The sequence below is a fragment of the Carettochelys insculpta genome, chromosome 7 (genome assembly GCF_033958435.1).
Source record: "Carettochelys insculpta isolate YL-2023 chromosome 7, ASM3395843v1, whole genome shotgun sequence".
Lineage (NCBI taxonomy): Eukaryota > Metazoa > Chordata > Testudines > Carettochelyidae > Carettochelys > Carettochelys insculpta.
In genome coordinates, this window is record NC_134143.1 from 7,210,913 (window position 1) to 7,262,030 (window position 51,118).

General features: G+C 47.4%; 1 protein-coding gene across 2 annotated transcripts; it reads right to left on the minus strand.

The window, feature by feature from the left end:
• Positions 1–4,334: 4,334 nt before the first annotated feature.
• On the minus strand, positions 4,335–27,129 carry LOC142015902 (cytochrome P450 2H1-like). Of its 2 annotated transcripts, XM_074999844.1 has the most exons (9): positions 26,950–27,129; positions 24,739–24,901; positions 19,696–19,845; positions 15,327–15,487; positions 12,701–12,877; positions 12,181–12,322; positions 10,675–10,862; positions 8,631–8,772; positions 4,335–4,849 (listed from the first exon to the last, which is right to left on the minus strand). In XM_074999844.1, exons 1-9 carry the CDS (start codon positions 27,127–27,129, stop codon positions 4,668–4,670), a joined length of 1,485 nt encoding a protein of 494 aa, XP_074855945.1. In that variant the 3' UTR covers positions 4,335–4,667. The 2 variants fall into 2 exon arrangements, with proteins under 2 accessions (XP_074855945.1, XP_074855946.1); XM_074999845.1 differs by lacking the exon at positions 12,701–12,877.
• Between the last annotated feature and the right edge of the window lie 23,989 nt (positions 27,130–51,118).

Here is a 51,118-nt window from a genome sequence, read left to right on the forward strand (position 1 = left end):
TTCCCTTCTTCCAGACAAGATATTCCTGCATGCGTCTGGGCAGGGAATCTAGTTGGGAACCAGGGAATGGGTGGACACAGCCCACCCACAATTAAAAGGCCCCTCTTAGAAAGAGGGGGAACCCATTAAAATTCCATGGCCCCAACAAAATGTGGGGGACAACTAAAGTGAAAAATGGGGAAAAAATAGAAAAAAACAAAAAACCAAAAGCCGGGGGATCCCTGAGAGATGCCCTTCTAACCCAGACGGTCTGCCGTACGCGTTTCTCCCATTCCCACCGGAGCACCTGGTGCTACTAAAGGTTCTGAAATTCAGGGCATCACTGATTCTCATAGTGCCCGTGTGGCTCAGACAGCACTGGTTCTCCACTCTCTTGAACCTCTCCTGCGACAGGCCCATTGTACTCCCATTGGTTCCCCACCTGCTCACTCAGGAGCGTAGCAGGCGCCATCATCCGGACCTGTGATCCCTGCACCTGGCAGCATGGAAGCTCCGTGGCTGATGGCAGCGGAGCTTAAGTGCTCCGCCCAGGTTCAGGAAGTGTTGCTGGGGAGCAGGAAACCCTCCACCAGGGCTATGTACCCGGCCGAGTGGGAGCACTTTCATGTTTGGTTTAGTCAGAAGGTGGTGTCCCCCATGGCGACCCCCGTTCCTGGACTACTTCTTGGAGCTCAGGCTTTAGGGGTGGTCCTCTTCCTTGATCAAGGTTCATTTACCGGCTATTTCTGCGTTACACCCAGAGTTTGGAGGAAAGACCTTCTTCACGCATACAATGGCCAACAGCTTCCTGAAAAGCCTGAACAGACTTTCTATGCAGGTGTCCCGCTCACAGCCTACTCTGCAAGGGCGCAGGCCTCCTCAGTGGCCTTTGTGGCTTAGGTCCTGATCTGAGATAGCTGTAGAGCAGCCACTTGGTGCTCTGTCCACAGCTTTGCCAACCATTGTGTATTAACACATTAGGCTAGAGAGGATGAGGCTCTGCGTAGCGCCAGCCACCACTCAGTGGAGGGTTAGAACGCCAGTCCTGCCTCCGGGGTGGTCTGCTTCAGAGTCACCGCGACGGAATGGACATGAGTGGGGTCAGCAACCTGCGGCTCTTTAAGGAGACATTTGCAACTTCGAGCGCTGCCACTGCCGACTCCTCTTGTGGCGCCGGAGGCTGCCGCCACTTACACAAAAAAAAAACTAAATTCATTTGCCCGCTGTTTAAACAACTGATTTAGTTTTATTTGTCTAAGCAGCAGCAGCCTGCAAAGCCGCTGAGCATAGAATAATAGAACACTAGGACTGGAAGGGACCCTGAGAGGCCATCGAGTGCAGCCCCCTGCCCCAATGGCAGGACCAAGTACTGTCTAAACCATCCCTGATAGACATCTATCTAACCTGTTCTTAAATATCTCCAGCGATGGAGATTCCACAACCTCCCCAGGCAATTTATTTCACTGTTTGACCACCCTGACAGTTGGGAACTTTTTACTAATGTCCAACCTAAACCTCCCTTGCTGCAGTTGAAGCCCATTGTCTCTTGTTCTATCCTCAGAGGTCAAGAAGAGCAAGTTTTCTACCTCATCCTTATGATACCCTTTTAGATACCTGAAAACTGCTATCATGTCTCCCCTCAATCTTTTCTTTTCCAAACTAAACAAGCCCAATTCTTTCAGCCTTTCTTCATAGGTCACATTCTATAAACCTTTAATCATTCTTGTTGCTCTTTTCTGGACCCTCTCTAATTTCTCCACGTCTTTCTTGAACTGCAGTGCCCAGAACTGGACACAACACTCCAGCTGAGGCCTGACCAGTGCAGAGTAGAGCAGGAGAATGACTTCTCATGTCTGGTTCACAACACACCTGTTCATGCATCCCAGAATCGTGTTTGCTTTTTTTGCAACAGCATCATACTGTTGACTCATATTTAGCTTGTGGCCCACAATAACCCCTAGATCCCTTTCTGCTGTAGTCATCCCTAGACAGTCTCTCCCCATCCTGTATGTGTGAAACTGATTGTTCCTTCCCAAGTAGATCACTTTGCATTTTGTCCTTATGAAACTTCATCCTGTTTACCTCAGACCAAAAGCTGTGCTAGTTGGGGATTGAACCCAGGCCAACTGCATAGGAAGCAGCCCTGTGAACCACTACACCACCAGCACCTCTGTCAGTCATAGCAAGGCAGGGAGCCCCAGAAGAGAAAACTGGCGGGGCAGGCCCATGTTGCAAGTGGGGGAAGTGCTAAGCCTGTACAAGAGCCAGGGGAAGGGGTGGCTGAGCCCATCTCTGTCAGAGCTACACGGCTCTGCTGAGAAGGAGGCAGCAGTGGCAGGGAGCAGACCCAGGAGGCAATAGCCACAGAGGAGCTGTGTGTGCTGACGTGAGTTAATCTTGGGGATGGTGGGGGTAGAGGTTGGGGCTGAGAGGCATAAAGCCTGGGGTTGTGGGAGGCACAGCTTAGGCCAAGAAGAGTAAAGCCTGGGGTGGGGGGCAGATTTGTGGAATGGGAGGGTAAACCTTGGGATGGGGGGCAGATTTGGGGTCTGAGCTGGGTAAAGCCTGGAGATGAGGGATAACAATTTTCTAACTGGGACAAATCAATGTGTGCGCGCTGGTCTTAAAACAGGAGTGATCAGAAGTACGATTTGACTTCATTTGTTAAGGACTGCCTCATATTCACATGCATCGCAGCTCCTGAAGTATTGATTTTGTAACTGAATTGGAAAAATGGCACTTCTTGCTATTTCGGCTGCAGAGTCCGGGACATGAGCAAGCACTCGAAAAAAGAAAGAATGGTTACTTACTGTCGTCACTGCTCTTCGAGGCGTGTGTCCTTTCCATCTCCCACCCTCCTCCCCTGCGTCGGAGTAGTCTGGTAAGAAGGAAATGGAGAGGACTAGAGCTGGCGGGGGTATATATGGGCTGATATGCCAGTGCCACTCCAGGGGTTGTCCTGCCGGCTCGATGCATACTGCTTGGGAAAAAACTGCCATTGACACATGAACAGTGCATGCACACAACTCCATAGAAGGGACACGAGCAACACATCTCGAAGAGCAGTTACAACGGTAAGTAACCATTCTTCGCGCACCTCCTTTTTCTTTCTCAAAGACTCACAGACTTTAATGCCAGAAGGCGTCATTGTGATCATCTGGTCTGATCTCCCGCACATCGCAGGCTGCAAAACCTGTCCTCCCCACATGCCTGTGATAGATCGCTAACCTCTGGCGGAGTCACTAAACTCCTGAAATCGTGATTTAAAGTCTTCAATTTACGCAGAATCTGCCTTTTGCACTAGTTTAAACCTGTGAGTGACCCATGCTCCCTGCTGCAGAGAAAAGCAAAAACAAAATCACGAGGTCTCTGCGAATCTGACCTTGGCAAAATTTCCTTCCTGACCACAAATATGATGATTTGGCTCAACGTCACCCTGAGCATGTGGGCCAAGCCCACCAGCCAGACACCTGGGAAAGATTCTCTGTTGCACCTCGGAGACCTCCCCATGTAGTATCACTTCACTGACCACTGGAGATCTTTGCTATTGGCAGTAGTCAATCAGCAACAGTTCATTGAAGGTTGTCTCATCATAAAATTATCAAGCTCTGTGTTGAAGCCAGTTCGACTTTTTTCCTGCCACTTCTCCCCCTCCAGTTCTTCACTCCTCTGATGGTCAGAAACCTTCATCTAATTTCAAGCCTGAATATGTTGATGGCCACTTGTCCTTGGGTTCATGCGACCATATTGGTGTTAATCACCTGATTCAGATACTTGCTCATCCTGCTTGGTCTGAAGCCATTCCCAACAAATTATCTCCTCTTACTTGGGATGCAGGCTTCCGATAGTTTCTGCAACTTTCACTAAAAGTAACTCCAATTCTTTGCCATATTCAAATACTTAAAATTCTTCAGAGTCCACCTTTCTGATGAATTTCCTCAATTTTTAAAGTAAGCCCTCTTGAAAGTAAGGACCTTATTTGCAGATCTAGTTCTATATAGTTAGTTGCCCTTTTAGTTTAAACTGAATTAGCTCATGGCCTGTCAAATCAAGGCTGTCCCTTACAAACATATTTTTCCATCTTCACTATTCATCAATACCTAATCTAAAATGGCACCATGTCTTCTTGATACAGTGAGTAAATGATGAAGGAATCTGGTTTGGTCCCAGGCCTGTAGTATGTATCACAACACTACCGAAATAGAAGCATTGAGGTGAGTTGGAAAGTTAAGGTGAAGCAACTTTATTAACATTGTACTCTGTTTCAGTCTGAAAGAGCAGGGGAAGGAGGAATCTACTTTGCAGTGATTCCACAGAAACTCTGCCTATCAAAGAAGGATGTTGAGCCAAAAGCATTGCATTATCACACTTTATTTTCATTGGCTGGTCACAGCTCAAAGTCCGGACAGTGATACCAACCCCTCATCAACAAAGGAACCTTCAAGACGTGGGACTTTTTCATATTTGTCAGCGACTTCACAAATGAAAGGATGTGACTCAAATAGCCATGTACAATAATGTAATGTTTCCAATTGTATGGTTAGTTTGAGATTAAACACAATTTTGTAAAATCCAAATTGCACTAGTAATTCATGTACTTCAAAATAAGTTCATTTCTGATCACTCTGGTAGAGTCCAGAATCAAAGAAAATCAAATTCATGCAAAGGTTTGGCTTTTCAGGTAACCTTTATCGAGGAAGAACACACAGCTGGTATGATTTTGGTCCACTAGACACAAAAGTTGTTATTGGAATAATATCAATGTCTTTGCGGTCAAGAACAGGTTTCAAGGTGAAGTTCTGTAAAATCATTGTCAGTAGCAAAAAGAGCTCCATCCGAGCCAGAGCCTCTCCCACACAAATCCGTTTCCCTGCAATGAAAAAGAAAGTTTGTATTGGAGCTGGACATGTTTCTTTGCTGCACATTTTAAATATGGTTGTTATGGAAGCAAACTGTCAGGATTAAAGTTAGATGGGTGGAGTAATTGAGGTTAGGTGTGCAGAGGATAATGGCTATCTCCTCAAAGTTCAGAAAGGTAGAAGAGCCAATGGGGATTAAGAAGCCAGAGCATTTGAAGGTTTCAGTTGCTTAGATTACCATTTTAAAGATCATTTGGGACAAAGGGAGAGAAGATATGGAGGACTAGAAGATATGGGGTGTGTGAGGAATAGATGTTCTACTTTCCAAATGAGCTAAACCGTTTTCTGGGACAGTGACATGGTGGTGAATTAAGTAAAGCGGAGAAGTAACAAGCAGAGTGATGCAGAAGACCCAAATAACAGAATGGAAGAAGAGAGCTCAAAGGCATTGTTAATAGACTGAGACTCAGTATCTTGGAGTGAAGTAGAGAAGTTAGTTGCCACTCACTGATGACATCAAGAAAGTGGAAATAATTCATGCTTCCTGTGAGCCCATACTGTGGTTGTTCTTGCAAAGATATCTGACCATGCCACTTGGTACTGGAATCCATCTCAAATCTTGTACTTTTCCTTGGGAATGGATAGATTGAATAAAGGATTCCCACACTGGGGGAAAGGCTATTTATGGAATGGAATGTGATCCGGTCTTTGTCTTCAGCTGGTGTGTACAACTGCCTCACACACCCTAAGAGGATACATGTGAAGAAACCTGAAAGCAAAAACTCTTAAGAACTCTGGAAAGTTGTAGTCTGAGGTCAAAGTAAAGATCAGCTCCGACGTGAAGTAATTTACCTGACATAAGAACAACTGTTTAGGTCCAGAATTTCCATGTAACAAGTTTCTTAATGTATTAGAATTACCTGGCATCTTTCATTTGTTATAACGTAGTTAAATATCAGACAGGTAACCATGTTAGTCTGGATCTTCAAAAATAACAAGAAGTCCCGTGGCACCTTAGAGACTAACAGATAGTTTGGAGCATAAGCTTTCGAAGTGGGTCTTTGCCCATGAAAGCTTATGCTCCAAACTGTCTGTTAGTCTCTAAGGTGCCACAGGACTTCTTGTTGTTCTATAATGTAGTTGGTTACTTTGATCTGCCTCTTTTCACTTGCAGTAACTTCACTTCTAATGTTCATATGTCATAAAACCACTTTTGTTTATTATCAAGCCCGGGGTAAATAATTATTGCAGCAGAGGAAGAGAAGGAGCAACCACTGTGCATCTCTTTCATTGAGAAGGAACCACAGAGTGAGCAGGAGGGTGGGCATCAGAGGCTCAGTCAGCACACCGGGGGACAATCCCAAGGGGATTTCTCTGATCCAACCTTTCATAATGTGGTCTAGATGAAATTATTATAAGGTGGGTGCACAACTAGATGGTAAAAAAAAATACAGAAAAAAGTAGCTATCAATGGGTTCGTTCAGATTGTGAGGGTTTATATAGTTGGTTTCCAGATGGGCCTTTCCTGGTACCAGCGCTCGTCACTGTTTTCATTAATGACTTAGGATAATGCAGTGCAGTATATGCTTATATTTGCACAGCTATGAATTAGGAAACAATGGGCTAAATAGTTGTACGGCTGAAAAGGCTTTGCGGGTGGGGAGAGGGAATATACTAGATCAGAAACTGAATAGAAGGTGAATGTGATGCAGTTGCAGAAAAAGCTAATCACATTCTGGGAGGTACTACCAATAGTGCCACATGTAAGACAGAGCCCCTTCTCCCTGCCTTCGCCCAGCCCTGTGGCTGTGAGCTTGACAGCCTTGCTGCTGGGGGAAGTCCGAGGAAGGCTTTTAGCTTGCTGAGCTGCCTGAAGAAAATGAGCTAAGAACTCAGGAATTCACTGGGCGGGAACAATTAGCACAGACTGTTTTGTGTTTAAATGTTTTGCTTGTAACACAGAATGGACTAATCTTAGTCATCAGCTTTTAAATCAACCGGGGATCTGCATTGTCTAACTCTTCTTAATTCTTGTTCCTTCTCTCCCCAGACATTTAGCCCATTGAATCATTTCTTTTGCTCATTTTGTTGAATCTAAATAGCTAGCTAGCTGGCCAGTGAGTCAGTTTAGAGCAGCGGAGTTGACCTATTGTTTATTCTTGCTAAGCTGGCACAATGCAAGAGGTAAACGTTGTAAAATTTGGAAGAGATAAAACCACTGTGCCTGGGCTGTAGGGACAGAACACAGGATAAACCGGCATTGGAATAGTTACCATTTTTTTTGTAAAATGGTAAGACTTGTCGCACTCAGGGCTGCCTTCTTCTCGGAAGCCGGAGAAGCCCTGCAGGCGAGCATCCAGTGCGCTTTTCTTTTCATAACGCTTGAATGCAGCCGGTGGTGCTGTGGTAGTCCCTGGGGCATGAGCTCTGAAACCTGCTGTTTGACAGCACTTCCCTCCTTCAGCCACAAAGACTAACGGTGCTTCCTCTGCCTGCGTAGCTGCTGGAAAGACTGAGGCTGGGGGGGCGGGGGTCTGATCATGCTGCCCCCCCCCCAAAGAAGCTTCATGCCCCCCCCCCCACACTTTGCACACCCTGATATAGAGGGCAGACCTCCACCGTTCTCCTGGTCCCCTGAAAGCCAGACAAGTAATAAGCTTAACCTGCAGCAAGCATGATTGAGGTTGCACATTTTAAGAAGTTTTTGTTACTCTCAGGCTACGTCTACACGTGCAGCCAACATCGAAATAGGCTGTTTCGATGAATAACGTCTACACGTCCTCCAGGGCCGGCAACGTCGATGTTCAACTTCGACGTTGCGCGGCACCACATCGAAATAGGCGCAGCGAGGGAACGTCTACACGCCAAAGTAGCACACATCGAAATAGGGATGCCAGGCACAGCTGCAGACAGGGTCACAGGGCGGACTCAACAGCCAGCCGCTCCCTTAAAGGGCCCCTCCCAGACACAGTTGCACTAAACAACACAAGATACACAGAGCCGACAACTGGTTGCAGACCCTGTGCCTGCAGCATGGATCCCCAGCTGCCGCAGAAGCAGCCAGAAGCCCTGGACTAAGGGCTGCTGCCCACGGTGACCATAGAGCCCCGCAGGGGCTGGAGAGAGAGCATCTCTCAACCCCCCAGCTGATGGCTGCCATGGAGGACCCAGCAATTTCGACGTTGCGGGACGCGGATCGTCTACACGGTCCCTACTTCGACGTTCAACGTCGAAGTAGGGCGCTATTCCTATCTCCTCATGAGGTTAGCGACTTCGACGTCTCGCCGCCTAACGTCGAAGTTAACTTCGAAATAGCGCCCGATGCGTGTAGACGCGACGGGCGCTATTTCGAAGTTGGTGCCGCTACTTCGAAGTAGCGTGCACGTGTAGACGCAGCTTAATAGTAGTTGAAGTCTGGAATCCCCATCACTGGAAGATTTTAAGAACAGACTGAACAAAACACCTGTCAGGTATGGTCTGGATTTATGAGGCCCTGAGTCAGCACAAGGGGTGGGACTTGGTGACCTCTTGAGGTCCCTTCTGGCCCTGCATTTCTAGGCTCCCTCTTCAGCCAAGAGAGGGGAGTGATTATCTAGCCCCAAACCTCATTTTAGATCAATGAGCAGGAAGTGACACTGTTTAAAGACCCACAGAACCTCTCACATTAGCCAAGCATTTGATTCACAAGCCAGCTGAAAACACTAAGTTCAGAAACAGTCTCAGAGCTGCTAGGCAGTTCAAGGCAAAGCCAAAAGATAGTTTGGAGTCTGAACTGAAAATGGCTTCTTTTACCTGCAGAAAAGGGCACGAAGTAGTCACTCTTCCTAAAGGCACCATTTTCATCCAAGAAATGTCCTGGGTTAAACTGCTCTGGGTTTGGGAATTCCTTGCTGTCATAGAGAGCTGAATTCAGTGCAGGGAATATCGTGGTACCCTAAATTTGCAAAGGCAGGGAGGAAAAAGTGATAAAGATTTATGGCTGAGCTGGCTAATCACTGGATTATCACCTTCACAGGAATCCAACACAAGATACTGGAGAGGAGATAATGGTGCTAGAGCAAATACAGAAATAAGAAGGACAACAGTTTGAATGCAAATCAACATGGCTTTTTGGAGAGTACATTCTGTGAAACTAACTTGATATTTTTGATGAGATCACAAGGGTGATTGATTTAAAAACCAGAACAATTTGAATTAATGCAGCACATATTAAATGGATTAAAGAGTGGCTAAAGGAAAGGTCTCAAAATTTAATTGTCAGTAGGAAATTATCACTGAGTGGATCTCTTCTCAGAGGGCTCTTGAGGAAATATGTTCTTGGCCCTATTCTATTTAATATTTTTAGCTGAAGGAAAAAGATACAAAATCATCCCTGATGAAATCTGCAGATGGCACAAAACTTGGGAGAATGATAAATAATGAAGAGGAGAGCGCACTGATTCAGAACAATCTAGCTGGCTCGATAAAATGGGCAGAAGCAAACAGGATGCATTTTAACACAACTAAATGTAAACACATTTATCTGGGACCGGAGAACGTAGGCCGTACTTGTGGAAAGGGGGCTCAGTTCTTGCGGAGTAATGATTTGGCAAAAGATTTTGGGGACGTGGTAGATTGTCAGCTTAACATTGAGCTCCTAATGCAGCAATGGGCAACCTAGGCTAGCTACAGGGCTGCACGAATGGCTCTCCTTCACCTCACTGGGCTTCAAGATTGTCGTAACCAAGACAGTCTCCTCGGATAGGCAGGTTTGCTAACTGCACTCGTGTACCTAGAATTTGCAGATGCGCCAACTGAACCAGAACAGCGCTTGGATCGGAGGCGGAGGGATCGCATGGGTTGCTCAGCCGACGCTGTGTGCTATCAGCACCCACCTCACTTCCTGTGCCCTTGCTTTACTTGCATGTCAGTTTAGCAGTACTGGTAGGAAAACACACTACGCAGATGGAAACCAGCAGAATCTAGCAACCCTGCTCATGGGAAAGGGTAACGGAAATGTCTTGTTGGCCACACGCAGAACTTGGACGGGCCGTATGTGGCCCACAGGCTCCAGGTTGCCTACCACTCTCCTAGTGTAACACTATGCCCAGATAACCTCAAGCTATTTTTGGGTGCTGAACAAGGGGAATCTTGAGGATAGCAGCAAGATTATTTTATCTCTATGTTTGCCAATGGCTAGACCACTGCTGGAATCCTGTGACCAGCTGTGGTGCCCACAACTTAAATGATGAAAGATTAAAAAAAAAAAATCTCTCTCATGGTGATATGCTCAAGGAGCTCAATCTATTTAGTTAACAAGAAAAAGGTCCAGGGATGACTTGACCATAAGGATCTATGGAGAACACGTGTTTAATCATGGGCCCTTCAAACTAGCAGAGTGATGTGTAGTTTCATCCAGGGCCTAGAAGCTGAAACTAGATAATTTCAGACTGGAAATAAAGTGAAAATTTCTAACAAAGAAATTGCCCATGGGAAGAATTTTCCATGGGATGAGGGTGGGCGCGGGAGTTCTCATTATTGCAAAAAACCCCTTTGGCTTCAAAATATGAAAACCTTTTGAAGAGGCTTGTTTTGTAACCAAAATCTTAGGTGAATACCACTGCTAAACTTATTCTCTATTCCATGTCTATGATCTGAAACGCTGCCCTTGAAGAAGAGCCCAGCTTGTAGATGGCAAACTGCTGTTCCGTTTCATGCAGGGGTTTGGAGGGATTCTGGAATCATTGATAAATTATTGATTAATCAGCAATATCACCCCTCACGCAAATCTCGTTCAACAGTAAAAAGGGAGCAAGATAACAGAACTTAATCCTTCACAGACACATTGAGAACTGACCTTGGGAATAAAGTACTGTTTGATATTAATATCTCTAGTCACAGCATGTGGCAAACCTAAAGGTACAAGACTGAGGTATCTCTGGATTTCGTGTATCACAGCATCCGTGTAGGGCATCTGACTTCGATCTGCCATGCAAGGATTTCGGTTTCGGCCAATCACGCGGTCAATCTCTTTGTGAACTTTCTCTGTCATCAGATGAATTAAGGTTAACAATCAGAGTATAGAGCAGGATTCACATACTTTCACCCACCATTATGTCACATGGTCTGCCATTTGGGATGATATCAAACCTGGTCAAATAGCCTCAGAAGGGTTGCTTTGTATGCCTGGAGCTTCACAAATAACAAGCTGCCCTGTAGTGGCTGGATACTAACAGATTTATTAGGTCATGAACCTTCATAGAGAAGACACACTTCTTCAGATGAAAACGGAGTAGAAATATATAATTCAGCATTTATATAGCAGGGAGGGCGGTGCCCCGACAAGCAAAATAACAAAACACCACTTGTCCTCACCTATTTTTCTTGGCAGTCACTCTATAACAAGTAGGATGGCTTTATCTCATGCTCCTAACACTGAGTTCACCACCAGTTCAATACCAAACTACTCATCAAGAGATAGCTCCTAAAGCCTTCCCCTCTGGCGTCACTCGTTGTTATGCCAGTGAAGGAAACCCAGGAAGTGTGAATTTCCCTGCATCTGTGCATAGTCTTTAGCACTGGCAGAGCTCTGATTTAGAACGCTACACAATCTGGCCATGAACAAGCTGATTAAATCTGAAGACACAATGGGTGCGCCTACACTTGCATTCCTCTTTCGAAAGAGGTATGCAAATGAGTGAAATAGAAAATGCAAATAAGGTGCATATTTGCATGGTTGGATCCTCATTTGCATATTCTTATTTCAAAAAAAGCCTCTTTTGCAAGAAGAACACCAGTATAGAGGCTGCTCTTTCCAGAGTAAACCCCATCTTCGAAAGAATCCTTCTTCCCTTTATTTAAGTGGAGACGCACCCAATGACTTTGCCATTTCATACGTCTGGCGGGGGAGGTGTCTGCTACTCTCAGGACAGCACAGCTAAGTCAGCAACAATGGAGGATCCAAGGCATCAAATCTCCCCACCCCTCCCTGGGATCCTCAACAATGATCTAGACTGAGAGGGAAATTCAAACACAAGGGCCCATCCACCCCTTGGCCCCTTTGCTCAGATGGTCAACGCAGGGACAAGTAATGCCCATTGTAATGGGCTTTTGGGATGAGGGACCTCAGCCTGCAGGAAACTGGGGTAGGAAACCCCTCCAACATCTCTTCTAACTCGCTTCACATAAGCCAGTGAACTACCACCACATGGCAGCAACATGAGTCACTGCCCCACCAGGCCAGATTTGATCTAGTGACTGACAGGCATGTGCTCTGTAGCCATTTACTGGTCCATGCAGTCCTCACAGCTCTAGAGAACTAACATTTTATGAAAGAATGAGAGAGAGCACACAGGTCTCTTACCTTCTATTTCCGGGTATTTCAGAAGAATCAGGAGTCCAAAGACTAGGGTGGTGCTGGTTGACCCTGTTCCCGCAATAAATAGCTCTACTGTGCTTCTAAGCAAACTTCCCATACTGAAGTCTGACTTGCCATTCTTTTGCTCCTGCAAAATGATTTGGTGAAATTCTTTGATCCTTGACAATAAAGCGGTAGGATATATTCAGATATTCATAGATGCATTTTTACCCACTAGATGATCCACCTCTCATCATTAAAATCCTGCACAAACAGCCCAGAGCACCTAAGATTTAAGCAATGTCACTGTGATGCATTGCATCTTTTCCATGAAATAAGGTGGTATGTTTTAGTTTACATGAAGGAAGAGAACAGAGCTTGACCACAATCATGCACTTTCCTTGGGCACAGACCATGTCTCCCCGTTGGGTCCCTCCAAAGCCATGTCCTATGTTGTCACTGAACAAATTGATCCTGAGGAGATGTGTAGTCCCAGGAGTGGGGAAAAGCTGATGTCCTCACATACCTCATTGATTTTGATGAGGAAAGCATCGATGAAATCTCGAGGGCAATTGGGGTCCAGCGACTCTTTATGCATGTTCACTCTCTCCAGAACAAATTGCGTGAACTTCGCAGAATTTTTAAAAATATTGTGGTGAGGCCCAGGCAAGCAATCCATGAGAGATGGGAAAAAATTGTATAGCTATAAAGGTTGAAAGAAAAACACAGCTAGATTATCTGAACACAACACATAATCTCAGTGTTTCCTCAAATGACTCCACTCCAGCAGGCCAATACAATTCTTCTCTGTTGCCTTCTTATGAAAGTACAGTGAAGAGAACATTGCCAGCTTGACTAAGTCAGACTATCCAACATCTTTAAATTCCTTACAAAATACACAAAAGCAACAAGAAGTCCTGTGGCACCTTATAGACTAACAGATATTTTGGATCCATAAGATTTTGTGGGCAAAGACCCACTTTGTCAGATGCATGAGTGGTGAGTTCCAGAGGAGGGGCTAAACTTATAGGCTCATGACAAGGAGGGAGTCCCAGTCAAGAAGAGGGCCAAAGTTGACAAGGTCAGTTCAGTCATGGAGGATGTGGCCCATTATCAGCAGCTCACGTGGAGTTGTGAACACTGAGAGGAGAAATCAGGTGAATTCTTTCAGGGAGGCTGTCACCCATTTATCAGCAGCTAATGTGGAGGTGTGAACATCAAGAGCGGAGAAACTGCTTTTGTAATTTGGCCAGCCACTCCCAGTTGCTGTGTAATCCTTGGTTGATGGTGTCAAATTTGCAATGAATTTCTGCTCCGCGATTTCTCTTTGGAGTCTGTTTTTGAAGTTATTTTGCATCTGACAAAGCGGGTCTTTGCCCACGAAAGCTGATGCTGCAAAATATCTGTTAGTCTGAAAGGTGCCCCAGGACTTCTTGTTGTTGCTGTATGGTTGTGTCCGAAATATATGCTACGCTTGCTAGTGGCACACAAAAAAAGCTAATCTCTCACAGCAGGGTACTTGATAACAGACTGTACTCCACTAATATTAACAAGCATGGGAGCTGTACTTAAATGATTTACAGGCAAGGATAGTTGTGCAAGCACAACACAAAGGGGACTAATGAATCCGGTGATATCATTGCACAAGATCACACCAGAGGGATTGCTCAGCTGAAGGACTTCAGGAGGCTCTGCAGGACATGCAGAAAGAAGTGTCTTCTGGACGCAGCAGCTCAGGATACAAAAGAAAGAACAGTGTCCACATGTTCCGGTCTGTCTCCTCCCACAGTATATCACCAGGGCGCATATCTGCAGGACAAAGACTTTGAACTGGCAAGATAGCCATGGGCAGGGAGAGAATCCCATCCTCTCTGTTGAAGACCTGTAACCTGCTAGTGCTATCTGTCAGATTGAGACTCTGCTGGAGTCAAATCCTATTTAGTTTCTAGATCTTAAATTGTGCTCTTTTTTTGATAACCCCGTCTCTCTATATTATGCATCGCACTTATAATTGCTTAAAATCTAACTTTTTGTAGTTAAAACGTCTGTTCTTTATTTTACCTAAAACATTGTGCTTTGGTTGAAGTGCTCGGGAAATCTGCTCAGGAATGAAAAATGACGCATGTGCTCTGCACAGCGAGTGAGGGGCTGAAAGGGTTACAAATTTATACTGGTCATGTTTCTGACCAGGGCAGGATGGTACAGACCAGGATGAAAGGCTGGGGAATTGGCAGGAGGCAGTAGGGAATTCACTGGAGTCACTCAGTTCACGAATGGCTGGGAGAAGCATTCATGTAAGTCAGCTAAGAGTGTTGCAGCCTGTGGATGTCTAGTTTAATGCAGTGCGCAATAGAAGTTTGAAGCTTGTCATATCATCACAGGGTGAGAGGGAGTCTGGGGCTCAGCTAATTCCAGGTTGCTCCCCAGAGAGCCTGTCACGGACATTCAGTGATATCAGCTGAGGTATGCTTCATTTTTTTCAGCATAAAACCATAAGCACCATGCACGGTTGTTTTTTTTGGCCGTTGGGGGGAGGGAAATCAAGTGCCCAACTTCAGCACTCACTACATATTTTCATAGGCAGTAATAAACCATCATAGACTTTAAAAGGAAAATACACCTTAGATTTCCTGAAGTGGCAATCAAAGGGTCAAATTCTTTCTTGGGGTGTAACTCCATTTATTTTCACTAAGCTATGCTAGTAGAGCGTGTGACCGTTCCTTGCAGAGTGGGTGAGATTCTCAGGACTGTGTGTGTAGGAGGGTGCATTGCCTGGCTGTGAGCTAGAAATGTTTTGGGGGTGAGGAATATATTCACATTTACCTATCACATTACATGGGTACCAGGCCTGTGAATTGTGCTTCGTCTTGGTACCAGTATTTCTATCAATGGCTTCCTTGATTTTCACCAATTGTGTTGTTAGAAAATGCCCTTGAGCAAACTAAATTCTGAGCTAATGAAATATTTTGTGAGAGGGTTTAAGCCACCCTGAGAAGTTTCCTGGGCCATTTAGTAGTAGCTGCAGTCTAATGAGGAGAATAAAAGCATTGTGGGAATCAAATAATTCTCAAGAAAAATGAATCATCAAAGAAAGAAATCTCTGCTCCCTTCTGCAGAAGAATGAGCAGCAGTAGAATAACCCCTGAACATACCGCGGTCCAGGGAGAGCGCTGGAGGTTGACGTTTTCCTGTATGATATTCATTAAAGTAACAAACTTTTCATCTTTGTAGTCAAACCGGTCCCCAAAGATGATGGAGCAGATGATGTTGGAGACTGCATGGGTAATGAAGAGGGTGGGGTCAAATGGCTGCCCTGGAACAAAACAAAATGGAAGGGAGTCAGGCTTTATTTGCTGTATGTATCCTCCACTCCACCATGGGGAAGAGGAAGTTACTCACCTTGTGCAGCAATGAAGGTTCTTCAAGATGTGCCCCTGTGAGTGTTCCTCTGTAGAGGTGTGTGCACCCCTGTTCTTCTAATCAGAGATTTTTGGTAGCAGTGTCCATTGAGCCCACACATCTGTTCTCCCTCCCTTGTGGTCTGCCTCAAGGCTACCTAGCACTGCATGGGTGAAAGCCCCTCACTTCCTTCTCCACCACAGAGCACTATAGAGAACTCCAAAGTAGAGGGGAGGTGGATGGGTTGTGTAGGACCCAGAGGGACACACATCTCAACAAACTATTGTTATCGCACAAGGTGATTAACTGCCTCTTCCTCTCTGATTAGTGTCCCTTTGGGTGCTCCACTTTCGGTGACTTCCAAGTAGTACTCAACACTTTGGCATGGAGTCTGTTACTACAGAGAGTACTGTGGAGTTGAAGATGGCATTGGGGGCCAAATCTTGATCACATATTGTTCTGAGGGTGTGGGCAGAGGTCTATGTCACTGCTCTTCAGGTTGCTAAGATAGGAATAGCTGTAAGGAACGCGACAAGGTAGACATTGACCTCATGGGTTGCATACACATCTGGGATAGAAACATGTTGTGCTCTCGCTAACAGTGATTAATGTGATCAGAGATCCATCTGGATAGTTTTCAGCCAATATCACAGTTTAGGAATCTTTCTGTGGAAGAAAGGAAGCATTTAGGGGATTTTCTGACACCCTTAGTCCTGTTCAAGTACAATGCTAGTGTTCTTCTAACATGAAGCATATGCAGAGTCATCTTCCTCTTGTCACAAAGTGCTGTTGAGAAAAAAAACGGGAAGATGGATCTGTTGATTTACATGGAAAATGCAGATAGTGGTGAGAAACTTGAGACATGGCCTTTGACTTTGTTTGTCCTTTTTTTTTAAAAAAAAAAAAAAAAAGAAAAAAAGAAAAAAAGGGCCATGAATGGGAGGTGGGCCATCAAAGCTGCTATTTCTCTTCCGTTGAGAAGATCGCAGTTGGAAACTGATCATCTCGTGTACATGTGTCTTCACAGAGATGTCTGAGAGAGCACATTGCCATGGACTCAAAGGAAGGCCTAGTCAAAACCTTGAGTACTAGGTTAAGATCCCAGACCAATGAGGATGGCATCACAGGTGAGAAGAGATTCTCAGTGGTGCTAAGGAGGCTATGCATCTAGCAGGTGCGCATACACAGAATATTTGGCCAACTGGTGGTGGAATATATTTTCACTTCAAGATGTACCTTAACAGACCCAAGTGAAAGTTTTGACTTTTTGAGGTCTACAATGGAATGTACAATCAAAGAGAGGGAAGATGAGGTTAGGCCGTTGTGATAAGAATGACTATGACTTGGAATAGTTTCCATTTTGTAGGTAAGTATGTCACTTAGTTAATTTTGGCTACATAGTGACATCTTTTAGCTCCTCAGAGCTTTCTACCTCTAGATCTTGAACAAACAAAGAAGCTACACCTGCAGGTGAAGGACTCACTAGCTGGGGTAAAGGAGCAGCCCAGTGTTCTCAGAGGTCAGGCAAGCAATCAGCTGCGTCGTTTTCCAGTAAATAGAGAAGAGATCTGTCATCAGGTCTCCCTAAAGGGAACACCTATGTGAACGTAGCTCCGAGTTCAGTTCCCACTCCTGGTTGTACCAGAAATTCTGACTGAGGCTGTCAGCCATTACATTCTGTATCGCTGGTAGACAGACAGCTGGGATAAGCCCCTTGTGAGGGATGTGCCATTTCTGAAGTGTGAGTGCTTCCTTGAAGAGGATGGAAGATCAGGGACACTCTTGGCAATTTATGCACAACAGAGAGGTCCACCATTACCTTCATGTGACTATTCTTGAAGAAAGGCTGAAAGAATTGGGCTTGTTTAGTTTGGAAAAAAGAAGATTAAGGGGGGACATGATGGCAGTTTTCAAGTATCTACAAGGGGATCATAAGGAGGAGGGAGAAAACTTGTTCTTCTTGGCCTCTGAGGATAGAACAAGAGGCAATGGGCTTAAACAGCAGCAAGGGAGGTTTAGGTTGGACATTAGGAAAAAGTTCCGAACTGTCAGGGTGGTCAAACACTGGAATAAGTTGCCTGGGGAGGCTGTGGAATCTCCATCTCTTGAGATATTTAAGAACAGGTTAGATAAGTGTCTATCAGCGATGATCTAGACAATACTTGGTCCTGCCATGAGGGCAGGGGGCTGGACTTGGTGACCTCTCAAGGTTCCTGCCAGTCCTAGCGTTCTATGATTCTAGGATTCTATAAGTCAGGAGTGTGTGCAGGCATTCCTGCCAGCACTTAGTTCCAGAGAGTAATATGGAGGGTCGTTTCTGCAGAAGGCTAACTGCCCTAACCTCGTGGTGATGTAGGTGAGCTTCTGAGGCTGCTAGGGTGGCATCTGTCCCTGGGTGATCAATCTGTTTACTGTACCAGTGGTGCTGCTGATAAACCCCGTTTGCTATACTGGGGTTAGCACTCCAGGTCAATGAGGAGAACCTTGCAGAATAATCTGGGTGGAGCAGTCTTTACTGAAGGTGGTCCTGCCTAAAAGCAGGAAACCTTGTCATTCTAGAGCTGGAATGATGCCTGCTACCATAAAAACAAAGAAAAGTCCTACTGTGAGGAATACGGAAAGTTGACAGGAGAAATTCTCCCGTCAACCTCCCTCAGAGAAGACAATCAGGTAAGTTGATTTCAGATATGTCGACAGTAGCTATGCAATTCCTGTGGCTAGGATTGCGGCTCTGAAATTGATTGTACTGCCCAGTGTGGACCTGGCCTTAGACTGTTAAGGAGAACAAAGAACCCCAAACCACCTACTCTGTAAGCTAACGATGCAGATAAGGACAGCTGCTCTCTGCCTGGGAGGCCAAAGGCAGTGGAGAAGGAAGTGAGGGGCTTTTGCCCCTGTAGTGCTAGGTAACCTGGAGGAGGCAGGCCACCCAGAGGGAGAGCACATTGGCAGGCTGAATGGACACTGCTACCAAAACTCTCAAATGAGAGGCACAGGGGCACACATACATCCACAGGGACACTACTTGGAGAAGTAGTTGTGGCTCTCTCAGCACAAGGCAAGGCTCAAGGTGGGGCTGACAGGAACAGTATTTGGCGAGGGTGGGTAAGGGCTGCCCCAACCCCCACTCTCACTTCTTACATGTTTGTTTTCCTCCTCGACAATAAGTTTACACTCAGCCTGCTGGGTCTGACTCATTCTGGGCTGACCAGCGCCCATCAATCCCCCTCTGAGTGACACCTGCCTGACTGACTTTGGGCCCATTTCACAGAAAGGAATCTGACCCTTTCACAACAGGTGCTGCTCGGAAGGGCCTTCCTGAGCCATCACTTGTGTTGTTGTAGCATCATCACTAACCCCTAAGCCCAGGCTGTGTGTTGTAGATAACTGTTCATATGCTAGGGAAGGAATATGGGCTCCCAGCAAAACAGCTGGAAGGGATGGTTCCGCTTTTCTGCCTTCAGTGTGCACCAAGTAGGCCCCACAACTGGAGGGGCTGAATCTCCTACAAAAGCTCAGGACCTAATAAATGGTTAGTCTCTAAGGTGCCACAGGACTGCTTGTTGGTTTTCGCTCTTCAGTGACATCCTCAGGTTCTCCCCTGTGGCTGTACCAGGGACGGGAAGGGTCTCAGTGCATTCTCCTCTCAAACGCACAATTTACGCTGCTGGGAAGAGAACTTCACTTTGGCCCTTAATGGTGCCTTCAGCACTGCAAGGGGCAGAGTGATCCTTGTCTAAGACATCGGCCAGGGTCTTAGAGCCCCCTTCTCCAAAATAGCAAGGGAAATTGTTCGTCTCCTCCACTGTTTGCATTCATATCTATTTAAGTTGTACATTGGTTGGGACAGGGACTCAACCCATTTATTCCAACAGTCATAGGAGCCCCAAGGTGAGATGTGATAGCTACATGCTACCGGATGATCAACAATAATTTAGGGAGGTCCCTGCCATGTCATTGAAGAGGCTGATATTTCCTTTCCCATTACATTCATACAGGTTGTAATAGGTGCAGCTAATGGCTTGAGTTAGAAGACATTTGAACCAAACAATTAATTATAAGGAAAAACAGAAAGACAATACTCTGACTCCTCATTCCCAGCAGACGTGACGCTATCCCCACCGTGTGTGTTTCTGAATCTTTCCGCCAGAAAATGGGATTCCTCTTGGATCCGATTCTCAATGCTTTTCTTCCCCATCCCAAAATTTCGCAGGTTAAAGAGCGCAAATCTCCTGAGCTGCTTCCACGGCTCCCCGTTGCTGAAGACGATACCTGGAAATGGGAGGTGAATGGGAATGAAAGGAGAGGGTCAGACGCAGTCAGCCTAAGAAATAGTGCCGGTACAGTGTCTGTGTTGTACAGGGGGAGAGGGAAGGGAGGCAGCATTATAGTTATGGGCCATGCACTGTTTGGAGCACTGCTATCAGTGGTGGACACTGGATATGGTTCAGACAATGTAGGGGAGTTTGCATATTTTATTGGACCAACTTATGCTGGTGGATGGGACAAGATTTCAAGCCACAACAAGCTCTTCCTCAGGCCTGCAGTTTGTCCAGGATAAAAGCGTGGTGGAACAGACTGCCAAAGAGTTTCACATGGGAGAAACACTCTGTTTTACAGCTAGTTACAGCTATTTATAAGTCACCTTTCTGACTGCTCCCGCTCCATTAGCCCACTACCCCAGAGCTATTAATAGCCATTTGCATAATTATAGCCCACTACATTTACAGCACCCAAGTCACAAGCCTTTCAAAAATCACATTTCACATGTAACCCCTTTTCTTTCCTCCCTGGCTTACTGAGGAGCAGGCAGCGCTCACTTGTGCGCCTCATGGGGTTAATGTAAAAGGAGATCCTGTGTGTCCCAATGGTGATGCTGGATAACTGGGAATCCCCTTTCCACCCCGTACTTCCAAAAGTCTGCAAAATGGTGATGCTTCCACCTGGTTGGCCCCTGTATGCACTTAATGGTGCACCTTTCTGATAACAGTTTCCCACAATATTCTTGCCTATAAGTTAAGGAAGTATGGATTGGATCCATGGACTATAAGATGGATAGAAAGCTGGCTTGACGGTCAGGCCCAATGGGTAGTGGTCAATGGCTCAATATCTGGATGGTGGTTGGTTTCAAGCGGAGGGCCCCAAGGATTAGTTCTGGGGCCGGTGTTGTTCAACATCTTTATTAACGACCTGGATGAGGGACTGGATTGCACCCTCAGCAAGTTTGCAGATGACACCAAGCTATGGGGAGAGGTAGATACGTTGGAGGGTAGAGATAGGATCCAGAGTGACCTGGATAAATCATTGGTTGGGCCAAAACTGATGTGGTTCAACAAGGAGAAGTGTAGAGTCCTGCATCTGGGATGGAAGAATCCCAAGCATTGCTATAGGCTGGGGACCGACTGGCTCAGCAGCAGTACGATGGAAAGCGACTTTGGGGTTCTGGTGGATGAAAGGCTGGATATGAGAAAACAGTGTGCCCTTGAGGCCAAGAAGGCTACTGGAATATTGGGGAGCAACAGGAGTAGCATTTCATGCAGATCTAGCCAAGTGGTTGTTCGCTTCTATTTGGCACTGGTGAGGCCACATCTGGAATACTGCATCCAGTTTTGGGCCCCCCAGTATAAAAAGCGTGTGGATGTGCTGGAGCAGGTTCAGTGGAGGGCAGCAAAAATGATTAAGGGGCTGGAGCACATGATCTATGAGGAGAGGCTGAGGGATCTGGGCTTGTTTAGTTTACAGAAGAGAAGACTTAGGGGTGATTTGATAGGAGCCTTCAACTTCCTGAAGTGGAGCTCTAAAGAAGAGGGTGAGAAACTGTTCTCCGTGGTGTCAGATGGCAGAACAAGGAGCAATGGTCTGAAGCTAAACAGGGAGAGGTCTAGGTTGGATATTAGGAAAAACTACTTCACAAGCAGGGTGGTGAAGCACTGGAATGTGTTAACTAGAGAGGTGGTGGCTTCTCCATCCCTAGAGGTTTTTAAGTCCCAGTTTGACAAGATCCTGGCTGGGATGACTTAGTGGAGGTTGATCCTGCTTGAAGCAGGGGGCTGGACTAGATGACCTCGAGGTCCCTTCCAGCCCTGTGATTCTATGACCTTTGGAAACCTCCAGGAAATTTATTCCAGTTATAATCTGGGTTTAACTCCCAAACAGTAGTTATAAATAGTATATATATCTAATACACCAAAATACAATTAAGACACATCTTTACTTAACACCTTAAAGAAAAAGGAGTAAAGGGCTAAACATGAATAAAATCAATTAAAAACTTACACAGAAATAAATGAAACATAAAACTGCATGTGCACTGCCATACGTTCCATCACCCCAGTGTGTACACTCTTTAGTTATCAAAGTTACAGTTACTTTCCTGTGCAAGCCTGTTGCTGTTGTTCCACTAGATTGCCATCAGCTTGGTGAGGGTTCTGTGAATCAGTCCAGGCAAGGCAAGGTAAGGTAACCAGCCAACCAGCCCCTCTGACCTGGAACTGGCACAAACACGGATGAAGTTCGTTCCCTGGAGGGTTTCTGCTCAGATGGGCAGGGATAGCTCAGTGGTTGGAGCATTAGCTCCCTTAAACCAAGGGTTGTGAGCTCAATGCTTGAGGGAGCCACGTAGAGATCTGGGGCAAATAGATGTAAATAAATCATTTAAAAAAATTGGGAGGCAGAGAGAGTGTTTGCTCTACCAAGAAGGCCTGGGACTGGACTTCAGGACCTCCTGAGGTCCCTTCCAGCTCTGTGAGAGGTATATCTCCATATATTTAGTGGGGGGTTGGGAGAGCTCAGTGCCATTTGACCATTGGCCTGCTAAACCCAGGGTTGTGAGCTCAATCCTTGAGGAGGCCATTTAGGGATTGGGGCAAATAAATATCAGGGATGACGCTTGGTCCTGCCAAGAGCATGGGGGACTGGACTAGATGACCTCCACCAGTTCTAGGAGATGTGTATCTTCGCTTATTCACTTTTATTTATTTAGCAGGCTGTAGCTCCCTGTAGGCGTGCGGAGCTAGGGCAGTGCCTGTAGCTCCGGAGGGGACTGCAGCCACACCGGCAGTCCTGGGAGGCCCAGCCCTTACTTCAGGGCGGGCAGCATTTCACAGTTTATAGCATAAGCCCGGCCCAGCCCTCAGTTCGGGGCGGGGCAGCAGCACAAGGGTTTGGAGCACAAGCCCAGCAAGGACTTGCCCCGTGAGGGAGGGGGGTAGGGGGTCGCAGGCCCTCCCACACCCCTGCGACCTGGCCCGGGGCCCTGGGGGTCGCTCACACACGACCACGGCGGTGGGGATCCAGGCCGCAACACACCGCCATAGGTTTGGGAGCGTCGTTCCCCGGGCCACTGCCTACCTCTACCTCCACCGGGGGAAGGTCCCAGTCCATCTGGTCAGGGGTCAGCCCCCTCCCTGATCGTCTACCTCTGGGGGCTCCGGCCAGTCGGTCATGTCCACATCATTGGGGTAGTCCGGCGGCGGTAGCACAGTGGGCCCGAGGCGATCCTGGGGCTGGGGGCTGCAGGGGTCCGCTGGAGCACTGGGGCGGGCCGCTCCTGGGACCTCGTGGTCGCTCGCCCTCGTCGGACTGGCAGGGCCTGGGGTTTCTTCCCGGGCGGGGGGTCTCCACCGGCGTGAGGGTCCTGGCAGGTCTGGGAAGTCCAGGTAGGTCCCCTGGGGCATCCGGATCCGTGGCTGGCCTGGCTGGTCTGGGCCACTGGGGGCTTGCTCCTCCCGGCCGGCCGGGCAGCAGCGGGCCCTCTGCCCCTGGCGCCGGGGAGCCCGCGAAGGCGCCTCCTCCCCGCCTGGAGGCCCAGGCTTTAATGGGTCCGGAGCTCCGCCCTTGGCCCTTCTGGCTGTAGGCCCCACCCCCTGAGGGGCGGGCCACTGATGTTCTGGCTCTGGGCTCGCCCACCAGGGCCTCTGCGCAGCCTCCTCTGCCTCTGAGTCAGCAGGAGGCCACACTGGCTCACTACACTCCCCAAAATAGTTCCTGGCTGGGAGAAAACTCCACACTTGCCCTGAAGTAGCCTGTCTGATGAGCCTTAACTCTCCAACAACAAGGAGACCAACATCATCTTCCCTCATCCTAGCCAAAAAGCCCCACTTTCCCTCCCAGGTCTTCCCAAAGCCTTATGGGAGTTGTAGTCTCTCGAGCCAGATCCTCCCGGTAACACAGAGGCTCCTTTATACAGAGGGGCCTAAAGACACAACAGAAGATAAATGTCTGTCCCCCACTAGGCACGTGCCAGTGCTGCAGGGCTCCTAGTTCCTGTGAGGATCTCTTGTGGTGAAAAGCTACCACTGATATCAGTTAGGCCCTTGACTCAGATGTCTGTTCAGTTCTCTCAGTGTCCATTCAGCCATTTCTACCATTTCCTAACTTCTCGCTAATTGCTTTTACAACCCCAAGAATGTTCCTTTCAAGCATTTTTTTCTGTGTAATCAATAATAATGCTGACTGTTTTCACAGATACTTGGATTCTCATATAACTACACATATCTTATAGAAAGCAGAAGGACCTTGAGAAGTTACTGGGGCCACTCCCTGGCCTCACAGCAGGACCTATCACCATAGGGCAGTTGTTTTTTTTAAACCTATTTGCCCCCCAATTGCTAAACAGCCCCCTCAAAGACTGAGCGTCAAAACTGTGGGTTTAGCAGGCCAAGGCTCAAACCACTGAGCTATTCCTCTCCCCCAGCCGTATTTTGACTTCATACATAAATCGGATAAAGATTCCCGGTAATGGACGTCTTGGTGCTTCCATATGTATTACTCTTGCCCTCATTTTTTACAATGACAGGCTTAAAAAAAAATCCTTCATCACTCATTGAATATTCCTAGGTAGTGGCACAGGGAAGGAAGGGTTGTAGGGAGTCATGCCTTGCTCTGAGCCTCTGCAACCCTGCCTCCTGGCTGTATTCTAGGCCTTGTAAAGTACATTAGCAGAGCTGTTACCTCTCACAAACCTGTAGTGAAATGCTAGGAGCGAGTCATGTCAGAGAAGCAGTGGTACAAAGCAGAATGAGCTCTTTCCTGGAATCAAGAGTATCTCTTCAATTTTTCCCATGGTATTACTGAAACTCCAGCTTGATCCCTCTTCCCTTTTCAGCTGGGCTCTCCCTGGGCAGAGAACACCAGCTTCACATGCTGAAATTATTTAAAATGTACCTGGTTCCGTGGCCATTTTTGCAAATAATGGCATACTTCCTCTTCCACTGAACTCTTCCCCGAGATCGATCAGAGTTTCCTTCAGAATCTCATATCCATACAGCACCACAACCGGTTCTGAGCCCAAGTATATTGTGAAAATAGGGCCGTATGTTCCACTGAGCTGTGAAAATTGAACACAAGGGCCAAAATGTTTCCAGTTAGATCCAGTTGATTAAGGATCAGAATAGGCTGAGTGGATGAAATTACAACTTGCTGATGGAAACGTTCTCCTGACCTGCCGCTAATCCACGGCAATTTTTGCTACTGATCATAGCCCAGGCTTGGCCTTTTCAGCCCAGATCCTCCAATGTATTTAGGAGCTTTATTCCACTGATTTCTCAGTGACAGGCCCCAACCTAGGAGGTCGGGGACTCTGTGACTTTCAGTGCATCATGTTGTTCTGAGCAAGTTTTTAAACATTTTCCCCTAGAGATGTGTCTGTCTGTGTTATATAATTATCTCATTATAAGAGCAGACTGCATTAATAGGGGGATTTTCAATGGTGATTTGGAGTTCTATGTTAAAATGACTCTAATTCCACAGAAATACCACCTGATTTTACAATGACAAGAGAATTTCCTTGCACTTTGTTGTCGGCCCTCCAGTGCCAAAGGCAGAGAAAACAGAGATTCTGCTTCCCCTTTTACATCACTAGGGCTACGTCTACACGTGAAGCCTACATCGAAGTAGCCTATTTCGATGTGGCGACATCGAAATAGGCTATTTCGATGAATAACGTCTACATGTCCTCCAGGGCTGGCAACGTCGATGTTGAACATCGACGTTGCGCAGCACCACATCGAAATAGGCGCAGCGAGGGAACGTCTACACGCCACAGTAGCACACATCGAAATAAGGGTGCCAGGCACAGCTGCAGACAGGGTCACACGGCGGACTCAACAGCCAGCTACTCCCTTAAAGGGCCCCTCCCAGACACACTTGCACTAAACACCACGAGATCCACAGAGCCAACAACGAGTTGCAGACCCTGTGCATGCAGCATGAATCCCCTGCTGCAGCAGCAGCAGCCAGAAGCCCTGGGCTAAGGGCTGCTGCACACGGTGACCATAGAGCCCCGCACGGGCTGGAGAGACAGCGTCTCTCAACCCCCCAGCTGATGGCTGCCATGGAGGACCCCACAATTTTGACGTTGCAGGACGCGGATCGTCTACACGGTCCCTACTTCGACGTTGAACGTCGAAGTAGGGCACTATTCCGATCCCCTCATGAGGTTAGCGACTTTGACGTCTCGCCGCCTAACGTCGAAGTTAACTTCGAAATAGCGCCCGACGCGTGTAGCCACGACGGGCGCTATTTCGCAGTTAGTGCCGCTACTTCGAAGTAGCGTGCACGTGTAGACACAGCTTAGCAGAATTATTTTCCCATTTCCAATTCATCACACTTGTGCAAATCAACAGAGAAACACGTCTGTATGTGGCACGATGGGGCACAGAAGGAAGGGAACAGTTGTAACTCATATCAGAGAGGGAGCTGTGTTAGTCTGTCTCTTCAAAAACAACAAGAACAGATGCAGGTCTTTGCCCACGAAAGCTTATGCTCCAAACTATTTTTTAGTCTTTTAGCATTGGTCTTGTCCACCCTTCGTTAATTTTGATGATTCACAAGAAAGAAAGAATCTAACCTGCCTGTCCAGTCTCAGGTTCCGTTTGCAGAACTGGCTAAAATGCCAGAACATGTAGTACTACCATGTCATTTCTGCTGTGCAGAGCTGGAGTTTTGCGCTGGAGGCAAATATCATGAGTAATTTTACAGATGGGATATTACGGCAGAGAAAGGTTATGTGATAGGCTCACGAGCACAGCTGGAGGCTGTAGCAAAGGTAGGAACTGCGCCCAAAGCTTGCTATGGCCAGTTCTTTACATAACCCACTAGACCAAAGTCACCAACCTGCGATAACTTGTACTCATTGCAGTGATGCTGGTGGGGCATTCTGCGTTACTTGTGACTAAGACACGCACACACACGAGCGTGCGCATATGAGCAGTGTGTTATTCAGAACATTTTGTGTCTCGCATCCAAGATTAGCATTACAAAATAATAAGTCAGCAAAATGAGCTGAAGAGGCATTGCCACTAGGCGAGGTTTCAGCTGGGCTGTGCTAAATGATGGCTTACCCTCCCGCAATGAATACCAAGATAATGTCCTTACCTCCTCTATATGCTTGGGTAAGTTCTTCCTGCTCAGCTGCAGCATGTTCCCTATGAGGGGAAAAGCAAAAGGACCAGGTGGCAACTTCCCTTTTCCTGACCTCTTCCTCCAGGTGGAAAAGAAAAGAAGGAAAGAGACACACATCACCAGCAGAATCGTGGCTGTTCCCAGAGGCTCCATTGCCCAGTGTAGTGATAGTCCTGGATTCTGTTAGGACCAAACAAATGTAAAGTGGATCCTGGCTTTTTATACTGTACACAGCAAAAGTGGGTGCAATCAATCAGCGAATAGGATCTCTCCATTCCAAATTACTAATTAAACAAGCTCTGGACTAACAAACATGACAGGAGTTGTGATGCCGGGAACGAATGCCTCTGAATCTTTATTAATCTCTCATTTCCCTTGCATACTCACCGACACCGCATGACTATGAACCCTTAACTGGATCTCTGCACACCTGCTCAGACCATTGCGAAATTATCCTCCCTCACCCCAGGTGGTTAAATACTCATTGTAACACTGCCCAGTGGACAATGACACTGTGCATGTACAATGATGATTTCTTGTCACGTTGCTTGCTAGGATTTAGCAGCTGGATAGGTGATCAGAGGGACATGGTATTCCATTGCTAATCTTGCCGGCAGCTTACACCCAGGCAAAATCATGGCCCTACCCCTATTCGTTGCTCTGCTGTTTATAGTCTGGAGCCCCACACAAAAACTTACACCACAGACTCGCACTGAAAGGTTGGTTTAGTGCTTTGCCCACTGCGCCTCCTAAATCCTATTCACGTTAACAGCTTTGCACGGCAGAATCTTCTGTTGCGTACCTAAGTTTTAACATCACCCAAATGACCGTAACGCTGACTCCATTTCTCCCGCCCTCTCTCTAGGACTGTAGCAATCATTTGCCACATCTTCGACAACGGCCGCTATGGTAAAGCCTGGTCTACACTTAAAAATTGCACTGTACTTAGATCGACCAAACTCCCAGGGTAGACGCTGCTCCGTGGGGAGGAGGAATTTTCCATTGATCTCGCTACCTTCTCTCAGACAGGCAGATACATGACATTGACAGGATACCCCCTACCTTTGGTGTGGGAAACATCTGCCCTCTCGTCCTCCAGCCCATAGCTGCAGAGCTGTAGCACTTTGCCTGCAGGCATTCCCAAGGTCAGTGATACTCAAACAGCTGCACCTGTGGGCCAATATAAGAATTTAATGACAAGCCATGGGACATTTGCACGAAAGACTGACCAAATAAATAAAGTACGTCAGTGAACTGCCCATAAATAAAGGGCCTAAACATTAGTATTTCCAACTTTTCACAAGGTTTATAAATCATCATCATCTTTGCTTTGGTTTCCAAAACAGGCGGGGACCTGAGAGAGCAGGGCTGCCCTACCAGCCACTCACTCGGTCCCAGGACTGTGTTAGTTTTCCGCCCCACCTGACCTATTGTGCCCACACAAAGAGGATACTGTCCCCATCACCTGAACCCAGCTTGCACCACTTTGGATCAGGACCTGTACCTGGGGGAAAACCTCCTCATCCTTTATGCAAGGGAGTCCAAGATTGCGACCAGTGCTCACCTCCTCCCAGTGCAGGTCCCCTGAAGACAGCAAGCCAGCCAGGGCCCCCCTGCCAAGCCTGGCTGGCACTAGAGGTTGTCACAGCTGGGAGTGTGAGCCTGAGCTTGGTGCCTGCTCTGTGTTCCTTGCCTCTAGCTTCACAGCCCTTCTCGCAATACTGGGGCTACCTCCCAGATCCTCCCGCCTGCCCTGGTGGCCAGGTCCCTCAGCCCTGCTCTGCACCCCAGCTGTATATTCAACTCCTGGTTCCTGACGCCTCACCTCTCTCCAAGATGCTGGCTCTGGGGACTCTCTGCCTCCCCTCCAGACCTCTCTGGGTAGCCTGACGCAGGAAGCCCAGGCAGAAATGGCAGAAGCACTGCTGGGCTTGGCATCATCAGCTCTGAAGGACTCATGGCTCAGGATGCAGGAATTCTGCTTGCACCAGTTCAGCTGCAACCACGGGATGTCAAGTGTAGTAAGTACAAGCCCAATATGAGGCCTTAGGCCTGTACTAAAGTAATGGTCAAGACTTTGCTAACAGAAAGCAAAGTGCAGCTGTGAGCTAAAGGAATGCATTGCCCACAGAAGTTGGCAAGAAGAGGGTTGATGTTGCATAAACATATCTACCTAGCATATTGAAGTAGGAACATGGTACCAGAACACCCTACCCTGGAACATTCCACAGACAAGAAAGATCAGGCTGACCCATCCCACTGACAGGGGCAAAAGGGTAATATGGTGGATAGAGTTGTTTTGTTTGAACCAACATGTACAAGGTGAGAGGCGGCACCTGACTGCGTAGAAAGGTTGTACCTCAATATGTCAGGAGTGATGTGTAAATTGTTTGTACCTGTGTGTAAGAATGTACCCCTGGGGTGTGGTCTGGGTCCGGCCGAGGGGGTAGTGGAAAGTCCTGCCACTGACTGAGTTGAGTCTATTGATCGTCGGTGCATATTTGTAGTATGCCCTGACTTAGACTGAGAAGTCTACAGGGAACTACTATTGTGTCCAATACGGCAATAAACCTGGCTGACGCGCCTTCGCACCTTACTAGACTCTGTGGTCATTGGGGGTTCTCTTCGGGTCTTCTGTGTCGGCTATCTGCAGAGCTGGGGCAGCGCACAGAGGGAACACACGCATGCAGCCGAGTGATACCAGCATTGGAGAGAGCAGAGCACCACGCTGGTAGCATCTGACAGCATCAAGCAGGTTCAGCACTGCGCTGGCCTTGTACAGGGCCCTGGCAAGGGGGGGCTCTGGACCCTGTTGGCAAATTGGCTCCAGCCCCTGAGCAGAAAGGAGGCTCTGCAACCAAGTCTCCTGCTGCATATGCTGGGACTGGTAAGTGACGCAGCAAACTCAAAGTTGCCTGGGATAGGAACAGCCAAGCCCTGGTAAAAAGCATGGGTTGGCAGGCCACACAGGAAGCCTTGGTGGGCTGCGTACTGAGTATTATTGCCTTAGCAGACTGCAAATGACTTGACTTAAACCCTTGTTCTCCGAGTTTTCTGACAGTGTGGCCCAGCCAGCCCCGATTTCAGATGGCAAATAAGGTTTATTTAAATGATCATAGAGACATTTGTGCATGCCTGAACCTGAGATATTGAATAGTCACAACGACATAAGTTTGTCAGCTCAAGAGCTGAGAAGCTCACAACTCCACATGAGTCATCATGGCCTCTTGGGCCCCTTCTTATTCTTATTATTTACTTGTAACTGTTGCATAAAGCTGCTGGTCAGGCTAGTACACTACTGATGGAAGTTCTGTAACTTTCAGTCATCACTAGTTTCAAGTTCTGTAGCTTTCTGTAAGCCTTGCAACCGTCACTGCCTGTATAACCAAGCTGTGTAACATCTCATGATAAGGGAGTGTGAGTTTCTGTAAGAAATCATGTAGCCAAGCTATAGTATTTTAGCATTTGTGTAGGAATAAAAGTATGTGGATAATAAGTTTTGTAGCCTTATTTTATAGATTTAGCTTTGTTCTATAGTTTAACTATATATAAAGATAAATAGATAGATATTTTGTGAGTGAGGAAAGCGTGAAGGTGGGGGAGCCGTGTGGCACAATGGAATCAGTCCCAGGAGCCAGCCTGTCTGGACCACCAGCTGACAGTTCCACCCTGATGGCCAGAGAATTGCAGGAGCTGAGCCATGCAAAAGAACCCACCGAAGAAAGAGGAAGACACCCCATCAAAAGACAGTCGAAGTCCCATCTGCTGTTAGCTGATGAGTTATGGTCATACAGTGCCCTGCGTCAATGGGACAGGACACGAGCTGTGGATTTAAACGTAAGAAGATAGGTGCAAAGCTGAAGGGTGGGGGAGGTTCCTCTTGCCAGCACCACTCTGCAGGCATTAGTTTTGGCTTGTGAGTGAAGCAAGAGGATGGTACTGCGTACCCAGCCCAGCAGCACCACAGGACAACAGCGGTCTAGAAGGACAGAGTCCTCCAAGCAGGCTAGATCAGAAGCCTTGGTGGGGCAACTCACTCCTCGGGAGACCATGTTTCCACTAGTACCATCCTTCAGGGGAGTCCACCAGGGAGTCCCCTTTCAATTTCTAAGTAATCTCTAACGTGTAAAATTTACCCTTTTGTCCCACCTGGGTGTTTAGACCCCCTCGTGACAGCTCTTGCCTCTCCCCACTGGGTCCGAGGCATGAAGTGGGTGGAACAATTCCAGAAGGGCCTTTACGGATGGACCCAGAGCTCTTGCTCAGTGTTTGGCTAGCAGAGAGGAAAGGTAAATGGCCTTCCAGTCAGTGATCTGAGCACCCCTGTTTGTCATGCAGGAACTTTGTTGCATTGATCTATACCTTTGTTATGCAAGGCCAAATTTTCCAGGGAAGTATGCTAGGCCTCCATAAGCAGAAATCCAGTGACCTAAATGAAAATTTCACTAACAAAAGGGCTACACAGGGGACACACAAAGCCATCACTTTCAGCCGCCTCTGTAATTATCCACAGGGCAACATAACAGTGAATGGTACCCATTAGCACCTTCCCATCATGCCCCCGCCTGCAGCTCTGCTGATTCTTCTGCCGCAGATTTCAGGTGCAGATGCCCTGAAAGAGGAGAAAGGAACATAGAAGGGGGAAAAAAAATGTAACAATGGCAGAGGGAAGAGGATTGGGAAGGCACAGGTGGGTGGAGGCAAAAGGGGTGCACACAGAAACCCAGCTGTGAGGCGTCTGAGGAAATGCAGCGCCCCAAGAGGGCTGCAGCCAGGGTTGTGAAGGGTCCAATAGGGAGTGTGTACAACCTTTCAGGGGGAGAATGGTGAGCCCTGTGTGGAAGCGAAGCTCTTATGAGGCGAGTAGGGAGAGAAAAGAATGAGAGGGCACACAAGCCCCTGGCTTGGGGAGCCGTTGCCAGACTGTGGTGAGGAGTGGAGGCGAAGGAAGTAGGGGCTTTTAATCCAGCCTCTGACGAGCCAGCATCTGCAGCCCCCTGCGATGCACGAGGGTTGCGGGAGGGGTGAGGAAGCTGGAGCAGCGCAGGGGGGTGAAGAAGTTGGCTCCAAGGGCTGACCATTTCGCCCACTCTCCTTGGGGCACAGGTGTTGAGACGCGAAGTGCAGAACAGCCTCGGGTGAGCAGGAATGGCGGGAGTCGGCACCTGCTGCCAGGTTACAAATGCAGCCTCGGCCGGACAGAGCCTACAGCGCCTGGGCCCTACCCAAGCTCTGACCCCCTCAGCACAGCACAGCCCGGCCCCCTCGGCCCATGCTCGGCAGACTCTGACTGCATGGCCTGGCTCCCTCTTACCGGCTTGGCCCCACGCAAGCAGGGCAGGTCCCGACTCTCAGTCGTCTGTTAGCTGTGCAGCGAAGCAGCCTGTGGAGCCACTGTCCCCAGCGCCGTGGCACTGGCCCAGGGTCCACTGAGCTCTGCAGGCCTCCTTGGGCAGCGGTGGAGGCGGGCGTGCACGTGCCTTTTTCTCTCCATCATTGAGTGCACCAGCTGCCCTGTACAACCTGCCGGGGTGGTGAAGACGCTGGGGACGCAGGAGCCAGAAACAGCTTCCATGTCAGGGGAGATTAAAGGACTGGGACTCTTCAACTGAGAAAAGAGAGGGTTAAGGAAAAGTCTGATGACAGACATGTATAAAATTATGTCTGGTGTTGGGAAAGTAAAGAAGGAAGTGTTATCTACCCCTTCACTTAACGCAGGGATCGGGGCTCACCCAATGACTAGGGCTGCTGGAAGAATTGTTATAGTTGGGTTGTTGAGAGCTTTGGAACTAAACCGTAAACCCTGTTGGTAATGGGAAACATTTCAAGCCCGGGTGTGTGGAAGTACCCCAAACACACACAGCTACGGCACCGATGCCAACTGTCATTAACAAGCTGCAGGTTTCCTAACAGATGAAAGGAAGAACTTCTCCACACGGTGAACAGAGAAGATGGTTGCCAGAGGATTTTGTGAAGGCTAAATGTATAATCGGTTTGGAAAAAAAGTTAGAAAAATTCCCAGTGAATAGGTCTATCAACGGCTATCAGCAAAGATGGTCAGGGATGCGACCCTATGCTTGGCAGGTCCTAACCCTCTGACTTGCATATTGCAAATGAATGACAGGGCATGGCTCACTGGCTACCTGCCTAGGGCAACTGTATCTCCCTGTCCTAAGTAGGGGACAGGGAGATATTGTGGCTGGGGGCAGCTCCTCCTGGCTCCGTCAAAGTCTGGGGAGCTGGTAAGGAGGTGGCAGCTGCCGGCGCTCCCCAGAAGCCCCGGGAAAGTGACAGGGATGTGGCAGACCTCCTCCCTGCAGCCTCTTCATGTTCTCAATGGCTTCACCTCGCTTCACAATTCCAGAAGCCATTCCAGGTCCAGCATCTAAAATTCACCTGCCTTCTTGGTCTATCGATTCCCACTTCGGGCTTGTGTGGGGGTGGCCAGCCCATGCTATTGTATCAGAAAATGGCAATTAATCATCATGGAAACATTTGCCAGGGACATGCCAATTAACTTCCAGCCAGCTTGCCTGCTCACCTGACTCCTCGCTACCTCACCGGCAAGCTGCCAGGGCGCTTGCCTTAATTGGTATCACTGAGATTTGGGGGCTTAAATCTGCTGACTGGAACATTGGTGAGGAGGACTGTGGTTCATTCAGGAAGGACAGGCCAGTAGCAAAGGGAAGAGAGGTTGCATTATGCATTCAGAATACACACACTTATTCTGAGGTTCACCAGTAGGTATGAGGCAGCAGAAAATGCCAATATACTGACGGTGGAGCATGTCACAGGAACGTGTGGCTTTCCACATCTCTGTGTGATGATTTGCCAAGAAACCGGCTTCCTGGAATTCAAGTGTGGGGATCCCTGGGTCTGTAACCAAGATCTGCCGCTTGCTGTGTCCTACCACCACCTAGAGCAGCCTGAGAGTCCAACAGCTTCAATCAGCACTGGTTGTTTCGCACAGGGGCTCTTACTGGTGCCTACCACATGCCCTGATAGAAGCCGCCAGGCCATTTACAGCCTACTCAACAAGAATACACCTATAAGAACCTGGCCCTGATTAAATTGCATCATTTCCCATTTTCATGTTTCATGTTCCACTCAAACACCACCCAATACCTCGACTACATATATTCATTTAAAAAAAAATGAAGAACTTCAAAGAACTGTATTAGCACACCTGCCTGGTGATCTGCTGAGGATCTGGGGGTTCCTGGGCTACCAGATCCCTGAGTAGCTTACACCCTATTGCTGGCCCCTGGAAGGGAGCGCCACTGATGCAAATTCTCTACTGCAGCACTTACCGTGAAGACACTTTAAGCTGGCAAAAGAGAAGAGGTGGAAGCCACATCACACTTGCTCCTCTGGCTTCGCACTGGCCACCTGCTCCTACTCCTTACCATTGCCTTGCTGGCCTTTCAGTGCACCTCTCTGCCATGGCCCTGCTGGCTATTCATTCCCCACATGATTGTCCGTTATCATTACTATCACCTGCACTGCTGTTACGGTTGCTGCATCTCAGAGTCACAGTACCCTCCACTTTTTTTGTAGCTTGCATTGCAACACTGCCCCATCTCAAGTGGTTTCAGTTGTTGGCATTTTTTAGCTCCAAGCAGAAATATAGCACAGATACACATGACATTATCTCCAACTGTGCACATTCAAAAAAAAAAAAGTAGCACAAAGAGGGGTCTAACAAAGCCTACTTTGGTCCATCCTTTAAACACTGAGGAGAAGAAAACTGAACCAGGTTTGCAGAAGACCTTGAAGGCTGTGCAGTCTGCTGGGTGGGAGCCCTGTACCCCCATGTCACTTGAACAAGCTTCTAACATCCACACCCTTATCTTAGCAAGGGTTTTCCAACTGAGCACCACCCCTTCTTTTGGAAGAAGTAATAGAGAAGAGAATCCTGCTTTCTCTATTTGCCCAACAAGTTACAAACATTGGTAACTATAAGTATCAGAGAGGTCACCATGTTAGTCTGTAGCTTTGAGAACAACAAGAAGTCTTGTGGCACCTTATAGACTAACAGATATTTAGTCTATAAGGTGCCACAAGACTTCTTGTGGTATTGGTAACTATAATTCACTATCCTTGCATTCAATACTAATATAATTTGTAACCCAACAACTGCCAACTTGAATACAAACAGCAAAACATCTCTCCATCTCCTGAATATCTATCAAACCTTAGCAAAGCAGGAGGACACCGTATTTATGTAAACATAGCCACAGTCTGGCTGACAGCAACGATCGGCTGGCTACTGAGAAAGCCGCAGAGCAAGTGAGTTTCCTCCTCATGCAGAATGGGGGGAGAACGCTGCAGATGGACCTCCAGACTCTGGGTCTGCACTGACTGAGTCTGGCAACTGTGAGTGGCGTTCAGAGACCATCAGGCATGTGAATGAGGCTTTTGGGTCATTCATTCAGACCCTGCTTACATTTGATAGTAACTTCCTTATTTTAAATTGCATAAACGAGCAGCCCAGGGAGAACCCCATTTCAGTCCCAGGTCACAGAAACTCTGCCTTTCAAAGCAAGACGTGGAGCCAAAACCATTACATCCTCACAGTTTATTTTCATCAGCCAATTAGAGCTCAAGGGCGAGACACTACCTACTCTTTTTCACTACCAAATTTCCATAGCTGTTAACTACACCACAGATGAACTGAAAAAAAAAATGCACACGCCCTCTGCTCCCACTTCAACCCAAGGACACTACCCAAATATTGTACAGAGCTGTGTGAGTCAATTGCATGGATGATTTGTTGTACTTTTCTTAAATGATGGCCAAATAAGAATCCAGTAATTTATCTCTGGCAAGAAAATGAGTCATTTCCATCCCTGTGACCACGAGTCCAGAATCAAAGGGCTTGTCTACACTACCTCCCTACTTCGAAGGGAGGATGGTAAGTAGGGTGTCGGGCGCTTATTAAGGAAGTGCTGTGCTTCACAGCTAACCCACTGGTACTTCAAAGCACCTGGGCAACTTTGAAGCCCCTTTACTCCTCAAAGTTTTGAGGAGTAAAGGGACTTCAAAGTTGCCCAGGCACTTCGAAGTAGCGGTAGGTGAGCAGCAGCTACACACGAGCCAGCACTTTGACGTTTAACCCTTTGGAGCTGCTGCGGTGGGGGGGCGGGATTAGCTGAATGAAGTGCTGCGTAAGCACTGCAGCACTTTCTTAATAGTCTCCCGCCACCCTACTTCCAATGCTCCCGTCAAAGTAGGGAGGTAGCGTAGCCAAGCCCAAAGAAAAGCAAATTCATGCACAGGTCTAGGATATTCAGGGTGGGCCGTGAATGACATTCCACTTGGTGCGGCTTGCTAGATCCACAGCCTGCCTTTGTTGCACTGGGCTGCACCCAGAGTGTATCCTTCCTGTGTCCCAGCACCCACTGCTGCTCTGCTCCCATCCCTATTGTCCGCCCCCGCCCCCGTCCCACTCAGCCACTTCTAGATGAATCCCTAAAACCAAGCACGTTATATTTGAAAACGACACTTTTTTTTTTTCTCTAAAGAAAATGAAGCACATTTTCCACTGGGGGCCAGACAGGTTTGGTGACCAACAGACATGCGGCCCCTACCTAATTAAAACCACAAAACTGGGGAATAAGAAATGTCCCTCACAGATTATCGATGCACCCAGAGAGCCGACATGCAGCAGGCAAAAAAAATGTCTCTTTCCAGTAGCTGAACCCCGTCTTGTTGGTCCAGGAGAACACATCCCGGCAAACAGCACTATGGGAAGCAGGTATTGAACCTCTCTGAGTGCTGCTTGAGGTTCTCCTTTCTTCACTTAATGAAACTAGGTGTCAGGCCTCAGCCAGCATTTGAACCCCGACAGGAAGAAAATGGCTGAAGGCAGACTGCAAAAGCTGCTACCTCATTTTTCAGTTCTTTACACAAAGCCTGTGTCTACACGAGGCAGCTTTGACTGGCAGCCTTGGGGAGAAGGACTCTCAAAATCACCATGCACCAGCAGGCAGGAGGTGGGGGCTAAGTAAAGGGAAGGCTGGGGCTATGATCAATGTGTGGAGAGAGGCTGAGGGAAAGACTCAGACCCAGGGAGCAAAGCCTTGCCAACAGTGGAGGGTGGGGCAAGAAGGAGCCATGGGTGATGATGAAAGATTCAAAGAGAAGGAGATCAGCAACTGAGAGGAGTTGTTATAGAAAGATCCCGAGAATAAGATGGATGCAGAAGGTCACCAACAAGGCATTTGTGCAGCCAAACGAGAAACTGCTACTGCAAGTTATACAACAGAAATTACAACTATTTGGTCACATTTGCAGAACGAATGACAATCAAAACCTCAAGACCCATGTATTCAGCATGATGGATGGTTCAGAGAGGAGAGGCAGACCCCACAGAGAACAGATAGATACCCACCTTCTAGAGCTAGAAGGGACCTTGGGAAGTCATCTAGACCAGTCCCCTGCCCTCTCAACAGGGCCAAGCACCCTCCCTGGCATCTATTTGCCCCAGTCCCTAAACAGCCACCTCAGTGACTGAGCTTACAACCCTGGGTTTAGCAGGCCAACACACAAACCAGGGAGCTTTTACATACACTTACAGCTACGTGCCCCAATCCCTAAGTGTCCTCCTCAAGGACTGAATGCACAAGCCTGGATTTAGAAGGCCAATGCTCAATCCAGACGATGTAGTAGATTGGTGCAGAGCTAGTTGACAGGAAACAAGCCACTCTACACTGGACAGGCAACGATGGCAGGAGATAGTCAGAGAGGCATCGGACACCAATGGACACTGAGCCCATGGTTGTTGATGGTGATGATGAAGATGATGATGACGCCCATTGATTTCACTTAGTGCCCCTAAGTTCTTATATTATGGGAACAAGTCAGTAACTTTGCCTAATTCACTTTCTGCACACCGCTCATGATTTTATACACCTTTGTCATATACCCCCTTAGTCACCTCTTTGCAAAACTGAAAAGTCCCAGTCTCTTTAATCTTTCTGTATGGGATCTATTCCAAATCCCTAATCGTTTTAGTTGCCCTTTTCTGATCCTTTTCTCATCTGATTGGTTAGCAGTTTTCCCTCTTCTGATGTACTTAAAAACATTTTGTTATTACTTTTTGAGGTTTTGGCTGTTCTTCAAACTCCTTTTTGGCTTTTCTTATTACATGGTTTCACTTCATCTTGGCAGTATTTATGCACCTGTCTGGTTTCCTCATTAGGATTTGACTTCCACTTTTAAAAGATGTCTTTTTATCTCTCAGAGGCCCACACAGGAGCAGGAATAGCTCGGTGGCACAAGCATCAGCTTCATAAATCCAGGGTTATGAGCTCAGTCCTTGAGAAGGGCATTTAGGGATCTGGAGCAAATAGATTTCCAAAAAATCCAGCAGAGGTGGTACTTGGTGCAGGTGGGGGACTGCCATTAATGACCTTGCAAGGTCCAGTTCAGATGTGTATATATATTCACATGGTTGTTAAGCCAGTCTCTTACTGTGTTTTTTAATTTGGGGTATACATGTAATTTGGGCCTCTATGATGACATCTTTGAAAAGTTTCCATGAAGCTTGCAGGGACTTTATTTTAATCAATGTACCTTTTGGTCTAGGACACTGAGGTGGCTTTTCATGGTCTTTAGCGAGGCAAAACACAGAGCTGGTATGGTTTCAGTGAAATTACACAAAGCTTGGTATCAAAGTTGTATCAATGTCCTTGGGGTACAAGACAGGTTTCAAGGTAAAATTCTGCCAAACTGTTGTCAGTACCAAAAAGAGCCCCATCCATGCCAGCCCTGGCCCACCAACTCCATTTCCCTGCAATGAAAAAGGAAGTTTGAAGAGATGCAGGAGATCTTTCTTTGCAACATATTTTAAATACCATTACAATGGAAGTAAAGCTCAAAATTAAACTTAGATGCCCAGAGAGAGATTCTGGTAAGTGTGTAGAAGACAATGGTCATCGCTCAGAGTCCAGGAAGATAAGAAAATACTTATGGGCTGAAGTCGCCAGTAAGAGATCATTTGAAAGGCTGAATTCCATATAGTAAGTAGCCTTTTAAATACCAATATATGGAGAAGGGTGGGAAGAGGTGAGGAATGCAACTCTCAAGCCAGATAACACGTGTAAGTGGGAGGAAGGCCATGGTGGTTTTTGAGTGGAAGTTGGAGGTAACAAGACGAGATGTGCAGGTGTGCTGAGGAGCAGGCTGGAGGCAGACAGCAGACCAGGTTTGTTTCTTAAACAGAATAAAGTTGAGAAGCTAAGCAGCTCCTATTGCTCTCTATCCAGATGTTTATGTACAGTCAGCTTCTGCCCTGTTGCACGTTATTCCCGTCATTTTTGCTCTTGCATGCACTTTGGATCACAATTCATCCACAGCACGCTGATGCAGACAAAGGGAGACATGACACTGCCAGGAGGAGCAGAGAGTAGCTCTTGTTCAGTGGGTCCGAAAAGAGCCTGACAGATGCTCCGCTGTTGTGAGAGGCTTTGCCTCCAAGACAAGCCAGCCTGTGCCATCTCAGGGCCTGCAGCACTCTGCCAGTGGCTGATTGGGGAACTGAGGCCTTCCTGCTAGGCCAAGGTCCAGCCCTCAGACTCTGTGACTAGAAAGGTATATCTGCTCAGCCACAGCTCCAGTTATTGAGAGGAAGCCGTGCTAGTCTATACACTATCAAAACAAAAAGCAGTCAAGTAGCACTTTAAAGACTAGCAAAATAGTTTATTAGGTGAGCTTTTGTGGGACAGACCCACTTCAGACCATAGCCAGACCAGAACAGACTATTTAAGGCACAGAGAACCAAAAACAGTAATCAAGGAGGACAAATCAGAAAAAAAAAAAGATCAAGGTGAGCAACACATGGTTTAAATCGTGATGGGAACTTTCTGAGTCACTGTAGGGGCTCATCTGCATACTTGGCTCAATCTAATTCTTGACCTTCCCCCCACCCCTCCACTCTCTGATTTGCTCACCTTGATTATATTTTCCTGATTTGTCCTCCTTGCTTACTGTTTTTGGTTCTCTGTGCCTTAGATGTTGAGTCTGTTCTGGTATGGCTGTGGTCTGGGGGGGTGGGTCTGTCCCACGTAAGCTCACCTAGTGGACTGTTTTGCTGGTCTTTGGGGTGCTACTTGACTGCTTTTTGTTTTGATAGTGTAAGGACTAGCACGGCTTCCTCTCTGTTACTAGAATCGAAGGGGTAACATTAAAATTCAGAACAAAAAGCAGTAAAGTGGCACTTTAGAGACCAGCAAAATAGATTATTGGGTGAGCTTTCGTGGGACAGACCCACTTCTTCAGACTGTGGCCATACCAGAGCAGGCTCAGTATTTGGGGCACAGAGAACCAGGGGCAGTGGTCAGGGAGGACAGATCGGAAAAGAAGGGGATCAAGGAACAAATCAGAGTGTGGAGGGGTGGTTTGCTGATTTGCTCACCTTGATCTTTCTTTTTCTGATTTGTCCTCCTTGATTACTGTTTTTGGTTCTCTGTGCCTTCAAGTATTGAGTCTGTTCTGGTCTGGCTGTGGTCTGAAGAAGCGGGTCTGTCCCACGAAGGCTCCTCACCTAATAAACTATTTTGCTAGTCTTTAAAGTGCTACTTGACTGCTTTTTGTTTTGATAGCTCCAGTTATTGTTCCCTTCAACTCCTTCCTACCCTATTGCTTCTTGCCTGTCTCTGGGTTTAACACCGGAGCTTCCCTCAGGTTCTTCAGCTCCCCAGCTCCTCTTGGCCTCTTGTCAGAATCCCCAGTCCAGGGCATCCTCTCCTGCTGCATTTCCTCCTTGGCCCTGATTTCTAGCCACAGACCTCCTCCCTGCAGCATCTTCATGCTCTCACTGGCTTCGCCTCCCTCTGCAATGCCAGTATCCCTTCCAGGTGAAGCGTCTAAACTTAATATGCCCTCTTGGTGCATACATCCCCACTTCGGCCTTGGTAGTAGTAACTGAATTTGTGACCCAACACCAGCCAACTTGATTACAAACAGCAAAGCATCTCTCCATCTGCTGAACATCTGTCAAACCCTAGCAAAACAGGAGGTCATTGTATTTATGTAACCACACCCATCGTCTGGCGGAGAGCAGTGATCAGGTGGCTAGTGAGAAACCAGAAGAGTGACGGAGATGCCTCACCCAAGATGAGAGGTGAACTCTGCTGATGGACCTCTGAATGCTAGGTCTGCACTTACGGAGCCTGGCCAATGTAAGTGGAGTTTGGAGAAGGTCAGGCATGTGAACAGGACTTTTGGGTCATTCATTCAGAGCCTGCTTACTTTTGACAACAGCACATTTCCTTTATACTGCATGGAAGAGCAGCACAGGGAGAACATTACCTCAGCCCTAAGCCTCAGTAACGCTGCCTATCAAAGCAAGATATCGAGCCAAAAGCGTTACATCAGCATCAATTTATTTTCATCAACTACTTAGCGATCAAGGGTAACCAACTCCTTGTCAATAACAGAGATTCCATAGTTCTCACCGACGCTACAGATAAACTGAAAACACACACAGGCTGTGTCTACACTACAAAAATAACTTCAAAGTTGAGCGTCCAAATACACCCTATTTTGAAGCAGAGCACTACTCCATGCCTGGGAATGGAGCAAGGACTTTGAATTTGGGCTCCCTACTTTGAAGTTAACTTTGAAGTTAAATTGATGTTAAGCACTACATCAAAGTAGCTATTTTCCCTTACTTTGACGTTAACTTCAAACTAAGGGAAAATGGCTACTTCGATGTAGTGCCTAACTTCGAAGTTAGTTCCTAGTGTAGATGCACCCTCAATGCCCTCAATGTCTCCTTACAGTTCAGCCCAAAGACACTACCCGGTGTTGTAGTTGTTTGAGTGAGTCAATTGTACGGTGATCTGCTGATAGTGTACTTACTTTTCCGAAATGACTGTTATATTAGAATCTGGTAATGATCCAATATCGCCAAGTATCTTCATTACACATCCGGAGAGAGCCATGGACAAGATCAAGGAAGAGGTACAAGGGGTATCTGTGCACTGGGAAAGAATTAACTTGAGTTTCGCAGATGATATAGTTAACATTGAGGAAGATGAGGAGAAGCTAGAGAAAACGGTGCGCATGTTAAGGGAAGAAGGGAAGTGGTACGGACTGATTATGAACATCGATAAAACAAAACCAATGGTATTTGGAGATAAGGAAATAGGAAGGAAGATCAGTGTGGATGGTATTGAACTAGAAAATGTAGAGAAGTTCACATATTTGGGAAGCAACGTAACGTATGGTCTAGACTGTAAGAGGGAAATAGCGACTAGAATAGCGAAAGCAAGAGCGAGTTTGAAGGCGATGGATAAGATCTGGAAAAATAAAGGAATTAGCTTAAGAACGAAGCTGGGCATCTTGAAAATATGTGTATTCAACAGCATGTTGTACAGATGTGAGATATGGGTGATAACAAAAGATTCGAAAAGAAGAATATTAGTGTTTGATAGGAGTTGTTATAGAAAGATTCTGAGAATAGGATAGATGCAGAAGATCACCAATGAGGAATTCTATAGGCAGATGCAGCCGAAAGAGAAATTGCCACAGAAGGTTATAAAACGGAAGCTACAACTATTTGGGTGTGTTTGCAGAATGACTGATCAACAAAAAAAATCAAGACCCTGGTATTCAGCATAATGGGTGGTTCGAATAGGAGAGGCAGACCCCACAGGGAATGGATAGATGATGTAGGAGATTGGTGCGGAGCTAGTCTACAGAAACTAAGCTGCTCTGTACCGGATAGGGAAAGATGGAAGGAAATGCTGAGAGAGGCATCAGACACCAACGGGCGCTGAGCCCACGGTTATTGATGATGATCATGATGATGAATTTATCTGTCTCAAGACAACGACTCATTTCTGTCACTGATCACACATCCAGAATCAAAGCAAACCAAATTCATGCACAGATCTAGGATATACAGGGTGAGCTGTGGGTGAAGCTGATGGTTGGAGAGACTGGCTAGCTCCCATGCCTGCGTTTTCTGCCAGTGGCCCCCCACCCAGAGCCTACCCTTGCTCGTTCCAGCCCCCAACCCTGCTCTTCTCCATTCCCTACCCTCTCTCCCAGTCTCCTTCCCTTCATCCCACCCCTGCCTGCTCAGCCCCTTCCAGACAAATCCCAAATCCCAAGCACAAGATATTTGAAAACAATACTTCTGAAATGTCTTTCTAGTGAAAATGGAGCATGTTTTCCACTGGGTGCCAGAGGGGTTTGGTGAACACCGGACATGCAGAACCTACCTAATTAACGGCACTAGACTTGGGAATAAGATGGAGGCTGACTCAGGGGAGGGCTGGGGCTGTGGTGAGCATGTGGGAAGAGGGCAAGGGAAGGCGGCAGACCCAGGGAGCAGAACCCTGTCCAGCAGTGGAGGATGAGGCAAGAAGGAAACCCCTCACAGAGCAAGGCAGAGCTGAGCAGAGAGGGTCACTGGCTGTGGCAGAACAAGCATGTAGTGGGAAGAGGGGACTGGAAGAAGAGAGACCCCTTAGCTAGCAAAGGGGAAGGCTGGAGAGGTGCCCAGCAGCAGAGCAAGGAGGGAGGGTGTGTGAGGGGCCAAACAGGGAGCTAAGCAAGGAGCAGGAGAAGGAACCTGAGAAGTCAGCAGCCTGGGCTCTCTAGAAGGGACTTATGGGGACAAGGGGCTGCGGCATCTTCTACTGGAGAAAACTGCAGCAGCTGGAAGTGGTAGAATGAATCTGAGCTTTTGTTTTCCAGGCAGGTTCTGGGGTGGCTGTCAAGGCCGTCTGCTACTCAGCTCTCCAGGTTCACTAGCACGTCTGTGGGAACTCCAAGGGCCCCAGGACGCTGATCAGCAGATAAGGCCTTCCCAGCCACCCTGGAACCTGCATACACCATAATAGTAACTTCTGCTAGCGTGGAAGGTGGGGGAGAGGGGGGAAGAGGTGGCGAAGGGCCAACATGGTCCCAACATTCGATGGCACATCTGCCCCCTTGTGTAGGGAGGTGCTGCCTTCCTGTGCCGACCATACAGGTTGCCTATGTATTCAGGTAACCTTTACTGGGTGGAAGTATAACAGTTACATTGTAAAAATCACACTGTGATACAATGTTGCTTCTGAGCTCAAGGAGGGTAAGTGATGGTGACGCTGTGCGTAGGAATGTAAGGTGGGTTTGGATGGAGCCAGGTGTGCCTGGGAAAGCAGGAACCAGAGCAGTAGGTGCTAGACGGTAATTAATTAAGGTAACCAGAGAGTCAAACAGGAGACTGCCGAAGGTGATATGGAAATGCAGATACGTGACTGGTCTCAGGGGCTACGTGGGGTAAGCGTGTGTGTGTGTCTGGTTTTTCTTTGTTTATTAACTTGCTTTCTTTTGTCTATATAAATTAGGAGACCTGAGCCCTAGGTGGGGGGGCTCACCTCTTCCTGAATGTATTAGCAGAGCAGCTTTGCTAATAAACAGAGTGGTCTGACAAATTGTGAGTCTCGAGTCTAACTTTGACAATTGACAAAGAACACAGAGCTTGTATGGTTTTGGTCTATTTGAAATAAAACTTCTGAGGGGCGTAATATCAATATATTTGCATTCAACAAGGGGTTTCAAGTTGAAGTTCTGCAAAATCATTGTCGGTAACAAAAGGAACTCCATCTGAGCCAGATTCTCTCCCAGGCAAATCTGTTTCCCTGCAATCAAAAAAGAAATCTGAGTTGATGCTGGATGTCTTTCTCTGCTGCACATATTAAATACAGTTAACTACTTGGACACAAGTGCATAGAGGATAATGGGTGTCCCCTCACAGTTCAGGAAGGTATGAAAGAGTGTGGGTGTGTAAGAAGCCACTTGCATCATGTGAATGTTGGAGTTTCTTATATTGGCATTTGAAATGGAGTTTGTTGCAAAGGGTGAGGAATTGTGGGGCGAGAAACAATAAAGAGATTGAGGAATAGATTACCCCTTCTGCAAACTAGCTAAACAGTTTGCTGGCTGAGTGACACGGTGGTCACTGAGTAGAAGGGAAGAAGTAACAATAGGAGGATGTAGGCATCCCAGATAGAAGAATGGAAGAAGGCGGCTAAAAGGCATTGTTAATGGACTGACAGGGAGACACAATAGCTTGGAGTGAAGTACAGCAGTTAAGTTCCCCTCACTGATGACATCATGGATGGCTGAATGCTTAATGCCCTTTGGCTTCAGCAATCGCTACAGAGGTGGTCAGTGACCAGATACATACCACCAAGAAGTCCTGTGACACCTTATAGACTAACAGATATTTTGGAGCATCAGCTTTCGCGGGCAAAGACCCCCTTCAGCAGAGCGGGTCTTTGCCCACGAAAGCTTGTGCTCCAAAGTATGTGTTAGTCTATAAGGTGCCGCAGGACTGCTTGTTGTTTTTGAAGATACAGACTAACTCGGCTACTTCTCTGATACAGATACGCAACATAATTTTACCAACAAGGAAGGAATGCACTTGCAAACAGGGGCAGAACAGATGAAAGAACATTCTGATGAGTTAGAGACATGCCAGTTAGAAGGGCCCAATGAACCTAAGGAACGAGGTGAAGCAATCTCAGAAGTGATAGCCAAAGACCAGAGAAGTCAGTCAGTAGGGGCTGGCCACCAGGTGGGAGGGCACTCCTGTCCTAACGCAGGAGCTGCAGCCTCAGGAACCGCAGCCTTAGCCTGGGCAACACCCTGCACGTCTAACAGAGGTAGGAAGGAGCCCGGGAGCAGTGAGACGTAAGGCAGAGAAATTGGCATGTTTTGGAGTGTTCTCCCACTGAGCTGGTGGTTGGGGGTGCACCCACCACTGACAGGGCCCTGGGCTAGAGCTCGGAAGAGGAGGAGGGCCCGGGTCCCCCTGCCCCGACCCCCTGAAACAGAAGGAAGAGGGGACACTGACAGAGTGACTAGGCCACTGGGACTGACTGCGGGGGCAACTGGGCAGCTGAGCCAGAACTTAAAGGACTAGGCCACTACGCCTGAAGGACTAGACCGCTGAGCCTGACTTAGTGAGACTAAGTCACTTGGCCCTGCTAGGCCTCTGAGCCTGACCACGAGTGACTAAGCCGTTGGGTCTGATTATGCCGCCGGGCCTCATTGGGAGTGGCTAGGCTGCTGGGCCTGATGGAGAAGGCGACTAGATCATGCAGGACTATTAATGGTGAAGGGCCGCCACAGGACAACCCCTTGGCAGAGGCACAGGGCAGGAGGCCCCACCACACCAAGTCAGCATGGATTTATCAGGAGCAAAGAAAGCCAAGCCAGCACAGCTTCCTTCCTCAGCGGGGTTACTGGCCTGGAGGAGAGAGGCCCCACGCCAATGGGGGAAATTCAGGCTAGATGAAATTACTGCCAGGTGGGTGCACAACCGTTGGAGTAACTTAACTCCAAGAGTGGCTCTCAGCAGGATGAATGACAGACTGGTTCCAAACAGGGCTAGATATAGAGTGACTATATCTCCCCTCCTCCGAAAACGGAACAAGGGGAATGATGTCGTCCCGGCTAAAACAGGACGGAGGGTCACCTTCTCTGGGAGTCAGGAGCTGGCTGCCCAGTGGGGGCTGTTACCCTGCCAGTAACGCCCCTGGATTCCACTAGTTGGAGGGCCACCGTGCTGCCACTCTGGCTCCCCCAGCCAAGGGAAGCTGGGGGTGGAGGCAGCCATGGCGAGGGTCCAGCTCCCAGCTCCCGCAGCTGGGAGAAGTTGGTGGGCAGCCACACCAATGTGGGGGAGCCAGAGGAAGCTGAGGGGAAGCCACACTGCCACACGGTCCAGCTCCCAGCTCGGAGAAGCCAGCAGCAGCCACCTGAAAATATGGGGCAATTAGCTCCTTTGACAAAATAAATCAGGGCGCCCTCCTGGCATCTCAAATAGGGGTTGGTCACTCTACCTATGTAAGTTATGGAGGAGAGGTCCCTCAATGGCTGTTAGCCACGAGGGGTAGGAACGTGTGGGGTTTGAGATGTAATACTGCTTGTAATTACTGGAACTGAGAGCACTGGCGGCTGGGTGGCTGGAAGCACAGGAAACAGGAAGGAGGAGATTACTCAGGGGTTTAGCGAGAGCTGCAGAATGACGCAGAAGCTTTGTAAAGAGGTTTCACTTTTGTAAGTAGAGTTCTGTTGAACTTTGTTAGTGCTGTGCTAGCATGATACAACATTTTGGTGACAAGGGTGGCGTTTCTGCCTCTGAACTCACTTACACCATTTCTGCAAAGCCCAGGTGAGCCTCCAATTGCTTTTACTGCCTGGATTCAGATGTTTGGGACTTATCTGCTAGCAATCAGTGCTACAGAGACTTCTGAAGTAAGAAAACATGCTCTGCTAATCCACTTTCTTGGAGAAGAAAAGCAGCCTATGTTGTAGGCTTTCTACCTTGCAGATGGTAAATATGAGACTGCACTCACCACATTAAAGGTCTTCTTTTTGCCAAAAGTGAGTGTAGTAGCTAATTGGTGCAGATTTCGCCAGCGCAAGCAGCAACCAGGGGAAACTATAATGCAGTATATATAGCTTCACTGAGGAGTCTGATTGTAACTTGTGACTTTGGGAACGTGGCAGATGAGATGATTAGAGACCAGCTTGTTGAAAAAACAAACATGTTTCATGTAAGAGAACGCTTGCTTCTGGAACCACAACTTACACTGGAAACAGCTATAGCCAGTGCTACCCTGATTGAGTCAGCCACAGCAGAAACCAAAATAATGAGCATAGGTACAGGAGGGCCCGGTTCAGGCTGGGATGCCTTCGCAGAAAAGTACACTGTCACTGCAGACATACATTTACAAGGAGAAAGCAGTCAAGTGGCACTTTAAAGACTAGCAAAATAGTTTATTAGGTGAGCTTTCGTGGGACAGACCCACTGCTTCAGACCAGAGCCAGACCAGAACAGACTCAATATTTAAGGCACAGAGAACCAAAAACAGTAAGCAAGGAGGACAAATCAGAAGAAGGTAATCAAGGTGAGCAAATCAGAGAGTGGAGGGGTGGGGGGGAAGGTCACCTCCTGTAGAGTGAGAGAAGACATTGTAACGGTCGAGAGTGCAGTCCGACCACTCTGTGAATCCTCAGGAGAATCTAAACAGACCAATCTGTGCAAGGTGAAAAGCTGCAAAATAATTGCCATGGGAACTACTGCAGAACAAGCCGCGCTTGCCCAGACTTCAAGGCTACGCTGGCAGTAGGCCACAAGAGATAGTGATAAGGAATGCATAGGCAATTTTAGGCAATCTTAAGTTAATGAGCTCAGCTTTATCAGCTAGTGTTAGGAGGCCTGTTACAGAGCCTCTCCCTGAGCGAAGCTCCGACGCGTCGGGTCTTCCCCCACGGGTGACTGCGGCGTCTCCGGGGCTCCCGTCACGGGTGTTACACGCTTTCGATAAACCAAATATAGCACTCGCCTTCTGGGTGCAGCCTCGTTTCTGGGGAACCCGAGCCTGGTTGGCTACAGCCCCCGACCCCTCCACTCTCTGATTTGCTCACCTTGATTATCTTTTTCTGATTTGTCCTCCTTGTTTACTGTTTTTGGTTCTCTGTGCCTTAAATATTGAGTCTGTTCTGGTCTGGCTCTGGTCTGAAGAAGTGGGTCTGTCCCACGAAAGCTCACCTAATAAACTATTTTGCTAGTCTTTAAAGTGCTACTTGACTGCTTTTTGTTTTGATAGTGTATAGACTAGCGCGGCTCCCTCGCTGTTACTATTTACAAGGAGAAAGCTAATGAAAAACCACAGAGCCAACAAAATCAAAGCCCAGCAAGAGCCTGCCTTTGCCGTGGAGCTCCACAACACAAGATATCCTGCAAAAGTAGCTCAGTGCAGTCACTGCAAAAAGATGGGGCATTTTGCTTAGGTATGCAGCAGCGCCCAGCCCTATCAACAGCTGCATGCAGTTAAAATACCAGATGCTCCTGTGCCCAGAACAGATAATGTGCACTGTGAATGTTTCCGCCACGTCTTCAGGCAAATCACACAGTATTCAGCTGATCTACACTACCAGCTTCCATCTATTTGCACTACTTTAGAGATGTGCCTCTAACCAAACCCAGACTTTCCTTGTTGCGCTACTTGAAAAAGCCAAGTTCCAGTAAGTGTCTGCCTGCCAGTAACAGTGACTTTTGGTGATTGCTGTGTAACTGCAGAGATCTGCCTTGTCCATAAAACCACTCCTATCCTTGAAGGAGATTCATTTGCTGCTTTTCACCTCAGGGTAGTTATTGAAAGAATACATCTTCCTCAACAAAGCTTATCGCAGTTACAAGACAGCAATTCTAAGCTGCTTGTTTAGTGTGTCCAATCAACCAAAGCTATGGGAACGTCTGACAAAAAGATGGCGCAGCACTCCTAAAAAGGTTGATCCAGTTTTGCTGCCTTATTTTAGAGTCCGTGACGAACTTTCTTTGCTTGTCGGCTACATTCTACGAGGTACACACTGGCTGCTTGTGCCAGAAAAACTACAGTCAAAACCCAGACACCTGACACATGGTACTCATCAGGGAATTGTCAGACCCAAGCCACAGCTATGGGATCTGTACTGGTGGCCAGAGATGGACGCCCAAACTGAAGTAAGCATAAAATCCTGTGTCACTTGCCAAATGCCTGATAAGACAGCAGTGACATGTACTGCACCAATACAGCCTGTTCCTCCTCCAGATTCTGCATGGGAAAAGGTTGAGACTGACATCACAGGACCATTTGATGCTGCTCCAATGGACTGTCATTATACCATTGATGCAATAGACTGTGCCAGCCTGAAGTAGCTTTTAAATCATAAATCTTTTCTGCTACAATCATTTAATTCCTCTCTACAGTTTTGAGCAGGGAATATAATCCCAAAGAATTGGTTTGAGGTAAGGGTGGTCAATTTGCTACCCTGGAATTTGGAAATTTGCTAGCAGAGAGAAACATTTTACACAGGAGATTATGCATGTACTACCCTCAAGCCAACGGGGAAACTGAAAAGTTTAACAGAATCTTGAAAGAGAGTTTGCAAACAGTTAAATTAGAAGGGCAACCATAGATAACTTTCACCACTGATTTCATGCAAGCACAGAGGGCTACACAACATACCACAATGCAAAGGTCATCTGCAGAGCTGCTGTCCGGGAAGCAGATGAATACTAAACTGAACATTGCTGGAATGTTAAAATCAATACCTGATGCACCAAAAGCAGATGATGTGAGAAAAACAGTTGAACAGAAACAAGAAAAGTGTAAGGCTCACAATCGACAAACGGTGGGGTGATAAGGAACCAAAGTCTGAGCATGGTTCCTTTGTTAGAGTAAGAAAACCTGGAATTGTATGCAAATTCACATCTTCTCTTAAAATCACGGAGAAAAGGGGACCTTGGGTCTATCTACTTTCTGATGGGCATGTATGGAATGTTTCTTATCTTCCACCTTCCTATGCACCAAGAGGAGATGATGCCAACACTCAACCCCTGTTGGAAGACTTCACCATAGTACCAACACAAGGCAACACTGCACTAGAAACTGGGTTTGAAAGACAGTCTGACGGACCCAGATGACCACCTGTCTGGAGTAGAGACTACGTTACGTAGTATTTCCAGTGTTTTCAGTGTAATATTTCTGCTAACAGTATAGTGGCTTGTTCCATATTTGTTGCTGTAGTTAGAACAACAATGATTATTTTATAATTAAGAGTGCTTCTTAAGAGAAGAGGGAATGTGGTGTTTTGGATGTAATACTGCTTGTAATTACTAGAACGGAGAGCACTGGCTGCTGAGAGTCTGCAAGTGCATAAATGTATAAACACATCTCAGAGAGCTGGAAGGTCATAGAATGCAGTCCTCCCCCCCAGGAGGATCCTTTCACTTTTCTTTTTGACCTATTTGCCCCAGATCCCTAATTGGCCCCCCTTCAGTGATTGAACTCACACACTAGGTTCACCAAACCCATGCTCAAACCACTGAGCTCACTCTCTCTCTCCCTGACTCTAGGAAACAGGTTAGCCAGGGACTTAGTGAGCGCTATAAAATGATGCAACAGTTTTGCAAAGAAGTTTCTCTTTTGTAAATAATGTTCTGTTGAAGTTTGTTTGTACCTTGCTTGCATGATACTACAGAATCGTATCCTGAGCCTCTCTTTGTCTATTACTGGGAATAGGTGACAGGGGAGGGATCACTTGATGACTGGGTAAGTGGGCTAGATGGACCTTTGGTCTGATCCAG

What these genes read in the sequence shown, in the direction of transcription:
- LOC142015902 (XM_074999844.1), bottom strand. Translation starts at nt 27,129, where the DNA reads ATGGAGCCTCTGGGAACAGCCACGATTCTGCTGGTGATGTGTGTCTCT. An exon ending in AAAAATGGCCACGGAACCAG is followed by an intron (nt 19,846 to 24,738) that starts GTACATTTTAAA and finishes TCCCATTTCCAG; the next exon opens with GTATCGTCTTCAGCAACGGG. An exon ending in TCCTCATCAAAATCAATGAG is followed by an intron (nt 12,323 to 12,700) that starts GTATGTGAGGAC and finishes ATCATTTTGCAG; the next exon opens with GAGCAAAAGAATGGCAAGTC.